The following is a 72,089-nucleotide window of genomic DNA, read 5'->3' on the forward strand; positions in this document are numbered from 1 at the left end:
GTCATCACAGACAAGGCTGTTGTCAAGAGTGCCCCAGGGAAACGACGTAGGATCATTGCTTCTTCTATATACACTACTGGCCATTAAAATTGCTACACCAAGAAGAAATATAGATGATAAACGGGTATTCATTGGACAAATATATTATACTAGAACTGACATGTGATTACATTTTCACGCAATTTGGATGCATACATCCTGAGCAATCAGTACCCAGAACAACCACCTCTGACCGTAATAACGGCCTTGATACACCTGGGCATTGAGTCAAACAGAGCTTGGATGGCGTGTACAGGTACAGCTGCCCATGCAGCTTCAACACGTTACCACAGTTCATCAAGAGTAGTGACTGGCGTATTGTGACGAGTCAGTTGGTCGGCCACCATTGACCAGAAGTTTCCAATTGGTGAGTGATCTGGAGAATGTGCTGGCCAGGGTAGCAGTCGAACATTTTCTGTATCCAGAAAGGTCCGTACAGCTGCTGCAATATGTGATCGTGCATTATCCTGCTGAAATGTAGGGTTTCGCAGGGACAGAATGAAGGGTAGAGCCGCGGGTCGTAACACATCTGAAATGTATCGTCCACTGTTCAAAGTGCCGTCAATGCGAACAAGAGGTGACCGGGACGTGTAACCAATGGCACCCCACACCATCACGCCAGGTGATACACCAGTATGGCGATGACGAATACACGCTTCCAATGTGCGTTCACTGCGATGTCGCCAAACACGGATGCGACCATCATGATGCTGTAAACAGAACCTGGATTCGTCCGAAAAAATGACGTTTTGCCATTCATGCACCCAGGTTCCTCGCTGAGTACACCATCGCAGGCACTCCTGTTTGTGATGCAGCGTCAAGGGTAACCACAGCCATGGTCTCCGAGCTGATAGTCCATGCTGCTGCAAACGTCGTCGAACTGTTCGTGCATCTCCATCTGTTGACTCAGGGATCGAGACGTGGCTGCACGATCCGTTACAGCCATGCGGATAAGATGCCTGTCATCTCGACTGCTAAAGATAACGAGGCTGTTGGGATCCAGCACGGCGTTCCGTATTACCCTCCTGAACCCAGCAATTCCATATTCTGCTAACAGTCACTGGATCTCGACCAATGCGAGCAGCAATGTCGCGATACGATAAACCGCAATCGCGACAGGCTACAATTACGGCCTTTATCAAACTCGGAAACGTGATGGTACGCATTTCTCCTCCTTACACAAGGCATCACAACAACGTTTCACCAGGCAACGCTGGTCAACTGCTGCTTGTGTATGAGAAATCGGTTGGAAACTTTCCTCATGTCAGCACGTTGTAGGTGTCGCCACCGGCGCCAACCTTGTGTGAATGCTCTGAAAAGCTAATCATTTGCATATCACAGCATCTTCTTCCTGTCGGTTAAATTTCGCGTCTGTAACACGTCATCTTCGTGGTGTAGCAGTTTTAATGGCCAGTAGTGTACATAAATGATATGCTGGACAGGGTGAGCGGCAATCTGCATCTATTTGCTTAAGTTGGAGAATATGAGGCTTGCATAGGATAGAGCAGTATGAAGAGTTGCCTCATACGGGTCCTCGGACTGAAGATCTCAACAATGACAACACTGTTATGGTGATAATTGTCACTGTTTAAATAGTCTGCCATTTGTTGCCTGTTAGGGCAGTTTTAAGAAACGAGAGTCTCCATAACATAAATAAATGGTAAATGTAGAATACCTAAGCTCTTAAAAGTACACAAGTTTCTAGGTTTACATCCTTTATGATTCTAATGACATTTCTTGTATTTTGTAAACTTGGTTAACTGCTGCCTAACTATCTCAGAATATGACCCTATAGTTAAGCTGAGAAAAAAATAGGTACCCTTCATAGTTTTTTCACTTGACATCCATGTTTTAAATAACTTGAAGGTGATGCTATTTACACTTTTCATCACAAGCCAATGACAGTGTTAATAAGTACGCTCAGACAGCTAGTCATACACCTAGATCTCAAGTTAAAATGGCAGGCAGGTATATATCAAGCATATAATTAGCTATTAAAAGTGGTTGCATCCTTCACAAATTAGTAACCATTGCAAGTGAAAACAGTTTCTTACATGCTACACTTTCCTTTATTCATTTTTTCTTCTTTGTATTAACCTCTGTGAAAACTATACTGTACAATAATAGTATTCATGTGGCAAAAGAAATTAACCAGAGCTATCAAAGGAATATCGAAAACGTGAATAAATCATATAGGTCACCGCTTCTCAGTGATTTAGAACATTAATTGTATTACCATTACACACTAAAAAACTGCACTATTCCAAAAGCAAACAAATGTTGGCCAAGTCATTATCACAAAGACAAGTTGTACACAGAAATTACCTACATATGGTGGTAATCTATTTTTTGCTTTCAGACTGCGTAAATCTCAATGTTTTTAAATTCGCTGGGGTGTTTTCAATGAACTACCTTCGCTAGTGATACAAATACGTTGATAATTTTGTGTCATACACCAAGCGCTAACAGAGAAGTGTTTATGAAATGTGACTGTTTTCTACTTGGTTTAGTCAAACAATTATACGGCAATAAAGTAACTTATGGGCATAGAGTACTAATTATATTTAAAATATCTGTATAAATGTATTTAAAGTAATATGCCATGAGACCAAAGTGTATGGTATGGTCTTGTATTAATTTTGCGAGAAAAGCTTCAATACTGTAATACATTTCTCGATATATAATACACAATGGTAATTAGTTTGACAACATAATTTATAACAAATGTCGCCTGCTGTTTAATCTTGAGTCTACATCTACAATGGGGTCACATGCTTTCTTCCTGTCAGGCAACAGTTCATAAACACGTAATTAGTACCGTATTTTTCCCTTTAATAGCAGTCAGCCATTTTAGTATACTCCCTAATTTTAGTGCACATAGACAACTGAGGGATCAAGATGAGGAAAAGTACACAAATTAAATAGTCAGGAATATACAGTCATATTGCACTCAAGCACAGAGGTCGACATCCATTGATCATCTGTCATTGCAGCCAGCCATGGGCGCAGCTAGTCAAGTGATGCCAGTTTCTGGTCCAAAGCATCGACACTGCCAGGCATTTTACTGGCTCGAGGCACTCCCATGCCAGATAGACTTGCAGATGCACCACTCTTATCAGATTTTAACACTCCATGATATTCACTGATGTAGGTGTTGTGAATACTTTGCAATTAATAAATCACAAGTGGGAACGTTTTCCTACACGCGATTCACAATTTCGAGTGATGCTCAAACAATTGTATTTGTAGCATTCGTTTTTGTTTCCATGAACAAGGCTGCTCCTCGTACAGTCTAATAAGCTGTACAATTATTGCTGGCAATAATGTTTAGAAATTTTTAAGTTCTATGAAACACACACACCGCAAATTGTTGACACAAAAATTAAAGAAATGCGATGGTCCTTCGAAATTCAGTTTCGAGATGGAAGTCAGAAGACGGTAAACGATGGTTTATGGGAAGTGGTGACGGGGGGTGGGGGGGGGGGGAGGAAGGAAAGTGGTGTCACGAAGTTAAAACGACTATAACTTTAGTGGATTGTCTAAAAGTGGCGTTAGTTGAGTGGCACCATAGGAATTTAGGTGTTACCACACATAACGTCGGTGATGCTACTCTACTGGTGGCTACGTGGCACCCCTTTAGTTGCATGTGGAAACCCTCCTTTGGGGCGTCTCTGTAGATTCTAACCTCTTTGGAATAAATCCTACCAATTCACACTCCCCACTACACCCTCCCATGTGCTAAAGCCTGTTTTCAGGGGATGTGCGACATGAACAAGAAAGTCGTCATCTACTGCAGCAGTCCACACAAGACATGGTCCAACTACAAAAAAAGCGTTTATATGATACATGCCTGTATAGTCGTCTGCTCTAAGTGTCTACTGTTTTTGTTGTCGAGTGCCAGGAAGTGAATCGACAGTTTAAATTCACTAATTCACGTATTTTATGTCCTTTTGTAATGATTACTATATTTAATTGTATTTTAGGTGGACATTGTGATGCTGTATTTAATTGTTTTCGTTCAGTTTATGACAAACTAAGTCACTTACATATCTAAACCACCTTACTATAAAAGCTGGAAATCATGGACAACCCAATGGAAATATTGGTTTTCTGTTGCCAATGTTAATTTACTAGATTAGCTCACATTCTTCCTTTCATGAGAAGACACATTATGGCTCATGTGCTAGTGCTTGAGCGAGTGAACAAGAACATATTTTTTAAGAGCAGTTCCTGATAGATTGGGATCACTGGTTTACATTCACTTCCTCATACAAGTATCTTATCGTTTAAATTCTAGTGGATGTTTATAGCAGATGTTCCACCGGATAACTATTTATGACATGAACGAACTACAACGTTTCGTTGAGCAGGGGAGACAATTCACAAAGAACTTCGCGCTGTTTGTCAGTTGCGCTCCCCACTCGGTCGTCTGCACAAGCAAAAAGCACTTTCATACATGTGAAAATAGGATCCATCTTATTCTATATAACAGATATCATACGCGTAAATCTTGTACAAGTGGCCCCATCTACATGGCAGAGGCTGTTGGAACTGGTGCACTGTGGGTAATCTTGCAACGTGACACATCCTGTGTAGAACGGTCTTAAAGCCTCGCCCATGGTCTGCCAAGTGAGCTGAATACTAAACTGGAGACTCTACTCAAAGGTGTCTTTGTCAATAAAACCGTGACGCTCTTTGGTGGAGTCACCATACTGCAAGGGGGCAGAAGTACTCCTGGTCGTCCTTCAGATTTGACTTTAAAGTGAAGCGATTTTTTTTAACAAACATGGTCAAGAGTTGTGTTGCACATTGTGGGAATATTGAAGAATGGGATACAACTCCTGACCAATGATTTAGAAAGCTAACACAGATGAGGCACTGCAAAGATTTAAAAACATTGGCATGGTGTACGTCAGTTGACATATATACAAATTTTATTTATGTCGTTTTTTCGCCTTCGCTATTACTAGTGTAGGTCAACTAAAGAATAAGATCCTAGTGCTAGCAAAGGCGGCAACAACAATGAACGTAAAATTTGTATCCTATGCAGTAATCAGTGAACAACAGGAAGTAGTATTCAATTCCTCCTGTAATTTGCAGATGCCTTAATATATGGTAAAGGAAACAGTGTTCGAGGAATTCAGATGCTCTAAAAAGATATCTAAAATCTTTTCAGTTTTCCTCACTCGTCTCCAGAACTTTAACAGAAATGGGTGAATACAGTACAAAGGGAACACTGAACTCTATCGAAACATAGGGTCATTTTTAGCTCTCATTTTGCTACTTGTTTCGACCAGGAGCTGGTAGACAGCTGTTGAAGGATGACGCTAAACCAAGTTTATTCAGTTTTCCAGGCCTTTTGCAATGTCAATCGATCAGAGAAGGCAACTTGTTCGGAATAAACAATTGGTTTATGAGGTAAAACCATGTATTCAAGTAGCAACAAGGATATACATTGCTATTAATGTATCTTTCTGAATTTCTGGTGGGTCGTAATTGTTGCTGATGGATTCTTTTAATATTGTTTCAGGAAAAGAATGAGATCCAAACGACAAATATGTTGTGCAGATCCGATGGCAATCATGAGAAGTGTGATGCTCACAGAATTGTGGCCCATTAGAAAAAAGTGAGACGATTGCAGGTGAAACTGAAGAGGCAGGAAAAAGGTGGAAACAATGGCAGAATTGATTACGGCGCCAAAAAAGGAACTGTGTAAATGACAACCTGGAAATTGTTCCTCAGGAACATTTTAGTTGCTTTCCTTTAGACTTTATTGTCAGGGTCATTCCATGTCAAATCAACGCAATTTTGAATGAAAATTTACCATGACCTCTCAAATATTGATGAAACTTGGTGTACCTAGTGTCCCTATATAGTTATGAATTAAAACCATACATTTTTTTCCTAGTTTCATCAAAAATTTATTAAGCTATGAATTTTTAAAATTTCAGTAAAAATTACTGCATCCTGGAGTAGTAAATTGCCATTTTCTCAGGAACCAGATGAAATACAGAGCTAGAAAATGTATCATTTTAAAGCTCTGTAGACTGGTTTTCAATTGCTATGCGACATGATTGTGCTTAAAAATTCGTTTTTAAAAAATTTAAATACTTTTAAATATCTAAAAACGCCTTATTTTTAAAATTTTGAACAAATCACAAAATTTTCTTGCCCTATACGCTTACACCTCTGAAAGTTTGATTTTGGGGTCATCACGGGATCAGGTCATACAAGGAGCAAATCTTCTACATTAACGCATGTCTGAAACACTTCAGGTGAGATGCATGACACCATACTGCAAATTGCGCAACTACATTATAAAATTTATGGCATCCTGTGTGAATGGTAGCTCACAGTGTCACTGCAGAATGTCATGAGTTGTTTATGTGACCTATATTTGCCTTTCAGACACACGTTTTTTAAATCTCTCTCCAAAATTTTAAAGTATATGGGGTGAGTTCAGACATAAACTGACGATTTTTTTTTAAGTTCTACATTCTTCCCATTTGATTTTGGTATCTTTCAACACATATTACTGAAGTCCGTCATTAGGAAAAAGTGATAAGGATTAAGATAATGAATGCTGCTAAAGACATGCTCTCTTCATTCTGTGCTGAACGCAGCTATTGTTATACAACCTGCTTGTGCTGAGAGACGGCATCCAAGCCACCGTGAAATACTTATTATCCGATGTTATGGGAACTACCTGGCGAAAAAATTAGATTTTTACACATTACCATTAGATATCTTTGCTTGATAAAGGACTACATTTCTTTATGTTATTCCTCACAATTACTGGGCAGCATATAACTGAGTACAGCATTTGAAGAGCTTGCAAAGATAAAATCGCATTCTGTAGATTTTGTGTATGGTTGATTATAGCTAATTTGCTGCAAATAAAATCTATACAAGATGTCGAAATTTTATTTAAAATTAAGAGCAGAAAGATATCTCACTTCTTTCTCGAGATTTTGGTTTCTATATCTGACAGACAGTCACGAGTGGTGTGGATCGGGAATAATTTGATCATAAAAATAATTATATCTCATAAATGGTTCAAGATACTGAAACGAGTTTTTTTTGCAAATGATAACACACAAAGAGACATGTATGTTGTGTGATAAATTCCCCAAAGTTTTTATTCAGCTGGATATGAAAGTAGGTTGTCTGTAGCAGAGAGAGGGTTAGCAGAATGGCGCGCATAAACAATGGGAACACAGATGTGGCAATCTAGTTACACTATAGAAATATCTAACTTTTCTATATATGTTAATTTGCCTCAGCTAATATCACGAACAGCTCTATCTAAAAGTTCTATGTCATCTATACACTGCACTTTAGCACCTACCTTGATTTTATATGATCTCAGCATGTACATTTTTTTGTAAAAACCTTCGTTATTTTATAACTTTACACAGAAAACTCGACAGACTTGAATAGCAACTGTCTCAATGCTATGAGGTACTGATCTCATTGACAACTGCATTTATAATACTTTCACACCTGTCGCAACAATAGAAAGTTTCCACTTGATGATACTGCGTGTACTTTCAACAGTGAGACTGTCCCTCAGATATTTACCTAGGTAAACATTCGACACGAAATAAGAGTCGCAGAACACAGCAAATAAACCTTGTGCTTAAGATGATTGGAACACAGTGACGAAAATTAGCGTAATTCGTTGCAATGCAATGGTAAAGAGCAAATAAACCATACTGTTCGAGATCACCATGGTGTTTGAAATCACTCCTTTTGATGAAGTAAAATTAATGCACAGCTGTGCTCCTAGTGCCGTTTCATCACATATCTTGGTCCAGAATACTTTGTGTCGACTGTCCTGTTTTAAAGTCACTTACTCTTATACAAAAAAGTGTACATTATTCAGGAACACACATTTTCAATAACTTGTCAGCAGCCATAAAAAGCTTAAAAACCAATGAAATTCAGTTTAAGAGAAGCATAAAGGATTTATTGGTGGCCAATTCCTTCTACTCCATTGATGAATTTCTCAGTAGAACCAACTGATTTGTATATATATATTAACTTCTGCACCATTTCAGTTCTGTAATGTGTTCATTGTAAATAAGTACCGGTATTGTAGCAGTTGTATTACATGTTTACTACCTTGTAATTTTTTTAATTTTAAATTCAGTGCGTTAATGTGATCTCAGTAAGTGTTCATTAAAAAAATGATGATCATTCCACTTGGGGCCTGTGGAAAGTACATTAGCTTATTTGTTTCTGTTGTAAATATTTGTCATGTATTACTGTAATTCTGTCAGAGACAGCAAAGGACTTGGAAGAGCAGTTGAACGGAATGGATGGTGCCTTGAAGGGAGGATATAAGATGAACATCAACAAAGGCAAAACGAGGATAATGGTATGTAGTCGAATTAAGTCGGGTGATGTTGAGGGTATTAGATTAGGAAATGAGACACTTAAAGTAGTAAAGGAGTTTTGCTATTTGGCTAGCAAAATAACTGATGATGGTCGAAGTAGAGAGGATATAAAATGTAGACTGGCAATGGCAAGGAAAGCGTTTCTGAAGAAGAGAAATTTGTTAACATCGAGTATAGATTTAAGTGTCAGGAAGTCATTTCTGAAAGTATTTGTATGGAGTGTAGCCATGTATGGAAGTGAAACATGGACAGTAAATACACTCCTGGAAATTGAAATAAGAACACCGTGAATTCATTGTCCCAGGAAGGGGAAACTTTATTGACACATTCCTGGGGTCAGATACATCACATGATCACACTGACATAACCACGGGCACATAGACACAGGCAACAGAGCATGCACAATGTCGGCACTAGTACAGTGTATATCCACCTTTCGCAGCAATGCAGGCTGCTATTCTCCCATGGAGACGATCGTAGAGATGCTGGATGTAGTCCTGTGGAATGGCTTGCCATGCCATTTCCACCTGGCGCCTCAGTTAGACCAGCGTTCGTGCTGGACGTGCAGACCGCGTGAGACGATGCTTCATCCAGTCCCAAACATGCTCAATGGGGGACAGATCCGGAGATCTTGCTGGCCAGGGTAGTTGACTTACACCTTCTAGAGCACGTTGGGTGGCACGGGATACATGCGGACGTGCATTGTCCTGTTGGAACAGCAAGTTCCCTTGCCGGTCTAGGAATGGTAGAACGATGGGTTCGATGACGGTTTGAATGTACCGTGCACTATTCAGTGTCCCCTCGATGATCACCAGTGGTGTACGGCCAGTGTAGGAGATCGCTCCCCACACCATGATGCCGGGTGTTGGCCCTGTGTGCCTCGGTCGTATGCAGTCCTGATTGTGGCGCTCACCTGCACGGCGCCAAACACGCATACGACCATCATTGGCACCAAGGCAGAAGCGACTCTCATCACTGAAGACGACACGTCTCCATTCGTCCCTCCATTCATGCCTGTCGCGACACCACTGGAGGCAGGCTGCACGATGTTGGGGCGTGAGCGGAAGATGGCCTAACGGTGTGCAGGACCGTAGCCCAGCTTCATGGAGACGGTTGCGAATGGTCCTCGCCGATACCCCAGGAGCAACAGTGTCCCTAATTTGCTGGGAAGTGGCGGTGCGGTCCCCTACGGCACTGCGTAGGATCCTACGGTCTTGGCGTGCATCCGTGTGTCGCTGCGGTCCGGTCCCAGGTCGACGGGCACGTGCACCTTCCGCCGACCACTGGCGACAACATCGATGTACTGTGGAGACCTCACGCCCCACGTGTTGAACAATTCGGCGGTACGTCCACCCGGCCTCCCGCATGCCCACTATACGCCCTCGCTCAAAGTCCGTCAACTGCACATACGGTTCACGTCCACGCTGTCGCGGCATGCTACCAGTGTTAAAGACTGCGATGGAGCTCTGTATGCCACGGCAGACTGGCTGACACTGACGGCGGCGGTGCACAAATGCTGCGCAGCTAGCGCCATTCGACGGCCAACACCGCGGTTCCTGGTGTGTCCGCTGTGCCGTGCGTGTGATCAATGCTTGTACAGCCCTCTCGCAGTGTCCGGAGCAAGTATGGTGGGTCTGACACACCGGTGTCAATGTGTTCTTTTTTCCATTTCCAGGAGTGTAGTTTGGACAAGAAGAGAATAGAAGCTTTCGAAATGTGGTGCTACAGAAGAATGCTGAAGATTAGATGGGTAGATCACATAACTAATGAGGAAGTATTGAATAGGATTGGGGAGAAGAGAAGTTTGTGGTACAACTTGACCAGAAGAAGGGATCGGTTGGTAGGACATGTTCTGGGGGATCAAGGGATCACCAACTTAGTATTGGAGGGCAGTGTGGAGAGTAAAAATCGTAGGGTGAGACCAAGAGATGAATACACTAAGCAGATTCAGAAGGATGTACGTTGCAGTAGGTACTGGGAGATGAAGAAGCTTGCACCGGATAGAGTAGCATGGAGAGCTGCATCAAACCAGTCTCAGGACTGAAGACCACAACGACAACAACTGTTTTTCTGGCATGTTCTACATCCTGGAGTACCTCCTCACTACGGATTGATTGGAATGAAAGTAAATTTAATCTAATCTAGTCCATTGCTGTCAAAGCCAGCAACCTAGAAGTTGTTGTATCATAATTGTGCAGTGAAGATAAATGTTGGAAGTTGTGTTGGCAATGCCAATCGTTGATTACGCCATTATTTCCTCTCTCATGTCTCCCCTCTCTGCAATGGTCTATGTTTATTATACCACCACCCAACAAGACTTTAGCGACAGCGAAACACAGGAAGTGACGTAGTTTGCAGAAGTTACCCTATACAGTTATAGACGTCGTATTAACTTTGAGTACAAAGACAATACTCACAACGCCTTCAGTAGTCAAAGAGGTCTGTAGTGGTAACTTCGGTGAATTACATCACTTCCCGCGTTTCGCTGTCTCTGAAGTTTTGCGCAACACGTGCAGTGTGAACCATATCAAGAACGTAGAATCGAGGTAAGTCTTGCAGGGAAGAAAGGTAAATTCAGGGAAGTTTTAGCATTGATCTTACAGATTTTTCACAGGGGCCACGAATGTATAGCGCAAAATCTTGAAAAACGTGATATCAGGGAACATAAAATCCTTTACTGTAGTGATTTAATTTTTTCTCCAAATTCCATGTGTTGCTGATTTTAGACATTAAGATAACAACATAGAGAAAGTGACAGATATGTAATTTTACTTTGCTTCAGTCCTTTGGGAACTGTGAAATATAGTTGCCAAACAAAAGGACTGTGAACTGTTCCAGAATGGATGTGTACACTTTTTCATGAAATGCTGAAAATTGCACAAGTTTGAGAGAGCTGTGGAAAGAAACTGGGTTGATGGTAGATGCTGACCACAATATGGGGTGTGCCTCCAATCCCATTTTTACCTCTCAAGCACAGGTTTGCAGTCCCTTAACGATTGTCTTCAAGAGTTAGGACAGTCTCCTGTAAATACGAAAAGGATAGCATCTAAGAAATATTCTACAGGAAAGAGGAAAAGAATCGATTCTGCTATGAAAAGAAATCTGTTTGGCTACACAGAGCCTTCTGAAAGTGACAATGAGGTGTCAGAAAATGCAGTTTTAAACCATCTGAAGACCAACTTCACAAACTTAATCATCATCATCATCATCATTTAAGGCTGATTATGCCTTTCAGCGTTCAGTCTGGAGCATAGCCCCCTTTATACAGTTCCTCCATGATCCCCTATTCAGTGCTAACATTGGTGTCTCTTCTGATGTTAAACCTATTACTTCAAAATCATTCTTAACCGAATCCAGGTACCTTCTCCTCGGTCTTCCCCGACTCCTCCTACCCTCTACTGCTGAATCCATGAGTCTCTTGGGTAACCTTGCTTCTCCCATGCGTGTAACATGACCCCACCACCTAAGCCTGTTCGCCCTGACTGCTACATCTATAGAGTTCATTCCCAGGCTTTCTTTGATTTCCTCATTGTGGACACCCTCCTGCCATTGTTCCCATCTACTAGTACCTGCAATCATCCTAGCTACTTTCATATCCGTAACCTCAACCTTGTTGATAAGGTAACCTGAATCCACCCAGCTTTCGCTCCCATACAACAAAGTTGGTCAAAAGATTGAACGGTGCACAGATAACTTAGTCTTGGTACTGACTTCCTTCTTGCAGAAGAGAGTAGATCGTAGCTGAGCACTCACTGCATTAGCTTTGCTACACCTCGCTTCCAGTTCTTTCACTATGTTGCCATCCTGTGAGAATATGCATCCTAAGTACTTGAAACCGTCCACCTGTTCTAACTTTGTTCCTCCTATTTGGCACTAAATCCGTTTATGTTTCTTTCCCACTGACATTACTTTCGTTTTGGAGATGCTAATCTTCATACCATGGTCCTTACATTTCTGATCTAGCTCTGAAATATTACTTTGCAAACTTTCAATCGAATCTGCCATCACAACTAGGTCATCCGCATATGCAAGACTGCTTATTTTGTGTTCACATATCTTAATCTCACCCAGCCAGTCTATTGTTTTCAACATGTGATCCATAAATAATATGAACAACAGTGGAGACAGGTAGCAGCCTTGTCTTACCCCTGAAACTACTCTGAACCATGAACTCAATTTACCGTCAACTCTAACTGCTGCCTGACTATCCATGTAAAGACCTTTAATTGGTTGCAAAAGTTTGCCTCCTATTCCATAATCTTGTAGAACAGACAATAACTTCCTCCTAGGAACCCGGTCATATGCCTTTTCTAGATCTATAAAGCATAGATACAATTCCCTGTTCCACTCATAACACTTCTCCATTATTTGCCGTAAGCTAAAGATCTGGTCCTGACAACCTATAAGAGGCCTAAACCCACACTGATTTTCATCCAATTGGTCCTCAACTAATACTCGCACTTTCCTTTCAACAATACCTGAGAAGATTTTACCCACAACGCTGATTAAAGAGATACCTCTGTAGTTGTTACAATCTTTTCTGTTTCCATGTTTAAACTTAAACAAACTTAAGCAGTAGAAAAAAGAAAATCACGATTTTAACATGCCTCCTTAAATTATGGAGTGTAAGAAAGATAATGCATGAGTTAAGTACCCCAAACTACATGGTTCGACAAGCAAGTCAGCTGTTACAGAACAGAGGACTTTGGAAAATCCAGATCAAAAATGTCTGCCAGTAGAAACTGTCCACACCATTTGGTCATTCTATGAGAGAGACGACATAAGCACAGCCATGCCTGGAGTAAAGGATTGTGTTTCAATGAAGGACAGCGGCGGTCAGAAAATTAAAGTTCCAGAAAGACTTGTTCTTTGTAATCTAAAAGAGGTAACCTGAGTGTTGACAGAAAATTTTCCTATAAAGCCTGCTAGCCTTTCCAAGTTTGCAGAGTTGAGGCCTAAAAATAGTATTGCAGCAGGCCTCTGTGGTACGCAAATGGTGTATGTGCCATTCACCAAAATTTCAAACTTATGACTGAAAATATAAGATTGAACTCAGTAACAAGAGGAGAAATACAGGCATATAAACATTGTTTTGTAAAGGCTCTCTGGAATCCACCATCAATAGATTGCCAGTTGGGAGACTGTAATTCATGTCCTGGGAATATGGAAATCTAGATCATACTCCAGAAGGCATTTGAAGATAAGCTGATTGATAATATCACCTTCCAACAGTATATTTCTGTGGGCAGATGTAAATTGAAGACATTACAAAAATCAGTTCAGATTCATCACTTTATTTTGCAATAAGCTGTATATGTTGTTCTGTCATGACTTTATTGGAGAACAACAAAGTTCATTTATGAAACACACTAGAGAAAGCTTACAAGATTTACAGTTTGCTGTGTACTGTGATTTTGCAGTGAACTACTCATTTTTGATGCAGGATGATGTCCAGAGCTTGGACAAGTCAGTGAGGCATTGTTCACCCATTTTTTGTGTACTACAAAGGAGAAATAGTAACAGAACATCTCAGTTATGTTGTTATTTCAGATTGTCTTGAATATAACACTGTGGTTATCTACTGCTACAAGAAAAAGCTCATTGTATTCGTGAGAAAACATTTGGAACCTAAAAAATATAACATTTCTGATGGTGCTGCTGCTCAGTACAACAACAAGAAAACTTTTTAAATCTATTTTTTCATCAAGCATTTTGGCAGAAAAACTGAATGGAAACGGGCTTGTGATGGAGTTGGTGGCACCGTCCAGAGGTTCACAGCATGAAGAAGTTTGCAACATCCAAATTCTTATAGCTTAGCGGCTTTTCAATTGGGCAGTGGAAAATATCTCTGGAGTACATTTCACATTTGTAAGTCAGGATGAATACGGAGAGAGCCACATTTCTAAACAGTCGCTTCAGCACTGCATTAACAATTCCAGGGACTCAAATGTTTCATGCATTCACTCCAGTAGTTTCAGAGACCACTAAACCTGAAGAAACCCTGTCCTTGATAGGTATAAATGGATACAGAACTACAGTGTATAACAACAAGTGGAGGCTTGCATACATTTTGGGGGAAGATGAAGAAAATGAACTGAAGATTACATTTCTTCATCCACATGATTCATCTCCCTCTTGTGTATACCCATAGAAGCCAGATGTCACGAGGATATGTGTGGTGGATGTTTTACGTAAGGTGATCCCAGTGACTACAACAGGCCGAATAGACACCTTGCCTGAAAATGACATGGACAAAACCAACAAAGCCTTCACAGTTAATTACCATGTGTAAGTTGATAAACAGCCATTCATAAATGTCATGTTGTAAGTAAATTTTTTAAAATTAATTTGGTGTTTCCTAATGAAGAACCTCTATGAAAATCATTTTTCACACGAGTCATAGAAAATGAAGATTTTTGAGCATGTGATCCCATGATCATCCCAAAATGAAACTTTCAAAGTTGTGAGAGTATGGTGCCAAAAAAAATTATTATTTTTTAAAAATGTTAAAAATATGGCTTTTTTAGGAAATTAAAATTTATTTGTATTAAGAAAATTATTTTTACACTCCATCATGTTACATACCAAATGAAAGCCCATCCAAAGAGCTTTAAAAGTGACACATTTTCCAGGTCTGTATCTCATCTTGTTAACGGGAAAATGAAATTTATTACTCCAGGTTGTAGTAACTTTTGACAAAAATTTGAAAATTCAAGGCTTATTAAATTTTTAATTAAATCACGAAAAAGAATTTTATGGTTTTCTTTCATAACAATGTAGGGACACTAGGTATACCTAGTTTCATCAGAATCTGAGGACATAAAACTTAACCAGTGTGTTGGAATATCCAGTTACCGTATTGAGATACAGTGATGCAAAGAAGCAAAGCATGCAATACAGTGAACTAACCAATTTGCCCTCTTCTGCATTTCTATTCCCCTAGGGTATATAGATTTGTGTGCCCTATGTTTCTTTATCCCCGCCCCAGTATTCTTCGTGGTTAGGTGTCATCAGTAAATTGTTAACCTGGTTATCTACAAGAGATTTTCATCTATGTAAAACATATCATCAGCGACAAATGATGTCTTAAAGAATGTGACTTATATTTGATACCATGTCAATTGGGAAGCAGTTTGTTAGGAACAACAACAAAAAAGTGTATGCAAGCTATGTCGAATTGGGTAACATTGTGAATATCTATGCAGAAGAACTGGCTACTGAAGCTTTGTTTTTTTCAGATAGTGTCATAGACTGAAAAGTTTAAGTGCCCAATTGCATATTTCTTTGTGAATAAACTGTCATCAGATATAATGACTGAAATGTGAGAGGTTTTATACTGAAACTGTTTTCTGTAAGTATTCTTATGAGGTCAGTGGCGTGTGATGGAGTTGCTGTCACCAATCAGACACTGAAGTACCTTGGGTGCTCACTGAATATGGAAAATTTTGCCCCTTACTTCAAGTATCTTGCCAATTACAATAATGTTCATGCAATTATTGTCCATGCCATATGCTGAAATTAGTTCATAACATTTAGCAGAAAAGAAAATTATTAACTGTGAAGCTGGAGATGTGAAGTGGGACTTTATTTTGAAGTTACTTTATCTGCTAGAGAGTGAATCTTTAAAATGTGCCAATTCACTCTCTGGTTCACATGTGAATTTCTATAATAAGAAAATTAATATCTTATTAGTAGCCCAGACAATGAGCTCCAGTGCTGGTACTGCCATTGCATTTCTAGAGTGTTCCCAGCACCCAGATTGCCAGGACGCCTCTGACACTGTACAATTCAGCAGAATTATTGATAAATGGTCTGATATGTGCAACTCTGGGAATGTTGATGCTACGTGCTTTAAACAATCATTAATAACTGATAACGTAAATTATTGGACTGAATTTATTTGTCAAGCAGAAAGTTTCATTCAAATATTAAGGACTGATGGTACATCCACGAAAAACATTTGTGCTGAGAGTTATGATGTGCATAAATGGTTTTAGAAGCCTTTCTGGGGAGTTTCTGTTTTAGTGTAGCGAACCTCTAAAGTATTTTTTAACATACAAACTTTCACATGATCATCTAGAACTCTTTTCTTCTTGCATCAGATCTAGGTTTCGTTGGAACAACAACCCCACCACAATTCAGTTCCAGTCTGCTCTGAGAACAATGTTCTTCAAGAACAGTGTTACTTCAAGTGACATGAGTAATGTAGATGACATTGAGAATGTGAGCTCTTTCAGTGTTCATGCATTCATGTGCCATAAGAAGCAAAGTGATGAGTTCGCTGATGATAGTGAAGATACTAGTTTCTTTGAGGCACTTGATTCAACCATGAAAATATTATTTATTATGTATCAGGATATGTTGTGAGAAATATTATGAAAATGTTAAGATGTGATGAGTGCAACAAATTTATTACTGACCCCTACATGTGCCCAAATGATCACACTGCAAGACTCCTGTTGCAAATCAAGCTGCCTTTACCATGAAGGTTGATGGAGGTGGTTTGCTTCACCCATCTGTAGCAGTGATGAAAATAGTGCAACATACAGAAAAATGCTTTCCTTCTGCTCTAGTGAGATTTACCTTAAACCCAAAACCTTTTTTATGACACGCTTATAAATTCTGTTTGTTGTTTCTTTGCTGAACAACCCAATGTATTTGGGAAAGCGTGTACACTGGTTTCTGTCATAGACTGTGAAGACATGCACGAATCACAGTTAATACGACGTATTACTACTGTGGACTTTCAGATTAGATTAAAGGCGCCTGCACGCTCTCGTGAGGCCTTTGCATGAAATGTGTTATTGTGTGAAAGTTCGCTCCATATCCCATGTAATTATAATAAGAAATTCTTCATATCAATGTTTTGATCATTTTGTATTGCTATATAATTTCGTCATTCAGGAAATAAAATGCAAAAAGTGAAAGCAAAAAAAAAAAAAAAAAAAAGAAGAAAAAAAAATCTGTTGCACATAGGTAAGATTTTCGAGAAGCATAATTTCTCAGCAAGCTTAGCGGCAGCGTGTAAATTACGTATGTAAACACAGCAGAATACTTGCAAAATTAGTCTGGCAGGGAAAGGTTAGTAGGTAATAGCAATAGCTAACAGTGAACTATAAGCTCAACACACCCAACGTCATACAATGTACATAAATGATAATCGCATTTTTTCTATGTAGCAGAACAATTTTACACCTTGCCCCGGAACATGGTGAGTGTAAAGTCACGCGTTACAGCTTTGTCTCGTGTAGTAGTCTCTGCAGGTTAGTATTGAGCTCACTGGCCCTGCTACCAGTTCCGACATCAAAGTTCTTAGTATCACAGATATGTCAACCATAAAACAAACATTACAAAAATAATAAGTATTTACCACGAATTACAATTTTTCTGGATACCACTGCCAAAAGAGCGTATTATTAAGGAAATTAAAATGTCTATCGTGAAAATGTGATTTGCAAACATCGCCATCAAGAAAAAACAAAAATAAAATTGAAACAAAATTGTGATCCATATTATCTCAACTCTCGGTTGCTTGGGCAGGGGGGGCGGGGGGCTGAATGGGCAGGACTTGTTCCAGATTGAAGGCTGTCGTTTCCTGCCGTCTTGACGTCATAACAGCACTGCGCTGGCTGTCAGTGTGGTGGGTTGTGGGCGGGTTGGTTGAGTTGTTGCGGACACTATATACGGCGAATCGAAGCTATAGTAAAGGTTTTGTTGGTATATGAATTATTTGTCGAACGTAAGTTGAAACTAATTTGATGTATTTATGCTTGTAATTGTATTGAAGTTATCAGTTGTTATGTTGTAATATACTTTATATTTTCTAACCCTCATTTTTGCTAAAATGTGAGAATGCCATATATGGAGTGGTACTGCAATTTATTAGTAGTATTTGAGGTTGTAAAAAAAATAGTTTTTGTGATAGTTCCTGGTGTTTCTCTGTAATTTGCATTGTTAGAGCGTAGGTATGTTTGATTACGAAGAGTTCACTGGCGCTTGGTGATGGTTGGTTTGTTGTACAGTCATTGTGGTAAACTGATTATTTCCCGTGTATATGTGTATTACTGCACTGACTTATACAGTGAAACGGACAGTGAATGTAGAATTATTGTCACTGACCAACAGAAACCATAAAGTACTCCACATAATTAACATAAAAGCTGCACGACGTTTTATAACCAATAACAACTCTTCGTTCAGTGAGGCGTTGTGTATGTTGTGTCGAATTGTATCCGAGGCATTAACTGTAGGACCTTAAAATATAGGGAAAGAATTAAGTCTAGTTGGTTTGACGCTTCTCAGCCAGTGTCACTTGCTTCCAGTATTACGAGCTGTAACTTTTTTACTCATTTCCATGAAATTGTGTGAAAACTAGTTGCTTTGTATTCTGTCACAAAAGCATTTGTGCAATTTGTAACCTGATCTGTAATGTTAGATTTTTATGAAGTTAGTTCGAGCTGCAAATGAAGTTGCGATGTTATATATTAAGGATGAGATAGAAGGGGATGGGGGCTGCATATGATGATAATGTTCTGTTCGAACTTTTTGTGTGTGTGTGTGTGTGTGTGTGTGTGTGTGTGTGTGTGTGTGTGTGTGTGTTTCTGTAACTGAATTGGTATTTTTGCCCAAAAACTTTGGGTAGCATGGTTTGTGACTAAAAATATGCTTTATTCTCTGCATTCTTAAGACAGAACATTTACTTAGTCTTTCGGTCAATAGTTCAAAGGGTATTCCTCTCATATTAAATAATCATCAGATTGTACTTGTAATAATTTTGTGCAATGTGTTTCCTGAATCCGTTCCACAACAATTATATCATTTTATTTCCATCTTTTTATCTGTATTATTTTCTTCTAATTTACCTCTACACAGGTGTTTGTAAAACATTTTTGTTTCTTAGATTGTTGCACAGAAATTGTTGTAAATCAGCTTCATTGTATCCTTTATATCTAAACCTGTATTATGCAAACCAGTATGAAGGGCAGGATTGCTCGTAAATTAGCAGTTTTGTGCCAGTAAACCACATATATGAAGTATATGGTAGACAGTACTTTGCATTGTACTACATTTGGTTTGTTCCTATTCCATTTGCATGTGGGATACAGGAAGAATTATTGCTTAAATGCATAATTATTAGTCTCATTTTTAGGTTTTTCAGCATTTCCATGACGCTCTTCGCAAGTCGATCAAACTTGCTCTGTGCAAATCAGACAGACTTGAGACTATTGGTGCCGCCCATTACCCTATTTTGTGCATATTCCACACACTTCAGTAATATTAGAGAATGACAGGCCCAAATATTTTGTGAGCAGTCTCCAAAGAAGGCTTACTGTGCATTGCTCCAGTATCCAAGTGAACCAAAATGTACCACCTGCTTTACCTGTGACAGAAACTGCGATCAGTCTCTCATATTGCAACAAATTGCTATGTAACTTCTGTTAGCCTTCTCTGAATCTGTTAATCATTAATCAGGTACCTACTATTTGACAAAATTGGGGTCCATTCAAGAAAAACCCAAAAGAAAAATCAGTCTTGGGCATTGAGATATTGACAGGGGAGTAGCAGTAATCCAGTTAAAAGAATACATAAAGTTTTACTGTTGCAAGTTAATGATCTTGTAAAGTTATGCTTTAATGTTTAACAGACTTTCCTTTTTTGGTAATATATTAACAATTAGCATAGTTAACTTTTTGATTAAAGTTGCTCAGCTATGGATACTACTGCTCTGCATTTTGTAAAGTGCAAAGTTTTACATTTCTACACACTGAAATTAAGTGCCAGTTGCTGCACTACCTTGCAATCTTATTGACGTCTGACTATATTTGTGCAGCTTTTTACAGGCACTAATTCACTGCAGATAATTGCATCATCTGCAAAAAGCTGTAGGTGGTCTTAGCAAGTAATAGTATACACTGAGGTGACAAGTCACAGGATAGTGTTATGCACATATATGGATGGTGGTAGTATCACATATGCAGGGTATAAAAGGGCAATGCATTGGCAGAGCTGTCATTTGTACTCAGGTGATTATGGTCATGTGATGGGAATTAGACTTTGAGCGCGAAATGGTAGTTCAAGCTGGAGAACACATAAGACATTCCATTTTTGGAATCATTATTGAATTCAATATTCAGATATCCCGTGTCACGAGTGTGCTGAATATATCAAATATCAAGCGTTACCTCTCATCAAAGGCAACTCAGGATCCGTGGCCTTCACTTAACGGCAGAGAGCTGGCGCATTTGCATTGAGTTGTCAGTGCTAACAGACAAGTAAGACTGAAATAACCACAGAAATCAATGTGGGATGAACAATGACTGTATCTGTTATGTCAGTGCAGTGAGGTTTGGTGTTAGTGGGCTATGGCAGCAGATGACTGATGGGAGTGACTTTTCTAACAGCACAACATCATCTGCAGTGTCACTTGTGGCTGTATCATTTGGACTCTATAGATTACTGTAAACTGTGGGCTAGTCGGATGAGTTCACAATTTCAGTTGGTAAGAGCTGATTGTAGGGTTAAAGTGTGGCGAAAGATCCCATGAAACCGTGGACTCAGGTTGTCAACAAGACACTGTGGAAGCTGCTGGTGGCTCTAGAATGGTGTGGGCTGTGTTTACATGGAATGGACTGGGTCTTCTGATCTGTCTGAACTGATGATCAACTGGAAGTGGTTATGTTAGGCAACTTGAAGACCATCTGCAACCATTCGTGGACTTCATGTTCCCGAACAATGATGTACTGTGTAGTCAGGTCATAATTGTTTGCAATTGGTCTGAAGAACGTTGTGGATAATTCGAGCGAATGATTTGGCCACCCATAGAACATAATTGAGAGGTCAGTTCGTGCACAGAATCCTGCATCAGCAACATTTGTGCTATTGGGGATGGCTATAGAGGCAGCATGGCTCAATATTTCTGCAAGGGTTTTCAGATGACTTGTCGAGTCCATCTCATATAAAGTTGCTGCACTACATTGGGCAAAATGAGGTCCAACTTGATATTAGGAGGTATTTCATTACTTTCATCGCCTTAGTGTAAAGTTTTGATTATAACTTAAAAAAAACTGAGCAGGTTGTCATGAAACTTTTTGTGGTAATGTTATTCCTTTTCTACATATCCACCCATTAGTGCTACAAGTTTTTCCCAATCATGGATGACTGGCCTAGACTTTAGTTGTTGAACTCTGCTTTCTGGCTATTTAGGAAAAGTTCCAACTCAAAATTCACCTTGCTGCTCTAAACATACCTGCCGTGTGATTTTCTTGTCTGAGGAAAGAGGAATTCACTAGGTACCATGTCAAGAAAATAAAAGGTGATTCAAAATTTAATAGCCCAAAAAGCAGTACTTGTAGCTGTATCTTGTGCAGTATGAGCTGTTACATTGTCATGGAACAAAAATACCACCTTGGAAATCATACTACAGTGCTTAATCTTGATAGCCTTCTATGACTTTGTCAGGATATTCCTGTGAAGGTTTGTCACATATGAGCAGTACATTATCGCAATACCAGAAAATGATCAGCATGTGCTTGCCCAATGATGGCAGTGACGAATCGTCCCATTTCCACTGTTTGCTTTGGCCCTTTGTCTTGGGCTCATAGAGATACACCCAGAACTTGTCCACGGTTATTAGGCGGCTAAAGAAGTCGTCTTAATTGGTCTGATACAGCTGCTACATTTCAGCTGCTGCCACAGTTTGGCAGACGTTTTAAGTGGATGTGAGCAGTTGCAAAACCTGGTGGGTGGTGGCACTTGTCAAGTTTAAGATATTGTGCAAGAAATTCCTAGTGATTCACAGAGAAATGATGTACCATGTTTTTCAATTTGTCTGATGGACTAGAAATGTCTTTGCTACCTAAATGCTGTCTTATGATGGTGCATTGTTGTCTCACATTTCCACCAGCTCAGTATAAATTAATGCATCATATGCAGAAAATGAATTACTGCACCATACTACACTTATTAGTGGGCTACACCATTTTGTTTTGGTTCATGTAGTGCCATGCTAAGGCACAGTCACATGGGGATTTCAGTGTGTACCAGGACTGCAGACAAGTAATTGCAAATGAACAAATCAATAATAATCCTCTATTTTTTGGGGTGATAATTAAAACTTTAGGATTGTGCCATCATAATATTGTCAGCCAATTCATTAAAGCAAAACAGGAACAGCGAAAGTCCCAACCCACTTTTCTGTGGCAAGCCTGAAGTTAATGCTACACCTGTTGTCAACTGTCTGTGCAAGGTAACTTGGTGCATCCTCCCAAACTGGAAATCCTCAATGGAATCAGAAATTTCATTTGATACTAATCCATACGATCGCACTTTCATTAATACGCGTTGTTGTGGTACCGAGTCAAAATGGTGTGGAAGAAAAAGGCTAGTATTTTTGGAAATGCTGATTCTGCTGCTAGTCAGGCTAATACAATAATGGGTATACAATAACTGAATTGTCCTGTATTCTGAAACGTAATTTGTATTTATCTGTTACCTGCCTGAAAGACAAAAACTGTAGTTGGTGAAACTACATGCATACCAGTTTGCTATAATTTCAGAAAATACAAATCCTGGTCTATCATAGGTAGAAAAATCTAGGAACCAGTCATAGTTCTCATTTGTTGTGTTCTAGAACATTATAGAGTCCCTGAAAGGAAGTCCAAAGATAGCTGTGTCAGTAATGTTTTTCCTGAGGCACTTTTCGGTATTCACTTGTATTTCTTGAGAAGTTAGATAACTTTCCATTCACGAATCTTTAAATTATTTTTATAATCTAGGATAAATATCAATGAGATTGGTCTTTAGTTTTATTTTCTTGTGTATCACCTTTTATATGATGTGGTTTTGCTGTTGATGGTTAAATGTTTGTTGAGAATATTCATATACTGAATGATATCAGTGTAGTCACTGTTTGAACGTTGATTATCTTCTCTTGATTTCCATTAGGAGCATAGTATGTTTTAATTTTCAGTTAAATATTTTTTTTTTTTTTTAGCCACTTTGTGTTACTTTCATTTTGTGGGATTTGCACATTATTTGACTTACATTTATTTTTGGTAGTATTTTGTGCAATATGTATAGCTGAAGAAAATGGATCAATGTATTGTTCTAATAATTTTGGGACACCTTTTCCCAATTTACTTTTTTAGTATGCAATTGAAAGTCCTGATGCATTCATTGATTTTTGTTACACGGTGGTTATTGATCGTGCACTCATTTAATATAAAGCACCATTTCATGTGCAAATTTGTCTTATGATCTGTCTTATGATCTGAAAAAACCAGTGTCTGTTGCACAAGTGTCAGTCATTTTTCACAGATGATTTGTATGGTTGATTGTTTTTACTCCCTTGTCTGTATTTGATACTCTTATGATGTGGGTGATGATTGAGAAATAGTTGATCTCTCTTGATAATTGCAGTTTTGAAATTGATATTGAGGTAACCAAGCACAAGTACATATTTTGAAGTTGATTTTAAATAATGCACATTTTACAGGAGCAGCTTATCTGTAATTGTTATAATACATGTTAATGTTTCCTGCAACTGGTGGCCAGCAGTGACTTGTCCTTGAAATCTACCATTTTTGCTACTTTAACCTTGTAAATTTCAGTACAGCTACCTTAAAGGATCTAAAATTCTATTTGTCTCTTAATATTTAGTAATTTCTTGAAGCTCAGTGCTAAAAGGATCTCCAGGCTTAACCCTAGCAATGCCAATGTGGATACTTATTGTCCATCTTTTGAAAATGTTATAATGTAGTCATGTGCTTTATATTTTAAAAGTTTGAAAAAAATTGTTTTTAATCAATTATTCTACCAGGTTCCATAATTGTTTTAAATTTTTCAGTTGAACATAACACAAAAATTTAAGTCTTAGTAGCAGATGTGACTTCCCTCAGCAATTGTCATATTCAGTATTGTCAGATTCAGGAAATTACTTCCACATCAGTATATCTTTAAAAGTCAACAATTAACAAAATGTTTTTATTAAAAAAAAAAAAATCGGCTGCTCATAATGCCACACTCCTCCCATTTGCATTTGTAGGAAAGATTATCAAAAGTGCATTGGCAGTGCTATGGTTAGTCTTGTTCAAACCTTGTTTATTTGTGGTTTGATTGGTTGGTGGTGCTGTTGGTGCTATAAAAATAATTTGAATTGTTATGTTGAAAAAGTTGATAATGTCTTTATTTATTTATTTGTTGTATAGGAACAACATGGATCCAGTTCAGTCTAATTTGACTAGCACAGTTCTTAAAGTTACTGAAGAAATTGAGGGAAAGTTGGATGAAGAACTAAAGGAGTTGGAAGATACTGACAAACTCCGTGAGAGGCGTTTAAAGGAGCTGAAGGAGAGAGCACAACTCGAAAAAGAGTGGACAGCCTTGGTAATGTATATTATTTATTTACATATTTATGAACTTATTCTCCAGCTAATTTGTTAATGATAGCAGTGTGCATTTCTCATAAAATATGCACACCTTGTTCAGTAAGTACTTATGTTAGGAATGATGACACCATTTTTTCCAAACAATTCATTTCTTACTGTCGTTTTAGAGATATTCATTGTCCCAATGCCCCAGCCATTTTTAACGTGTCCAAAAAGTGCGAATTGTCAAGCAAGCTCCGTAAAGTATTCCTCTGTCTTGACAGTGTCCATCTCATTTGAATAGAGTTACGTAACTATGAGCCATTTCTTCATATGTGAAAACAAGAAATCACCAAAGCAAGGTTGAGTGAAGGCAATAGCAAGGCAAAACTATTAATGAGAACATCATTTTTTGAGAAGGCGAGAATGATTTTTGTCTACCTCGTTAAGAAGGTGCTCTGATCATCAGTGGCTAAAGTAATGTGTAATGGAAGCCATAGGTGGTTCAGAAGCTTAAGAGAACAATTGGCATCCAGTGTTGGGAGGCACGGCAAAGCAGCCAGCTCCGTCACAAAGGCAACAGAGAATTTCATCAGCAACTTCAAGATGCTTGTACATTCTGAGAGTTATCTGCTGCAACAGGCTTTTAATTGTGACGAGGTGGGGCTATTCTGGAAAAAGGTGCCGAAGCATACCTTTACAACAGCAGAGGAGAATGCATTGCCTGGTCACAAGCCAATGAAAGATAGTCTCACACTGGTATTCTGTGCCTATGCAAGCGGCAATTTGAAAACTAAACCTTTGCTTGTTTGCCATTCAGAAACTACACGAGCCGTAGAGAATTGTGAAGTCCAGAAGAGGATGTTAAATGTGATGTGGAGGTCCAACAACAAGGCTTGGGTGACTCGTGATCTTTTATGATTGGATCGATGAAGTATTTAGTCCTTTGGATAATGCTCGTGCCCGTTCTCCAGGCCTAAAAGACCAACTCCTTGAAGAATTTCAATTGCTCAAGATCCAGTTTCTGCCTCCCAACACCACTCTGTTACTCCAGCCTATAGGCCAGCAGATTATTTCTAACTTTAAGAAGCTCTACACTAAAGCACTTTTTGAGCATTGCTTTGAGTTGACTGAAGCTACAATTGCACTCTAAAAGTTTTATAAATATCAGTTCAACATTATTGCCTGTATCAGGATGATTGAATAGGTGTGGGAAGGGGTTACCAAGTAAACTATCACTTCTGCTTGGAAGAAGCTTTGGCCATAGTGCATTGTCAACTGTGACTCTGAAGCATTTGAGTCAATACCTGTGGAGCCTGTAGTCAAAGAGACTGTGTCTTTGGCCAAGGACATGGGACTAGAGGTTGATAACTATGATGATGAATTTGTGGTTGATCATAGCCAAGAAATGACCACCAAAGAGCTTATGTATTTGCAGTGTGTTTCATAGCAGGAAGTTGTAGAAGGAAATTCTTTAGAGGAGGAGGAGGAGGTGAAAGCAAAGCAACAATCTTCTGGTGAAATAAGAGAAGTGCTGAAAGTGTGGGAATTGGTTGCATCATGCACTGAAAATCGTCACCCCCAATAAAGCAGTGGCTATGCATGCTACAAATTTGACAATAATGCTGTGTCGCATTTTCGTCAAGTGTTGAAGTGTCGGCAGAAACAAATGACTATAGTTAGCTTCCTATTAAAAAAGAATTGGCTATGTATCATGAATAATGAAGTACATAATACTGTATGAATAATTTTATTTGAATAAATGGCATGAATAAGAGATAAAGCTTTAGTACTTTTCCTGCGTGGAATGGATTATTGTATTTTACATTAATTTATATGGGATACATTGTTTTGCTTAACAAGTGTTATGCACTAAGAGCAACATTCTGGAACAAATTATGCTCACTATGTGAGGTTTTACTGTACTGACATTTTACAGACATGAAGTAAGGCTTTCCTGAAGAATTATTTAGTTTTGTATTACTATATGTATCTTTCACAATTTTTGTCAGTAAATTGTATTCATCATCTTCTCTGTGCCCACAGAATAAGGGCTTGATGAAATCATAGATTAGTCTGTTTAACTCTCACCAATCAGCCAACGATCCCAAAATGCTGGCTGAAAAGTCATTTGGTTAAAACCCAGATAAACAAATAATTTACTTATGTCTTTGTTATGTGCTTGTATTCCTTTTGTGACAGAATTAAACAGAATTTCCATTTGTGTTGATTATCCAAATGGCTCCCTCCTCTAATTTCTAAGCTCAACATGACACAATGATGATGTCATTGCCTGGTAAAGTCTTTGCTTAGCTGTGCTATGGACAGAAAGTTAATCATCTGACAGAAGATTAGTCAGCCCATTCCCCCCCTATAAAAGAGCACAGTGGTTACTTTGCAGTGATGTAGATGGTGCAGAAGTGGTACTAAATTATTGTTGACCCTTTGATGATGATGATGATGATGATGATGATGATGATGATGATGATTAAGAAGAAGAAGAAGAAGAAGAAGAAGTCATGGGGGTAAAGTGATGTTTATGTGCAGCTTGTGTATATGTGAGTCAGTTGTATGAAGCAAGCATAGTAAGGTGGATGGGTGTGAAGAAGTGACAGAGCAGTAGGAAGGAGGTAGTGTGTGGATGTGCCTGTCACCACACTGAGTGAAGTTACCCAAATTGTTTGTTTGTCATCGCTGGCGGTCCAACGTGTCTGCATGGAATGGTTTACCAATCGCAGCCATGTAACATGTCTTAAGAAATGCAGCTATAAAAGTGTGTCTGGCAGGAACAAGAGATGAGACCCATGTCTTGTCAGTGAAAAGTTTCACACCTATTGGGAATTGCTGGTGTCAGCGAATGAGAGTCCACCTCATCTAATTAGTGAGCAAAGATTGTGAAGGGAGTTACATGTAGTGGGTATTTGGAAATCTGTATCTCCCAAAAGTCCATTGCCCATGTGGCACATCAAGCTGTATCTGGTCTAAATACAGAAGAGTACAGGAGCCGGCTGGAGGTGTGGTGTGTAATGTACTCCAACAGATCAAAATTTTGTATCTTTTCAAATGATGAAAGGCAGCGAATGCACTGATATTCCAATGAGGCGTTTAAACTGCAGTGGTATAGTTCAGGGCAGAGGTGGCTCTGTGATGTTCTGGGATGTTTTTCATACTGTGATGTGGACCCACTTATTCAGACCATCATGAGCATCGGGTATTTATTTCAACATTATTGGTGACCAAGTGTTGCTTTTTTCATCACAATGAATATGGTGTTGGACACTACTGTCTTCAGAGATGATGTCAGCATTGTTGACTAGGCATGTGTACATTCTGGGTTTGATGGACATTGAGGCACTATGTCACAACTAACTCGGTCTGCAAAATCACATGATCTTAATCTCACCTGGGACAGCAGGTGGAACATAGCAATCAACATCCCTGCAGTTTGGTAGCTCTGTGGCAGGCTATTCAAATGGTTCCCAATGGGGCATAGGCACCTACGAATATCTTTCAGCTTGTCTGGGCTGGCACAGGTACTGCAAGGTAGCCATAAGGTAGCCCTGTTGCGTACATTCTGTGCATACCTTCTTGGCAATCCCTGTCCGTGAGTGCTTGGTCAGGGTAATACACTCCTGGAAATGGAAAAAAGAACACATTGACACCAGTGTGTCAGACCCACCATACTTGCTCCGGACACTGCGAGAGGGCTGTACAAGCAATGATCACACGCACGGCACAGCAGACACACCAGGAACCACGGTGTTGGCCGTCGAATGGCGCTAGCTGCGCAGCATTTGTGCGCCGCCGCCGTCAGTGTCAGCCAGTTTGCAGTGGCATACGGAGCTCCATCGCAGTCTTTAACACTGGTAGCATGCCGCGACAGCGTGGACGTGAACCGTATGTGCAGTTGACGGACTTTGAGCGAGGGCGTATAGTGGGCATGCGGGAGGCCGGGTGGACGTACCGCCGAATTGCTCAACACATGGGGCGTGAGGTCTCCACAGTACATCAATGTTGTCGCTAGTGGTCGGCGGAAGGTGCACGTGCCCGTCGACCTGGGACCGGACCGCAGCGATGCACGGATGCACGCCTAGACCGTAGGATCCTACGCAGTGCCGTAGGGGACCGCACCGCCACTTCCCAGCAAATTAGGGACACTGTTGCTCCTGGGGTATCGGCGAGGACCATTCGCAACCATCTCCATGAAGCTGGGCTATGGTCCCGCACACCATTAGGCCGTCTTCCGCTCACGCCCCAACATCGTGCAGCCTGCCTCCAGTGGTGTCACAACAGGCGTGAATGGAGGGACGAATGGAGACGTGTCGTCTTCAGCGATGAGAGTCGCTTCTGCCTTGGTGCCAATGATGGTCGTATGCGTGTTTGGCGCCGTGCAGGTGAGTGCCACAATCAGGACTGCATACGACCGAGGCACACAGGGCCAACACCCGGCATCATGGTGTGGGGAGCGATCTCCAACACTGGCCGTACACCACTGGTGATCGTCGAGGGGACACTGAATAGTACACGGTACATCCAAACCGTCATCGAACCCATCGTTCTACCATTCCTAGACCGGCAAGGGAACTTGCTGTTCCAACAGGACAATGCACGTCCGCATGTATCCCGTGCCACCCAACGTGCTCTAGAAGGTGTAAGTCAACTACCCTGGCCAGCAAGATCTCCGGATCTGTCCCCCATTGAGCATGTTTGGGACTGGATGAAGCGTCGTCTCACGCGGCCTGCACGTCCAGCACGAACGCTGGTCCAACTGAGGCGCCAGGTGGAAATGGCATGGCAAGCCGTTCCACAGGACTACATCCAGCATCTCTACGATCGTCTCCATGGGAGAATAGCAGCCTGCATTGCTGCGAAAGGTGGATATACACTGTACTAGTGCCGACATTGTGCATGCTCTGTTGCCTGTGTCTATGTGCCTGTGGTTCTGTCAGTGTGATCATGTGATGTATCTGACCCCAGGAATGTGTCAATAAAGTTTCCCCTTCCTGGGACAATGAATTCACGGTGTTCTTATTTCAATTTCCAGGAGTGTATGATGGTATTGACTCTGACAGTACTGCATGAATGCTACACAACAGCTGTTTATCTACTGCTATCTGCGGGTGCCTTGCTGTCCACGGGCAGGTACTTGAGCTGCAACAGCCTGCTCTATGGGATCTATTTGTCAATGAGTAGCTTCAGCTTGATTCAGCATAGCTCAGGAAACTTGTGGACACTCTTCCACACCAAACTGAGGCCATTATCAAAGCTAGAGGTATTAGTCTGATGTCTTTCTGGTGGTGATAAGTTTTTTGTCCAGTGTACATATTTTTGTAGGCATGACATGTCCTCAGATCCATTTAAAATTTGTGGCTTGTAATTGGATTAGAGTTCATCAATAAATTTTCCATCCAATATTGACACTCGCTATACATTTGTCATTAGGGAGGCCATAGGCAGGAACTAAAACATTAAAAATTAAATGGAAAGTGTGTTGTTGATTGTTAGTATTTACAAAAGTAAAAATTATTCATATAATACCTCCATGGAATTTGTGATGCAATACTTGTGCCAGTTTCTTTTCTAATGAAAGGTGTTTTTCATAAAGTCAGAGGACAGCAAACTGTCTGCAATAGGTACCATATCTACAGAAATGCTTTGGTCCAACCTAGCATTTATAGTAATATAGGTTAGTAATTGTTCTTCCAAATTATCTTCTGTGAAAAAGCTGCAAAAACTGTGCTGCTAAAATTTTGGAAATTTGATGTATCTGATTGTGTTTAACCGTTCTGTTTTCATCTGAAAATCTGTATGACCAACTGTTGATTCTTAGATTGGCTCAGACTATTATATCTGGTTGATGGATATGTCTGAAATAATATGAAGAGAGTGTCTTTTGCATTATTATAAGATCTGCGACTGTCTTGCATGTTAAGATGTGTGTGTGTGTGTAATTCCCAAATAACTCTCTCCTTTCAGGGTCATGGGCAGTATGATGAGCTGTCAGATGAGAAGGAATTTTTTAATGCAACCAAGAAATCAAAAAATGTTGTTTGTCATTTTTTAAAAAGTCAAATATACCTTTGTAAAGTGATTGAGTACCATATGAGGGTACTGTGCAAGCGACACCTCGAAGCAAAATTCTGCAAAATTGATGCTGCAAGGTGCAAGTCTCTTATTGGTAAGTAACTTCTTGAAATGACATCTTCAAAATCTGGCAGCAGGTTTATTGTACATGGTGTTGCAGAAATCACTAGTAAAAATATGTAAGCTATGAATGCAATGCACTTTACCATTTAATGGCTGTGTTTTTAACTGCACTACCTTAGATAGTAGTCCAAATAGTAAATTTTCATGAACCCATTTTAAGGCTGGTAATCATAGTTCTGTGGTTACCCGTATTGGTTAGTTTACCACACTCATCCCACTTAAATCCTAAAGAACATTCCCCTATCTGATTCACTGTTTACACGCAGTGCTGCTTGAATTTTATTATTTCCATCTCTCTTGTGTAAACAAACTGATACTACACAATAAATAAAACCAGTGATGAATTTGATGACGCGTTCGGAAATCATGTGTGTCAGAAACCCAAAACCCATAGTGTTTCATTATGCACCCACATGTATTTGTCATTATGATACTGGTACACAGTAGCTATTAAAACTGTGAGATATTGTGAGAGTTGACTGTGGCATATACCGGGTGATCAAAAAGTCAGTATAAATTTGAAAACTGAATAAATCGCGTAATAATGTAGATAGAGAGGTACAAATTGACACACATGCTTGGAATGACATGGGGTTTTATTAGAACCAAAAAATACAAATGTTCAAAAAATGTCTGACAGGTGGCGCTTCATCTGATCAGAATAGCAATAATTAGCATAACAAAGTAAGACAAAGCAAAGATGATGTTCTTTACAGGAAATGCTCAATATGTCCACCATCATTCCTCTACAATAGCTGTAGTCGAGGAATAATGTTGTGAATGGTCTTTCAGCATCCCTAGAGATGTCGGTCAATCACGATACACTTGAGACTTCAGGTAACCCCAAAGCCAATAATTGCATGGACTGAGGTCTGGGAACCTGGGAGGCCAAGCATAGATCTTTCATGCGTCTAGCAATATGGGGTGGAGCACCATCCTGCATAAACATCGTACGGTCCAGCAGGTGTTTATTAACAAGGCTTGGGATGATGCCAGTCTGTAACACATCGCTGTACCTCTCACCCGACACAGTAGCACTGACGTTTTGCTGTCCAGCACCATCTATCGGACATTTTGTGAAATTTTTAATAAAGTCCCATGTCATTCCAAGCATGTGTGTCAATTTTTACCTCTCTACCTACATTATTCCATGATGTATTAAGTTTTCAAATTTATACTGACTTTTTGATCACCCAATATACAGGGTGTTACAAAAAGGTACGGCCAAACTTTCAGGAAACATTCCTCACACACAAAGAAAGAAAATATGTTATGTGGACATGTGTCCGGAAACGCTTACTTTCCATGTTAGAGCTCATTTTATTACTTCTCTTCAAATCACATTAATCATGGAATGGAAACACGCAGCAACAGAACGTACCAGCGTGACTTCAAACACTTTGTTACAGGAAATGTTCAAAATATCCTCCGTTAGCGAGGATACATGCATCCACCCTCCGTCGCATGGAATCCCTGGAGAATGGCGTATTGTATCACAGCCATCCACAATACGAGCACGAAGAGTCTCTACATTTGGTACTGGGGTTGCGTAGAAAAGAGCTTTCAAATGCCCCCATAAATGAAAGTCAAGAGGGTTGAGGTCAGAAGAGCGTGGAGGCCATGGAATTGGTCCGCCTCTACCAATCCATCGGTCACCGAATCTGTTGTTGAGAAGCGTACGAACACTTTGACTGAAATGTGCAGGAGCTCCATCATGCATGAACCACATGTTGTGTCATACTTGTAAAGGCACTTGTTCTAGCAGCACAGGTAGAGTATCCTGTATGAAATCATGATAACGTGCTGCACTGAGCGTAGGTGGAAGAACATGGGGCCCAATGAAGACATCATCTGCCCAAACGTTCACAGAAAATCTGTGTTGATGATGTGATTGCACAATTGCGTGCAGATTCTCGTCAGCCCACACATGTTGATTGTGAAAATTAACAATTTGATCACGTTGGAATGAAGCCTCATCAGTAAAGAGAACATTTGCACTGAAATGAGGATTGACACATTGTTGGATGAACCATTCGCAGAAGTGTACCCGTGGAGGCCAATCAGCTGCTGATAGTGCCTGCACACACTGTACATGGTACGGAAACAACTGGTTCTCCCGTAGCACTCGACATACAGTAATGTGGTCAACATTACCTTGTACAGCAGAAACTTCTCTGATGCTGACATTAGGGGTATCGTCAACTGCACGAAGAATTGCCTCATCCATTGCAAGTGTCCTCGTCGTTCTAGGTCTTCCCCAGTCGCGAGTCATAGGCTGGAATGTTCTGTGCTCCCTAAGACGCCGATCAATTGCTTCGAATGTCTTCCTGTCGGGACACATTCGTTCTGGAAATCTGTCTCGATACAAACGTACCGCGCCACGGCTATTGCCCCGTGCTAATCCATACATCAAATGGGCATCTGCCAACTCCGCATTTGTAAACATTGCACTCACTGCAAAACCACGTTCGCGATGAACACAAACCTGTTGATGCTACGTACTGATGTGCTTGATGCTAGTACTGTAGAGGAATGAGTTGCATGTCAACACAAGCACCGAAGTCAACATTACCTTCCTTCAATTTGGCCAACTGGCGGTGAATCGAGGAAGTACAGTACATACTGATGAAACTGAAATGAGCTCTAACATGGAAATTAAGCGTTTCCGGACACATGTCAACATAACATCTTTTCTTTATTTGTGTGTGAGGAATGTTTCCTGAAAGTTTGGCCGTACCTTTTTGTAACACCATGTATAATTTTTGTTTGACTGGACAGTTAATTTGCAGGGATTATTGGAAAAATCATAGCGTGATTGTGTATAATAAAACATGACACTGTATGTAACTTGCAATTGGTTTACAGTTTGAAAGACAACAAAGCCTTGTATTTGTCACCAGTAAGTCAGATAATACACCAGTAATTCATTTTCATCTTCTTTGAGCTGCACGAGAAAGGAAACTAGCTTGCTTGACCATTTGGACATCATACATGGTGTGCATATCACTTAACTTTTCTATAAGATTGAAGAAGACATATTACTTTCCTTCACTTTTCAGAATTTACACTTAACTTTATTCCTTGGTTATTTGTTGGGGGGAGGGGAGGGGAGGGGAGGGAGGAAGGGGGGGGGGGAGAGGGAGAGAGAGAGAGAGAGAGAGAGAGAGAGAGAGAGAGAGAGAGATATGCAGCCCCGTTTTACTCTTTGTTGGTAGTAAGAGGCATCCATTATGAAATTATTTTACTGTATAATTAGAAATTTGTTGTGAAGTGTTTCTCTTTTATAAATATATTACTATAAATTCACACAGTCTCTGCAAGGTTATTCGTAATGGGGGATGGAATATAGATCATGGCAATAGTTGAAGAGGTTCGAATTGGCGAAACTGTTGTTGTTTTGACTGTTGCATTTGGAGCAAGTTTCTGACATTAAATAAAAAGATTGACACAAAATGTAGCCTGCCCATACAAAAAGTTTTGAGTGTTAAGAAATACTATTATCCTCTTTCAATTTCTTCTGGCATCACACTAAAATAATGCATTGTGTGCAGCTCCCATCACTGATACACCATTTTGTTGCTCTTCACACTGGGTTTGTCTATTTAATGCTTCCAATTAGCACAAAATTCTGTACAGTTACTCATTCACTTTAATGGATCCTTGACCCGCACTCTCTTCTCAAAACCTTTAAATAGTCATCAGAATAACTTAACAGAATACTCAGCCTGTGCCCGTCACTTGTCAACAGTTGGAAAGAACAATAATATGGCTTGTCAAACTTTGTTTGTTTTACTCAATGAGGTTAATTAGTGGAAAATTCTCCTTCGGAAAAGCTGTTAGTTTACAAATACAATTTCAAATTTACAAAAAGATTTGGTTAACACACAATATTTTCTTTTCACTGTTTGATATTGAGATTTACAGAAGTTATTGTAACAGTGTATTATATCACATACTTTACATCAAATTACAAAATATGCATATTACTCATTCTTGCACGTAGACAAAAAGTCCTGTTATAAGGTGTAAATCATTTATACCACTTGTGATCTGTGGGAGACGCCTAAGCTGCTTGTCTACATTCTGGACACCAGTGGCACACACAGGAGCAGCTGTTGCTGATTACACAGCAACTGTAGTACAACCGAAGACCAAAGTTTTGCCCACAATGTCAGCTAGGATCATAGGGAAGCCATTGATAGAAACTACTCTGATTTGAATAAGGACACTACTCTACAGATATCTTAGTGTGATGAGGTATAGCCTGTAATGACTATATCTCTGTTGTTTCTTCAAGGCACCGTGAATAGTGCAGGATGTATTCACATCATAAATCAGTCCATTATCTTGGTTTTGATACAGTACCAGGAAAGTTAATTCATCCAGAAGGATGATGGCTGTTGACATACTCCTTGCTTTGTCAAAGATGTTGATCTACTGACCATCACAATCATGTAGGATGGCATTTGATCAAGCCTGCATTACATGCATCATTTCTTTTCTTGAGTGCTTGGGAACTGAAGTGGAAGTGAGATTGAGACACTAAATTACTAAAATTGTCATGAACGGTGTGTGTGTGTGTGTGTGTGTGTGTGTGTGTGTGTGTGTGTGAACGAGTAATTATACACATATACAGTGTATATTTATATGTATATAGAACACACAAATTTAACTATTGTTCAAATTTCATTTGATGCTAGTGTAATAGACATTCTTGTTGCTGTAGGTATTCCATGATTTTCTAACAAAGTTGCTTTAATTTTACAGAAAGACTTGATATAAAGACTTTTCCAACTATCTTATGTGTAGTGGAAAGTCAGGTGAGGAGCCGTGTCGTCAACTTTGTGGAGATGAGGCAATGCGAAGACCATTGTACCAACGCTCTGGAGTGGCATATTGCTAAGTCAGGTGTATTGCTATATAGTGGTGACCTTAATACACCTCCAGATGTTCGTGGTATCAGAGGCGGGAGTGATGATTCAGAAGATTCAGAAGATTCAGACTTTTAGTCTGAAGAACTTTGACAAATAATGTTGAAGAAATAACAAATTAACTGCAGGCTTACTGATTACTACTGATTATTACTGATTACATTATTATACCATTTAAAATTTTTATAATAAATCATTAAAATCTTGGTCAATTTGTGTAACTAATTTCTCACTGTCAGTTCTTTTAGTTGGATGAGAATTAGTGGGAATGAAATATTTATCCTAAACTGTGTGTGTGTGTGTGTGTGTGTGTGTGTAAATTTTATTGCAATCGACAATCATGAAATTTGTTGAGTGAAAGGAAATAAGTTTTTCCATGGTTACAATTTGCAGCTACTCTAGTGTGACACTAGGGACACAAGTGTTAACTCAATTTCATTTTAGATGGCACTGATAGATGGTGAAGGATGTTGTTTGAAGAGAGTAAAGTTCCCATAAATATTTTATTCCAACGAAAGCACTGACTACTGCCTCCATCCTTCTGTTAATGAGTAGATTAATTTGGCGGTTATGTCTGCTTATATTTAGAATTTAGTTTTCTCCTGCACTTTAGAGAATTGCAATTTGTTTCATCATGATGTGCAGAAATGTTGAACATCTTGCATGCTCTGAACTTGAGAATTGATATACACAAATCTTTGCATCAGTTGATTTTTCAGAACTTATTTTTAACACATTATATTGTAACAACAGATTTGGGCTTTATTCTGTGTAGATTATTTATGTACCCATAGTTTTTACTAATACTGAAGCTAGGATTTTGTTATCGTACTAGTATTTGGGTGTTTAAATGACCGAAGTTCTTGCCAACCCGACTCTTCCCTTCAATCATTCGATGTTTTATAGTTGGCTTTTAACAATTTCAGTTGTATAACAGATGTCTGAGATGGGTTCAGGAAATCGCTACCAGGTTGAGAAAAGGATATGGTACACACAAATTAAATGTAGGAGTGTACTAAGAAAGAAATGTTCATTATTCATTTATGACAGGTTGTATAAACCTATCGATCTTACATAAACACAAAAATGAACTGGGATAAAGCAGAATTCTGAAATCTGCATTGTATAAACGTTAATCTTGGATTATTTTCCCATTAACTAGAATCAACTTTGTTGCTTGACGCTTTCCCATTGGACTAGTTGTAAATATGTTTCTCTGGCCGGATGTCAAATGCACTCATGAAATTTCCACAATATTTTATTGGCACAACTGACTGAAATCTTCAGGGTGTGGCAAACACACTGCTGAGGCTGTGACCAAAGTCTCCTATTTATGCCAGCCTAAGAAGAAACTACGAAGGCACGAATGTGCCAGATTTGTCGACCAATAGTACAGACATCATGATCGGTAGTGAGAGAGAAAGCTACTGCACCTATCGGATGATGAACCAACAGCTTTGATGCGTGTGCAAAGGCTGTCAATCGTCCTGTGTGCTGCCATTGGCTAACCCAGTGCCCTCTGTTGGTAGCTGCTTGCCAATATATGTGTCCACGCTGGTGTGTGCCCATTCTTTCCAATGTCATCCGGATATCTCTCATCCCCCACAGCGTCATCCACTTTAGCACTTGTAATATGGCCATTGCTGGATCCTGTGCTGTGCTAAGTTGGTATCCTGTGCCCATATTCAGCTGATTGGTTGAGCTGTGAATTTCCTCTGCTTCTTTAATAATAGTAATAATACTGGTGGTGGTGGTGGTGGTGGTGGTGGTACAAAGATGTTGAGAAAATGTTTGTGTTTTTGTAGTCCATACTGTCTCCTGAACTGAAACATGCTCAGCCAGTGTAGATTTTAGCTGGTGCACAGTGTATGTGTGTGTGTGAGTGTGTGCGTGTGTGTGTGTGTGTGTGTGTTTGTTGATAGATACCAACCCTTCTTAAACCAACATTGTCTTTCACTGAACCTAAAAGAGCTCATAGTTTCATTGGCATATGGAAGATGCATTTAACTTTGTTTCTTGAGTAATCTTCATCTTTTCGATGAATCATACTGACGTACGACAAGACGACCATTCCTCTTTATTCTTCTTTCTTACAGCTCCTCGTATTGTGTAACACATGTTGAATGTAAAGTATGGCAAATCTCCCATTTAGAATATCCATTCTGTAAAAATATATGGAGGTGGTGTAGCTTATCAGATCAGCTGTCTGAATCTGGTAAGACTCGTGCTCTGTGGACCAGTTTCCAAAGTTTGCCACTTAATTGTGAAGGACAGTGACAGCTGATGGCCTGTAAGTATATGGCTTTCTGTGTTGGTTTATGTACACATGACTGAAGGTGCCTTTTCTTACCGAGCAAGGAGGCACAGTGGTAGCACACTGGATTCACATTTCGAAGAACGACAGTTCAAACATGTGTCCAGCCATCCTGATATGTTTTCCATCATTACCTTAAATTGCTTAAGGCAAATGCTGGGATGGTTCCTTCGAAAGGGCACAGCTGATTGCCTTCCCGATCCTTCCCTAATTTGAGCTTGTACTCCATCTCTGATGACCTTGTTGTCAACAGGACATTAAACACTAATCCCCTCCTCCTTCCTCCCTTTTCCACATGAGATGAGCACTGTTTATACAATGACCAGTTCTTTGAACAGACTGTATTGAAGTGGGTAGTTTTTTGTCACGTACTGTGGCAAGTCTTTTTATGGAAGGTTTCGAGGAGAGAGCGGACCAGTCATTGGAGGTGAAACCTACATGCTTTCGGCATTTTGTGGATGACAATTTTGTAATCTGGCTCCTCAGCATTGCATACTGTATAATACAATTCAGTTTTGCAGCACCCAAATTCTCTGCATTTGAACATAAATTTTATGTTGGAGAAAAATGGCAAACTTCTGTTGCTGGACGTGTTGGTGCGGAGAAGAGAGGATGGCAGTTTGGGTCACATTGTGTACTGCAAACCTACACACACAGAAATATGCTTGCAGGCCACAAGCTGCCACCATCATGCATGACAAAGTGGCATGTTTAGAACGTTGGCCCGCAGAGCATGAGTCATATCAGATCCAGACAGCTTATGTGATGAGCTACTCCACCTCTGTACCATATTTTTATAGAACGGATATTCTGAACGGTAGATTCCCTGTGCCTTACACCTGGTGTGTATTAGACAAACTGAGGAGCTGGAAGAAAGTGAAGAACAAAGAGGAATGGTCATATTGCCCTACGTCAGTGGTGTTTCTTGGAAAATAGGAAGATTACTGAAGAAACATAAAGTTAAGTGCGTCTTCCTTCCCCTAATGACCCCCGAGCTATTCTAGACTCACTGAAAGACTGTCTTGGTTTGAGAAGGTCTGTGTAGTTGGAAGACATCATCCACAGTACAAACTTGTTGCACTATGGGAGATAGATGTGTCAGATATCGTTGACACAAACGTCTGGACCAGCTAGACAGATCGACAGTGGCCAAGCATTGTCTCAATACGGGTCACAATATGGACTCGTTAATGTCTTCGACTGGGCCTCTATTCTTAAAGAAGCAGTGGATATTCGCAGCTTGACCAGTCTGGTAAACAGGCATACAGGGTACTTTACCACTCTGTGGGACTTAGAAAATTTTCTTCGTCTATTATTTTACTTGTCTGTTTGTTGCTGGAAAATTCACTTCCGGTTGCACAAAGGTTCCAGTGCTGGCCATGTTAAAATACAGCAACCACAAAAAGGAACTGTTGGTCACACGGTGGATGATGCTGTGGTGGCAACATAGATATTTGGACGACAGTGGTGAGAATGGGCACATGCCAACACACACATTTATATCAGCAGGCAGCTCCCAAAAGAGGGTGCTGGGGTGGGTGACAGCAGTGCACAGTATGACAGACAGCATTCGTACATGCATTGAAGCTGTTGGTTTATCATCCAACAGGTGGCATTGCTGTCCCTCTCGCTTCAGATCTGGATGTCTGTGCTATTGGTCACCAAAACTGCTATGTTCATGCCTGCGTGGTTTCTTCTCGGGCTGCTTTTACAGGTGGCTTTGATCAGACTCGGCAGTGTTTGCCACACCTCAAGATGTCAGTCAGTTGCACTAATGAAATGTTATAGAAATTTCATGATGTTAGGTGTTCTCGCCTGAGAACTGTATCTACAGAAACAACTTTGACTAGCAAAATCAACAAAATAGTCAGAAGTTCACAACTAAGTGACAATATGAAAGAACTGATTTCATTTTGCGAAAATATGAACTTAAATACGTGATTAGTAAAGAAGCTGATAATACTATCACACTGAATATCAAAATAATTTCTTTTGATCTGTAAGATTCGAATAAGGAAATTACAGTGGATGTAAGTAATGAGTGCAGGTAGTTGCTCACATACAGGGTGTATACAACCTGGGACAACCGAGAGATCCGGGAAAAACCCGGGAATTTTTTCATCCGGGAGAAAACCGGGAAAAACCCGAGAATTTTTTAGAATTTCGGGAATTTTTCATTGTTTTAGTTTTCAGCTAGATTTTTGTGATTCTGACTGGTAAGAACCAATACTTTAACAAAGGATATTACTGTATCCCATTATTGCAGAATAATACTGCAGCAACAAAACATGAAGGAGAGAAAAAAAAACGAAAATAAAACTTAAGTCGCAAATAAATGCGCCGTATAGAACAACAAAACACAGTGCTCATACAAGCGTCTGCCAACAGCAAAGTGTGTCAAAGGCTTTAGGAAGACTATGCAATGCTTTCTAACAACAAATTGCCTCCGATGACCGTGACGTGACAACTGTTTAAATTAGATTCGTTTGAGCAGTGGTGGGCGGGCTCTTGTGCATGCGCAGTTGAGTTGTGCACGAGTAGTACCTTCTTTTGCTTCTGGTTACAGAAGTATGGCTGGGCGCCATTACTTAATATTGCCCGGTTCGGAAATATAGTAAATCTGGCGCTGATGCCCAGAACAGTCTGAGTTGTGGTGGGGAGATGGATCGTCTCCACGTGACCTGTGTTTACGGTCAGTGATTTTGTTTTTCCTCTTAGTTTATTGCTCTCATGTTAAATGGGAACAAACGGATTTTTGTGGCCAGGAGTTATTGAATGAATTCAAATACGTTCGCATAGTTACGGAAGGCTAAAATATGTTATTTGTTTTAGATTTTATTTCCACCTTTCTGACAGTCAAGCATTAATCGCCTTGCAGAACAATGAAGTTATTTTTGTCGGTTTGCGAAAGAGATGTGGTTTTCATTAATTGTCTTTGTTTGATTTGAAACGAAGTGCTCAATTTCACACTAATGGCTAGTTTGAACTATTCGCTGCATTTCAAGTGCACGTATGACATTATGTCATAACAAAGAACCGAACATGAGATAATACAGTACTGATACTCCAAGAAAATTTATGTACGAATCTGGACATATGAATGTGCATTTTAATCCAAATTATGCATTTTAGCATGGTTCACAAAATTCCGATGCTCTTGAAGTATCCTCTCATGTCTTATTTCTTTTATCAGATAATGTAAGATCTTTTAATGTTTTACTCGTACGAACGTACAGGCTTCCTGCGTCATCGTAGCTGCATAAGTGCGGTGACACCTATTACGTGGCACTCTCTTACAACTGCTGAAACGAACCTGTTTCTAACAGGTTGCAGGAAAATACTGCGAATGGTGGTTTGAAAAGTGTTACATTCAGACCAAATTTCCTTTTACGCAAGATGAACTACGTGTGAGAATGTACGATGAATTACTTAAATCACAAAACGTTTGACTCTCATTTAAAAATCAGCTCTTTGAGGACGACGATATAGAAGAATTTCGAGCCCAGATCATCAAACATTTACGTCGTATTTAAACATTTTACTGGCACATTTATGTGATGTATCTTAAAGTGTAACACGTGCAAAAAAGATCGTTATATGTGGAAGCTTAGCTTCTCTTCCAGCTTATTAATCTTAGAGACCAATATTATATGTGAATGCTATGTATATTAATTTAAACCATTAACTTTTCTTATTTTTGTGTTGGCGCTACTTAAGAGTGATCTTGCTATTGGCTTACTAAATCATGTGTTTGTGCTGTCATCAGCTGGCGAGATCACGTGACAATGAGCTATGACTGGCTTATAAGAGCACCTCGCAATCTCGATTTCAATGCTTCGGAAAGTGACATGCGGTGTTTGGTGGAATTCAAACTTATACCTTCGTAATACGGAAATATGCAGTGTACATGTTGCTGCACATCAAAGGTCTTTCAAAATGTCTGTATATAAAAACACAAACTTTCAAAGAATTGATGAGTTTTACAGTGCCGAGGAAGAGTATACTCTCACTTAACATGGAAAAAGTGTATTTTCACCCAGGAGAAAGTGTATTTTTAGCTGGGAAATCCGGGAATTTTTTTTCCTTGGCCACGTATACACCCTGACATAAGAATTCTTGGCGACAAGTTGTACTTGATGTAAAAAAGCTGAAAGGGATTTCATAGATAGTTAGTAACATAAGAAAGAGAGATTCAAACTATTTTGGAGTGAACAGTAAGTATATAGAGATTGACAGCAGCTAATAATGATTGAACATTTCATACAAAAATCCTCTCTAGGCTTCAATAGCAGTAACTTCTCTAATAATGGAACTACTGAAAGCCCACATATGCTGAAATTGCTGTGTCAACTGCACCCACGTTGATGGACAGAAATAGTCAGCAAATGTAGATCAGTAATATAATATTTATTATATTTGTTGATCAATAAAGATATACCTTTCTCAGCCCCCCCCCCACCCTGCACCCACCCACCCCCTCTCTCACTTCTCTTGCCTCTGGCAATGTTTAACATACAGATTACCGATTTGTATCATTGTTCTTAGTCTACATTAAACTTTGTCACCATATATATGAGTGGGTAAGTCTGCTCAAAGGTATGAGGGAGGCAAGGATATACCACATCCAAATGGGCTATGCCTAGTAAATCACTGTGATAACCAATTTTAGTGTTGATGACAGATCGACTAAGCAGACTGTGTCATTCTGTGTCAGTAGTTTCTTTAGTGCTGAATAGCAATGGCTTTAAAACCTAGGAACTGTTTTAACTTCTGTCCATATAGTTAGCGACCCAAATCCATGGCTGACCATGTATAACATGTACAGTTTTGCCATTTTCAGCAAGGAACCAAAAACCCTGTGTGACATGATGCCATAGTAGGTTAGAGTTTGTCCAAAGTAGAATGAACTGCTTCGCCTAATGGCAGAAAACAGTGAATTATCAGCTGCCTAATTATGTTCAGTCTGTTCACAAGAACAAGATGGAATTCTGTGGGAGTGATTGTGAGATGTGGAGGAAGCAAGCTGTGCTCACCAACTCCTAGCACAGAGGCTGCCGAGGGTCGAATGGGTAAAAAAATCAAGCAGTGTTGCCCTATAGTCAGTTTATGCTCAAATTAGTGTTGACAGTTCCATCAATCAGCTCCTGTACCAGCTTTCAGCTGCTACATATTGCATGTCTACAGAAGTAGAAACTGTGAAAGGGTGTAACAAAAGCTTACAGCATTTGTAAAATTAAAATTGATAGTTTCATATTGAATAGTGGTGCTTGTTGCTGCTAACCCTGTACCAGTTCTCAGACAATTCGCAATTAAAAAGAGCCCATAGTAAAACTTAAATTGTGGCAATAATTGCCGTTGTTATTGCTACAATAGTCACACAGTTGATCATAGGAAATTCTTTTTATCACTGTTAAATCACTGCCCATCAGGGTAAATGGTCACAGGGTGTGCTAATACCTGGGATCCTAACCTGCACAACTGCAAATGTGGTTTCAAAAAGGCTCCTTGTAAGGGAAACAGTACCAGGAATTTCTATAATCAGTAACAGTGATATTACACACACACACACACACACACACACACACACACACACACACACACACACACACACTCTTATCACTTTAAAGTAATTCAGACAGAGAAGGTAGTTTTAAAGCACTGTCAAACTGAACATTTTGAATTGAAATTTATGTCCCTTTCCCATGAATTTATGGTAATATCTCAGGACTATCTTTGCAGAAGTTCCAAATTCTTCTCACAGAGCTGAAGCATGCTTCTGTGTACGTCACTGTTCCTCTCATTAGCTGAGAGATGGGGGAGCAACTCTCTCTTTTTGCTCTCCGCTTAATTATTTTTCTTGCTTCGCTCTGTAAAGTACTACCACTTGCCCCACTCGGTGTGCAAAGTGTATCTGGCACTGTCTGGGCCATTAACTGCCTCGTCACTTGTCACAGACATACAACATGAGTGGCCTGAAGTAGACAGACTTATACTGAATTTTGCTGATGCAGAATTAGGGAGACCTCATTCTTCTCTTGGGAACAAACTATATTCTCTGTCATTGGTTATAAAGGTAATTGTGGCAATACTTTATTTTGAAACCATCACACCTGAATATGCCACTTGCTGTTTTCCTGACATTTTGTGTCATTATGCTAGGCAGCATTCCATGTTAAGAAGCCATAAGCAATTTGGTTCATATTGTTTTCTTCTGTTACTTTTGGATATCTGACTTACCAATTTTTTCTACTGCAGAGAAGTTCCTCAAAGAAGGCTGAGATGTTTCTCCCACTTATTTTCTCTATCTTCACAGCGTAAACCCGGAAGTAGTAAATACCATATATCTATAATGTATGGTTACTGTCTGCAGTCAAAGAGTGATAATTGTGTCAATAACTGATACAGCAGTGTTGCCGAATGTCTCTATTGCTAATTAGATGACACTGGACCTCGTTCAGTTGATCAAAGTTCAGTGTTATACAGCATAGTGAGTTCATGAACTGGGATCATTTTCTAAACCAAGGTCAAAATTGAGCTCGAGTTAGCACCATTTATTCATTTTGACCCAAGTGTACTAGTTCAGTAAAGAGGCATATTGAGGAAATGATTCAAAGAACTAAAACAGAATAGAATTAAGGAAATACATGGAATGATGTGAAGCAGTGAGTCCTTCAGGTAGGAGCAGCTGAGCTATCATAGAAGTTGGCAGTAGGGGTATGAAGATATCCAGCTAAAAACTGTCTGAGGTGAGTGAATTTGGACACACACTCTGTAAATGCTATAGTATACCTGTAATGTATTAATGTCTAATAGACTGGAAGGAAACTGATAGCCAGTATAGCCATAAGAATGTAAGTTTACAATTAGATAGGAAACTTGACAATAAAGCAACTGGTGAGGTGAACAGATTCACTGTTTCTTTGAAAACAACCACTATATAAAAATCAGAGAATTCAGTGGTCAATGGATAATCAAACTGTATGATCTCCACCAACATGTGCATTAGAATAAGTCAAGATTAGATAGCATATGACATTAAATTAAGAGATTTTAATATGTTGGAGTTAATTAGTCTCATTATATTGCAAATGTGATTAACATAATTATTATAATGGTGAGACAGGTTTTTTGGTCACACTGTTGAAAAAACATATTATTGTTAGGAAGAGCCTCTTTGTAATATTTGATAATGTTGCAAATAGCAGTCAATTTGCTCAGCTGTATCTTGTAGTAATTATGACGTTAGAGTTACATTAATTTAATGCAGGGATGGAGGGTAACAACAATTGTTGTACTTGTGTGGTGGCATATAAATCATGAATACAAAGTTCTCAGGACCTATGTGACTGGACACAGACACAACTCAGTAAATGGCCTGTTGATTTACATCCAGCAGTTTTGATCTCTTCATCTCCGTGTACAGCTCACTCAGAGCAGCTTAACCTGCATCCTCTATGCTGGTTTCTTGTCCATGCTTGAGCATGGAATCTACTCTGCACCGGGAGTTAGCATTGCTCTGGTATATGAGCTGCAGTGACTGTTTCGTGGCTCCCAATGCTTATACGGTGTTCTGTAATTAGACTGCGGAACCACTGACTAAGTTCATTTGGAGTTTGAGATCATAAGGTGAAAACAGATCTCATGTACCCAAAAATTACACTGACTAGAAAATCATCTAAAATGAAGTGGAAACTAAGGATATAAAAAAATGACAATAGCCATTGAGATCAGACTGTCTGAAAGTCTGGTAGAAAGTGGAATGACATGCGCTCAGAACACAGAGAATGAGTTTACACATACAGGGTGCAGAATCAGCAGTGACATGAAGCATCACAGCCTGAAAGCAGCAAGAGATTGAGAATTGGTCCCAGAATCAGATTGACTTCCTCAGTGCTTCTGCTAAGGAATTTTGTTCCCCCCCCCCTCTCTCTCTGCACACACTCACACTTTTGTCCTTAAGGGCACTGAATTTTCCTTCTTATTGTCTAGCAGTTGGTGGGCTCACTGTGCGATTTCCCCTTCCCCCCTCCCCAATGCCTAACCCCCTCATCTGATGTGGAAGATTGATGCTGGGAACTCCACCCTGCTAGTCTTTGTCAAAGGATGTCAATTTTTTTGACCCCAATGTGAAAAACCCTTAGTCTCCTTTACATCTTGACAGGCTTCCTGACCACAGCAACCGGCATGCTGTGTGATAGTACACCGATGTTTCTCACAATGGGTCTCGTGTCACCTCAAATCACGGTATGGTCTCAACCTGAAACAAGTTCCTTGGTTGATTACATGCTGTATTTTCCCAAGAAATGTCAGAATTTGTTAAGGAGTCTGTTCTGTGTTCCCAAGTTGCCAAGATGGCTGCAACTGAACTACAAATTTATTTATTAGTAACAAGACCACCTTTGTCACCACTCGCGTACACCAGTCCTCAGGACCTTGGCAGCATCCTGCAACTGTCAGTCAGTCATTAAATGGGACACACACTACAAAGTGAAGAGAACGAATGCAGATGCTAAGAAAGAGAAAAAAAATCATTAATATACCTAACTATGTACTTGTGTACACTGCCTGCTAAAAAAAAAAAAAAAAAAAAAGAAGTGGTCCCTGATATACTGAGTACTGGCACTGAGATGGAGCTGACATCTGAGCTAGTCCTAAACATTCTCTCAAGGACAGATCGGGGGATCTTGATTGCCGCAAGAATACCTCAACATCATGCATGCATGTGCAATGTATAGCTGAGCACTGACCTTTTTGAAAAATGGTGCCACGATGCTGGCTGCACGAGAGGTGACACATTAGGATGCAAGATGTCCTTGATGTACCCTTGCGCCATCAAGAGTTCCCCACAATCACTACCGGATGTGACATGAAATATACCTGATGGCTCCCCACACCATGACACCAAGAGTAGCAAGCTCCCCTGTCTCCCCATGTCATGGCCATAGTTGCTGATAAAGGTAATCTGGCTTAATGAAGAATTGTGATTCACTGCTGAACACACTGTGGCACCATTGGTTAACAGTTCATGCTTCATGAAACAACTCCAAACAAAGCCAAGAGGACTGATGTGGTTTTGAAAGCTCCTGAGAGAGGTAAGAACATATTCCTCTCTCTGTGCATGACCACACTACAGTTAGTAGCAAAGCACAGTTCCTGCACCCAGTTGCAAGGTGCAAAGCATACTATGTGTGGGATGGTCCTAGTCAGTCTACGGCTAGCTTCCGACCAATGATGCTGAATGACACAGAATGTCAGAGGGAGTCCATTACTTGTACTTGGATTGCACATGCAGATGTGAAGGTTTTACAATGGCTTGGTGCACAATATGTTGATCTTCCCTTGTGGTGGTCAGACACGACTGACCGGAAGCTTGGCAACCAGTGTGTCTGCACCCATGTTCCTTTGCAGTCCACTGAGCCGTGATACATTCAAAATATTGGCTATTCACAATCTCTACAAGTAATACTGTTTCTATTATTATAAACTGCTCTGTTGAGAAACTTAAAATCTTCAGGCTGCAGGCCTTAAACACCCCAACCTAGTGGTCACCATATAGGAACTTTAGGCTTTAGTGTCACCATCTGTTGCGCCGGGTACGGGCCCTCGTGCAAGTGAAAGGACTGTGTGTATCTTTTCCTCTTGAATCCAGTGGTCTGTGTATTCTTACATGGTATTTGCACCTGGCTTCATAAGTTTTGACCCCCCCCCCCCCCCTTTTTGTGTGTGTGTGTGTGGGGGGGGGGGGGGGGGGACGCACGCGCTTCTTCAGTCACCGACTCCTGGGCCCGATTCACAGGTTCACTAGTGTGTCTCTGCTTGTCATCTCATCAGAGGTTTTTGCAATCATCTTTGCCACAGGCTTCCCTGTTTTTCTGAAATTTTAGGTCCACCTACCTGTGCCCCATAATACAATGCACAAACTTACTGAAATACCTTTCTGTTTCTGGTAAGTACTTAACCCAGGTGTTGTACCTGTCAGAAACTAATATTTGGAGGAATGTTTCCAGCTGGCACAACTGTCACTCTGCGGGGTGTGAGTGAGGCTTCCCAACTGAGCAGCAGGTCACTTTGATTCCCTGCTCCTCCAATCCTCTGTTTCATCTTGGGGACATGAAGGTTGTTGTGCGATTAGGCTTACCACATGTGTGCACAATCATCATTCAAGATTTTGATGCAGCTTTTCATTGTTATTGTCAAATACAACTTAATTGCACTTCAATGACTGAAGTGCTGATGATACTGTCCCATGTGTCCTCTAAAAGTATGGGGTGATTATAATTAAAGTCAAACTTTCAAACTACTGTAAAAATAACACCACTAGTCAGAATGATGTCAAATTGCAACGAAAAATTATCGGAGAAGGGGGAAAACTTATGGCAGAAGAAAAATAAGTAGTTACAAAGTGTAACAATAGATGGCACTGTAAGCATCATAATTTAATAGTGGTCGACTACAAATGACAAATGAATCATACAACAATGCCGAAGGTGTACATTTCACTTTAAACAGGCTACTACTCAGTGTGCATGGGTGTACAGGTGTGATACTGTTAGTTACGTAAGCTCATCCACCACAGCTAGGTCATATCATATCGGATGGGAAAAATCGGTTTTTAATTGTCCTGAGACCAAAAGCCACATAAAAAGCATCAATCAACATAAAATCAGATTATTAATTTCCGTGTGACTGGCACAAAACATGTTCAATTTGCTGTCCACCGCTTTCTGCAACAAGTTGAAATCGAGAAACAGCATGTTCCACAACTGATCGATGTGTTTCTGGGGTCACATTCAGAATGTGTTGGGCAGTGCATGCCTTCAATGCAGCTAAGTCTGCAATCGGAACACTGAACACATCATCTTTCAGATAGCCCCACAGCCAGAAGTCACACGGATTAAGATTAGGTGATCAGGATGACCAGGCTGTAGGGAAAAGGCAGCTGATAATTCTAGCATTTCTGAAATGGCATTTCAGCAGCTGCTTAACTGGATTTGCAATGTGCAGAGGTCCACCATCTTGCATAAAAATAATCACATCAGTGCTGTTGGAGAGCTGGAATAACGTGGTTGCACAAAAAGACTCTCACAGTACTTACAAATGGCGGTACAGCTAACGGGACTGGAAGCAATGCTCTCTTCGAAAAAATATGGCTCTGTTATAAATGATGCCATAAATCTGCACAACACAGTGACCTTTTCAGGATAAAGTGGTACTGGTTGATTTGTGTGTGGGTTTTCTGTTGCCCATAATCGACAGTTCTGTGTATTGACATATCCTGTCAGATGGAAGTGGGCTTCGTCTGTCCACAAAATCTTCCCCAGGCAACCATTGTCCACTTCCATGCGAGCAAGACATTCTAAAGGAAAGGTATCTCTTGCTGACAGGTCAACAGGGAGCAGCTCATGCACATGGGTAATTTTGAATGGATAGCAAAGGAGGATGTTTTGTAAGATTTTACGCACCGTGCTCATGGGTATGTCCAATGTTCAGACAATTCTCCATGCACTACACATCTGCACACCACCACTCATCTCCTCCTGCATTTTTGTGCTCACTGCTTCCACTGATGAATCAATTCATTTGCTCTGTCTACCAGGTTGCATACCAAAAGAACCCTTCTTTTTGAATTTCAGAATGATTTTCTCCAGACCCACAGTCATCGGACCAATGCCTTTTTTCAAACCCTTCAGTGTCTGGAACTTCTGGAGAGCGACGTGTGCACGGTCATCAGTCTTGTAATACAGCTTTACAAGCAGAGCAAAATCCTGCATTGAAACAGTCATGATGAACATCGCAAAAGTGAAAGGAGGAAAAGCCATGTACCCGGTGTGTTTATACCAACTTCAGTGGGTCGTGCGCATGACAGGTGTTTTCATTTATATATTCTGACATATACACACTATTTGTTTTCTTCTGCCACACGTTTTCTATTTTTGCTCTCCCACGTGGCACTGGAAACACACCCTCAGGTCAAACATGCACAACCAGTCTGTATTTCTTGTTCATGCATTCTCTCCACCTATGCAGTGCTGTATAAAGTCTTTGCCTCTTGTCGTCACGGTTGTAGGTGTGTAGGGCGACTAACTCTGTCGTATATTTTTGGACATTCGCTTGACTTCAGTGTTCCAGTGCTGCAACACTGCCTTAACCACCTCATTAATTTCACAATCAACATGGTCACCAGCACCATCCTCCTGTGAAGGATTTTGGCTCAACCAGCTGACAAATTTTTTACCTTAAATTCAGCAAAATTTAATATCAAGATTGTATTCCCTTTATCACTGCCACCATTTCCAGTCAAAGCAACATTGTATTTGGTTATTTTCATTATTTTTACAGCTTGTTGTCTTATGGTTTTATAACAGGTCATATATCACAATTTATTACCATCAGCTTGATGTTTCGTACATAATGATACCCATTTACATTTAAGAAATAAGCTGCAAAATTACGGAAAACTTACCAACTAAACAAAAACAGGTGGGAAAGAGAAAATGTACACTTAAATTTTTTCATTTAAGACGGAAATAAAGTTGATAGAAAATAAAAGAGACTGATTGTAGAACCTACCACTTGAGCCTCACATAGTTCTTCAGCAAAATTACTTAATAATGTTAACAGTTGAGTGATGCAGATTCTGTTGGTTGGGGCTGCATCACGCAGCTGTCTGTTAGCCTACATATTCTGATACATGTTATTTAATAATATTTTGCATGTTTTGTGTGACATTCTCAGGAAATATTGCATCACTATTTATCTATGTAGGAGTTCTGTGTGATTGGTAATTGGTGGTACAGCCCATCACAATGTAATTTACCTCTATTCTGTATTACTCTTGTGTTTTTGTATGCATTTGTGTGTATTACTATTTATGTATGTGTTGTATGTTAACTATGGTTACTCCTCCTCCTCAGGTGTAGTGTTGTCTGCTATGACCTCTAGCGGCCCTGTATGGTTTTGCTGTTTGTACTCATTTTATAAGTGCACCAATATTGCATCAGTTCTGTGACTTAGGTCGACCCATTTACTAGGGTGTTAAATCATATGTAATTGTCTGGTCTGTGTAAACTGTCTGTGGTGAATGATAATGGGTTTGGGGAAGTCTCTCTCCCTACATGTGCCCTTGTACTTTTGACATATGTGCGCGCAATGTATGAGTTGTTACCCAAAATATCTGAGAATTTCACTGCATTGGTCAAACCAGTAACAGTACGACATTTCGCTGCTAGGTGTCATGAGGTACACGTCTTAGCTACTGCGGCACAAAATTACATCATCATTGGCACGTGCAGTTGTGAGTTGTAGTGGTGTGTGTCAAGATGTGTTTCAGTGCTTCTGTGAAATGTGAAATGGATTGTGTTAAGGAGCAATGGTCAGAAGATATAGCTGCACTTGCCAGGCCAACAAACATGAATCTGTTGCAATCCTTCTCAGGGAATGTATCACACTAATGGAAGTTCCTGTGGCCACCGCATCAGCTGTATAAAAAACACTGCATTCCTCTGGACTGATCAATGTTAATGTGAGTTCCAGGTGGTGAAACTACAATTATGGTTGACACCATCTTTGGCCCATTATTATCAGCTGGGGAAACTGCTTGTAGTAGCCACCGATGCGTCAGACCATGGTGTGGGCAAAGTCCTTACCTACAAGTATGCTGATGGATCAGAACAGCCCATTGATTTTGATCCAAGTCATTGAAGGGTGCATGGCAGAAATATTGACAAATAGAAGAAGAAGTAATGGTACCTGCATTTGCACTTAAAAATTTTCACATTTACTGCTGTGGAAATATGAGGTGAAGGAGATGTGTTCCAAGCAAAGAGCTGTCATTGAGTTTCTTTTGGCAGAAAACCAGAGCATTTCAGATATTCATTGGCACTTGGATGATATCTACAGAGACCTGACACTGAAAAAGAGCACAGTGAGTCATTGAGCGAGGCATCTGTCATCATTGCAACGATGTCATGCAAACCTGTCCAGTTTCCTGTGCACCAGCCAGCTGCATACAGCTATGCTACCCTTAGAAAACTGAAGAAATGACTTCAGTATATTTTGTCACCACAAAAATGCAAATTAACTTCGCCTTCTCTGTGACAACCAAGGCCTCACACAAGTATGCTCACCCAAGAGGATCTTGCAAAACTTTATTGGACTGTTCTTCATCATCCACCCTACAGCCCAGATCTCAAAGTCCCATCTTTTTGGCCTAGTGAAGGATGCACTCTGTGGGAAGCAGTATTGAATGATGGGAAGGTTATTGCTGCAGCGAGATGTTGGCTCTGATATCAACCAGTAAAGTGGTAGCATGCAGGCATACATGCCCTCGCAGTAATGTGTGTAAGGCCGTCACATTGAATGGAGATATTTGGCTAAAAGAATGGGTAATAATATGGTGTATCGGAATCCTGAATAAAACCGACCTGCTTTCTGAAAAAAAAAAAAATTAATGCATTTCTGTACTTATAGAATGCCCCTCGCACTTTTTAGCTCATTATTGGGATAATAAATCTAATAAAAATTCTTGTAGATAGAATTAGGATTGTTTTCTTGATCAATAACTTTAGGTCAAATTAAAAAAAAAAATCTCACGGAGTGACCAATAACCACCTCTACCAATAACCACCTATAAATAGAAACAACAATACAATAATAAAGAAGTAATAAGAACAATAAGCGAAAGCTTTCTGTAAAGTTATAAAACTTGACTCTAAGAAGCACCCTGTTCAATCTGACCACCAAAATTCTGGACAAAACTGGTCACCACCTGCAGAGATTGGTATTATTCTTATCCCACTATCAGTATGACATACAATTTAGGAATAGCTTCGCCCACACCAATGTCAATGGTTTATTGTGACCGCCCATAGGTCCTGACCTTGATTTTGATCAGGACGAGCTCCGGGTTTTTCAACTAGACAACAACTTTCAGATGAATTTAGACATTTTTCCATTCACAGTGAATTAATTGCCAAGGAAACAGGAGCACAGCCCCTACCCTGGGCAATGCGGAAGCACATCTTACGAGGTTGGCTGGAGTCGATGCTGCAAAGACGCAACAAACAACTGTATTATTGAAACTTCCTTTCAGATTAAAACTGCGTGCCAGACTGACACTCGAACTCAGGACCTTTGCCTTTCACGGGCAAGTGACTACCGACTGAGCTTCCCAACCACGACTCACAACCCATCATCACAGCTTCAATTCTGCCAGTACCTTGTCTCCTATCTTCCAAACTCCAGAGAAGCTCTTCTGCAAACCTTGTAGTACTAGCACTCCTGGAAGAAAAGGTACTGTGGAGACATGGCTTAGCCACAGAATGAGATTTTCACTTTGCAGCAGAGTGCGTGCTGGTATGAAACTTCCTGACAGATTAAAACTTTGTGCCAGATTGGCAGAATTGAAGCTGGTAGGATGGGTCGTGAGTTGTGGTTGGGTAGCTCAGTCAGTAGAGCACTTGCCTGTGAAAGGCAAAGGCCCCGAGTTTGATTCTCGGTCCAGCACACAGTTTTAATCTGACAGGAAGTTTCATATCAGCACACACTCTGCTGCAGAGTGAAAATCTCATTCTGGAAACATCCCCCAGGCTGTGGCTAGGCCATGTCTCTGCAATGACCTTTCTTCCAGGAGTGCTAGTTCTGCAAGGTTCACAGGAGAGCTTCTGTGAAGTTTGGAAGGTAAGAGATGAGGTGTTGGAAGAATTGAGGCTGTGAGGATGGGCTGTGAGACATGGTTGGGTAGCTCAGTTGGTGGAGCACTTATGCCGCGAAAGGCAGAGGTATTGAGTTCGAGTCTCATTCTGGCCAGGAAGTTTCATGTCAGCACACACTCTGCTGCAGAGTGAAAATCTCATTCTGGGAACTGTATTATTATCTCGTGTTATACCACCAACTTTTGTTAGTGAATGGAGTATTGCTCTTGAATACTGAGAAATGTCAACCATGAGTCATAATCCTAGGTTTTCTGTGCTCATAATGTTATCTAATACATTCAGTTTCCCCCCTCCCACCCACCACAGAATGGGGACGTGGAGAGAATGGTATACACTTTTAAAATAGAAATGAAAAAATATATGGAAGAACTGTCAACCAAAGATGCTCTAATTCTGTTCTCGAGTTCTTTCAGGTCAACACTGATGGAAGAGAAATTCCACATGAACTTCTTCACAGATGCTAATACTGGACACACTTGGATCTGGTGATGCTGTGATCTGACCACTTGCCAACACTGCCATCCAGCATGTACTGTCTGGGTACACCATTGTGGGCATGTGGTTTGGATGATAAGCACTCTGGTCCCTGGCCATCATTAATCGTCAGTGATGTCAGAAGGTCTTCACCAATAGGGTGGAGGACTGGGAGGTTATCTGCCATTCCAGTTGGCTCTGCCTATGCTGTGATGTCATCCTTCAGTGGGTCCATGGAACCTGCTCCCTGTTCCATGACCTGTGTCCAGGTTCCCCTCTGTCTCAGCCATCGCCATCCCTCTTCCACATCTGATAACCCATCAAATTCAAAGACACAATGTCTCTTCAGGACTTACAGCATCCTTTGTTTCCAGTAGGCAATGTCAATCTCTGTTGGGAGACAATGTGGAGTCTGCCATCACCACCTGATGACCCCGAGCAGCCATCTCCCATCAACCAGCTCACTCTGTCGAATGGCCTCAGAAACCAACCTTGCTGGAGAGCCTGGACATGGAGATGCACCACCGCCATTTGGTAACTCTGTCACTGTACCCAGAGCAGTATCTCCTAGGAACTATCAGTGGCTCTGCCCAAGGCACTTCTGCCCCTAAACTCCTACCCCAGCCAGCTGGCAGCTACTGCGGGACATGGTCAACCTGGTACTGGAATATGATCCCATGTTGCCAGAGCAAATAGACATTGCCCGTAAGCCGAACCTGCAGCGCTTCCTTTTGGTAGTCACCGGAGCTTGGGTCATCACTCCTTCCCCCCCTCTCCCACAGGAAGAGGTGTGCAGTGACTGTGACTTCACTTCATAGCTGGATTTGAGAAGTAAGACAGGCCGAGCAGCAGCAGCAGCACTATGTCCTGCTGCAGCTACCTTGACCAATTGCCAGAGAGATTAACAACAACACTAGCCAAAGCATGCTGGGAAGACTCACCAGCTGGGCAGACAGGTTGACTTCTATATGTCTGATAGAGTGTGAACCATTGTGATGTAGAAGTGAGCATCGCCTTCAGGCCCATCACACTCATACAGGCACAAACACATTGCATGGTTAAATGAGCATGCAGGCCACTACAGCCATTTCATCTCACTTCCCTGTGATATGCTGTGTCCTATGCTAACAATTGAGAGTTACAACGAGACTCCAAAATTGCACACTAGCATTGTACCATATTCTATCGTTCACTGTCTATGCTTGGCCAGACTAATTGGACACTGTTTATCAGGATGGGCTGTGGATTCTGAATTGGACTTGTATTTTTGAGGTGTATGTAATAAACATGTGTCAGTGATATGAGTCTCTGTTGTTTGAGTCATAACATTTATGGTTTAGATTTTCCTCTGAACAAGATCTGTTACTCGTCAGTCGAGCTTGGTAATCTCCAGTTTGCTTCTATAGTTGAGAATTTAATATGTCTGGAAGAGCTTTCAATATGATTTTAATTCAAAGGGTAATAATAAAATCCTATGTAATTACTGATATCTGCTTTGTCCCCTTTTTTTCCAGTTTTGTGGAACTGTTTCAGTGTTACAGGCTTTATCTAGTTTTTCTTTTGTAATTCTGGCACTTAAATCTTCATTGAGACCATCTTTAACTGGGGCTTTGTCATATTTTATTATTTATATTGTGAGTTGATTAATTTCACAATATATATTTTATATTATTTACATTCAATATCTGTTTTGTTTGATGCTTCTGAAAAGGAATAAAGAAGAAAGACAGTTGCATTTATATTTAGTGTTAGAATATTTCTCTTGTTCAGAAAAGGTTTTCTTGCTGTTAATAGTCCACGTTTTGAAACCTCTCTACTTCTGCCACTGTCAGTTATTTAGCTTCCTAAATTGCAAAACTCATCCTCTACTTGTAGGGTATCATTTCCTATCTAATTCTCTCAGTATCACATGATTTAATCTAATTACACTCTGTCACAGTTTTTTTTCTTTTGTTATCTTCAAGAAACTATCCTTTCCATTCAACTATTTTTCCAAATCCTTTGACATTTCACCCAGAACCATAGTCTCATCATCAAACCTTGAAGTTTTTACTTTCTTCTAATTCCACTTCGAAATTTTCCCTGGGTTTCGTTTATTGTGCACTCTGTGTTCAGATTGACTAGTTTAGGGCACAGGTTACAACCTTCTCAGATACTGCTTCCCTTCCGTGTCCATCAACCCCTATAATGGCAGTCTGGTTTATGTATAAGTTGTAGATTTCCTTTCATTCCCTATACTTTGTCCCTGTTAACTTCAGAGTTCAAAAAGTATATTCTAGTCATCATGGTCAACAGAAATTTATAAATCTGCAAATTCTATAAATGTAGGTTTGCCTCTTTAAAATCTATTTATAAGATATATTGTATGTTGAGTACTACTGCTGTAGCAAGATTACTTTCGTCCATTACGTGCAGCTACTTGTGAATTCGTTGCAGCAGATCGCCAGAAGGGAAGCCAAGCAGAAACTTACCGTACTGCAGTTCGCACCAGGCTGCATACAATGTAACTATTCCAAGAATCGGGAGAAGGTCTTAATTTTGAATGGAAGGTGGAAATACTGGCAAAACTTCAGTATATTCTGAACCTTGATAATGTACACGTTCACTGCCAGGCCCCTGCTAATCTTAACATAGTCATGCACAAACCTTTTCATTCATGTTAACAAGTTTATGGCAATGTATTTACTGAGATCTGAGCAGCTGCTAAGCACAGAATGTTCTTAAATGACAATCCTCACTATGCTATAAGTTTATTGGTGTCTAATGCATTCAAGTTTTTAGTCACCAATCTGCTCAATGTGCCACGCGAAATTACTGTCTTTCTTCATACACAAAATTACTTAAAAAACCTGTACTTTCTGAAAAACACACCAGAATCAATATGTCTTCACTTCAAAACACTTCTTAAACATGTAGCACAACTAAAACTGGAAATTATAACTTCCTTTGGTGCTCATACTACACACGATTGTACCATTGTAAAGCTGAACTCCAGCCCCCTTAGACTGCTGTATGCATTCTATATCGCCAACAGAAAAGACATGCTAAGAATACTCCATTCTGATTGCTCAGTTTTCTAAAAGGCCAATAGAAAAACATTATTCTCCCATGTTAGTGCGCCCTTTTGCTTTCTTATCAGTCAACAAATAACATACTTTCAAAGTGTACTTTTTCCTGTAATAAATATTTAATATTCTGATATTTTGTTTATACTTTACATTATTAATATTTTCATTTGCACTCAAATTAGCTTTCCTTTTACCATAAACTTACTTAACTTATGATACAAAATTCCCCATCATGTGCATTCACACTGTCTTAAAACTTTCTCACACTAATTCGTACATATGCTCTACATATTTACTTTAGACTGCATTAATGCATCATTCACGCTACTAAAAGTGTATACCAAACTGTACAAACATAAATAAACAAAAAAGCCTTCCAGAAATAAACAGAACGGTTCATGAAAAACACACTCTTGACCCGTTTTTTTTTTTTTTTTTTTTTTTTTTACTGTGTCTGTGCACTACTGGGCTTTGGTGCTCGAAATTGTTAACTACGTTATAGTTCTTTCTGTTTAGTCCTGTCCACTACTGTCCTCTAGGAGATGAAAATTAGAACTACGCACCCGACTGAACCTGCTTCGCCGGCCGGAGTGGCCGTGCGGTTCTAGGCGCTACAGTCTGGAGCCGAGCGACCGCTACCGTCGCAGGTTCGAATCCTGCCTCAGGTATGGATGTGTGTGATGTCCTTAGGTTAGTTAGGTTTAATTAGTTCTAAGTTCTAGGCGACTGATGACCTCAGAAGTTAAGTCACATAGTGCTCAGAGCCATTTTTGAACCTGCTTCAGACCATCTGTCACTGTGCATGCATGAGTCATCCTCCCAATACACAGGCTCTGGACAGGAGCGATATAAGATTCCACGTCTCTCTGCCTCCCACATGCCTAAATTTTTCCAGAACCTAAACTGACCTCTCCTGATGTAAGCTTTTACCAGTATTTCCATTCTTCTGTAAATAATTTCTGCCAGTATTTTGCAGTCATGTCTTATTAAACTTGTGATACTGCAACACTTGCACCTGCCTTCTTTGGTACTGGAAATATTACATTCAAATTTATTGCTGAGTGTGGTTCACCTATCACGTATATCCTGCATATAATGTAGAAAAGTTTTGTCATGCTTGTCTCTCCCAAGTATCTTAATAATGCCCAGAGGATTTCATCTACTCCAGGTGCTTAATTTCAATGTCTCAGATAATTATGGAGCAGTGGATAACAGGTTATAACACTTTAGATCATTTACTGGGTGCTTCAATACTGGATCTGATTGTGTATCAGATAAGACAACACATCTTGCTGTGGATTAGGTTCTTCACTAAAAGTTTGTGTACTCAGTTGCTGCCACATAAAACCCACAAATTTAATAATACTGTATTTGACATCTATACTAGTATAATTTGTAATGTGTAGCTAATCTTTCCACAATTAATAAATAAAAGAAAGATTTTTTTAATGAACTGTAATTATAACCTTGTTTGCAACACACAAATATCTAAAAATAATAGTTTGAGAAGCAATTCAAATATAGGTAATATCTAATTTGCTTTGATAATGACCACGACTTGTTGGAACAGTATCTAAAAAACCAATAGCCTCAAAATCAGCATATTTATTAAAAGTCATTACCTTTAGAGAATTTATAGCTCATTAGAAAACTTAGAGGAAGTACTATGCACTTTAAATTCTGTCAAACATGTTGTGTTGGGATCTGATCCAAGTATGAAATATTTAAATTGCATCTTAAAATTCCAGAACACTCTTAACTGTCACAAATGTTGACACTAGCATCATATTTAGATTTTTATAACACTGAAACACTATGTAATACTAGAAAGTCACTTTATGAGAAAAGTAAACATTAGCTTGTGATCTAGTCTTCTAAGTTTCAAAACTACTGCTGGGTTCATTTTACTTGGTACTGTTGAACACTGGATTAAAAAATTATATTTTATTGTAGTTGATCAATGTATAAAAACAGATTTTTTGTTTGAAAATCATTAACATCTGTTTTGTATTTATATAAATCTGCTCTTTCACTGGCGACCTGCACAAGATGGTTAGAATGTGAACATTATACTGACACTTGACTAAATTCCCCATGTTTGATATGGTGACATGCCCAATAGGGAGATGATGTTTGGATGTATTAGAATGTAGAACATTTCTGTAAAGCTCACTTATGTCATAGTGTTGTGTAATATTGGCACTTGTGGCAAAAAGTACATGACCTTGAATTATATGTGAAATCTGAAGTTTGAATAAGCCAGGAAAAGCATTCCAGCTGCTGGCTGACTTTTTTTTCTACTACCTGACTCTGTTAATATAGAAACTGAAATGAGGAAATTGAGAACTTGGAAGTGATAACTATGCGGTTTCAAGATATTGAAGACCTTCTAAAACAAAGATACGTGATCTGTGACTACTCATTTTCATGATTAATGTCAGAATGAGGGTAGCTGAACTCATATAACAAGTAACAACATATGCTCTTTCCAGTAAAGAATCTGAGTTACAGTCATATTGGTGGCATGACCAGGATTCATTATTGCAATAAATAATTGATCTCAATGTCTGTTGCAGAATATTTTTGAAATGTTTATGTGAACCAGAGCCATAAGGGATGACTGAATTTCTCATGTCTAATTAAGTGTTACTATGATAAGTACATTTCTACAATCCATTTACTTTTCAATGTTGTGTAGTGTTCTTTGAAAATGCAAAGAAAACTATTACTGTTATATACACTTATATCACTATTGTTCTGATATTGGGATTATTTAAATATTGGTTGCTTGATTGGGTGGTTGATTTGGGGGAGGGGACCAAACAGCGAGGTCATCGGTCCGATCGGATTAGGGAAGGATCGGGAAGAAAGTTGGCCATGCCATTTCAAAGGAACCACCCCGGCATTTGCCTTAAGTGATTTAGGGAAATCACAGGAAACCTAAATCAGGATGGCTGGATGTGGGTTTGAACCGTCATCCTCCTGAATGCGAGTCCAGTGTACTAATCACTGTGCCACCTCACTTGGTATATTTAGGAGGATGAGGTAGAACTTCTTCAAGCAGCTATAGAAATGAAACAATAGAACTAGATCAAGCAGTATCAGATTAAGCATAAGCCAGAGCAAGCAAAACTAGATTGAAGTGCAAACACTGACTTACCAGGGTTTAATTGCATAGTGGAATGAATGTTCAAAGACATAGTTACAAAGTTTTCAGAAACAGATAGCAAAATTTCAGATGAACTTAATGGAATGTGTATCAAAATCTCAAATGACATTTGGCAGATAGACAACAAAGTTTCAGCAGTAGTTACCAAAAGTTCAAAATCAGATGACAGGGTATCAAAAAAAAAGAAAAAAAACCTTAGTCAAGCAAATTAGAGGATTTCAGAAACTAATTACAGGATTTCAAAAGAAGTCAGTAAAATAGACAACATAATTTCAGAAACAGATGACAAGATTTCAGAAACAAATAGCAAAGATAGTGAACTAAGTTATCAGAAAGCTGATGTTAGAAGTGAGCTAGTGAGCAGGCAACTGCAATTAAAAGAAAAAGTAGACTGAGGGACTGAAAGAGAGATTAATGTAGATGAGAAAATAACTTCTACAGAATCAAAATTGCAATAAAAGTGACTCCCATTGGACTCTGGACGTAGAGATGCGATTTCTAGTGTTCATTCTACGTTGAAGTGTCAGATTGAAAAGGTCAACAATCAGAATAATATCAGTGTTAGTAATTTAAATGAAAAATAGAAAATATAGAGGAATTTTTAGCTGACAGTGATGACCAATGTAAAAGTGATGTGTCAACTTTGCAAGAGAACACAGTAAATGGCCAAAAGCAAATGCAATAATTGCAAGTGGGGGCTTGTTTGAAATGTTTCTTTAGTGATGGGTATAACACTGCTCTAAAATGCTTGTGAAAAGTTAAGGCTGGGGATGGGAATTCTCATACTGAGGATTTTTGTGCAATGCTGCAAAGATAATTCACTTCCAGAAATCAGTAACAAAGTAAAACTTAAATTTGTAAAGAGATTTCTTGACATTTGATGACCTTAAAAAGAGGGTTTTTGCAAAAGTTTTGGTTTGAGTTATGCAGGCCAGGATTAAGGGAGAGAGCAGTGGAGAAGGATGAAAGAATTTTGCAAGGTTCAGTTAAAACAACTAGTCCAATTGAGTAACCTTTTGATGGGTTAAAACAGATAGATACATTAAAGAAAAAGCTATGTGAATGAATACAGTGGCGCTTGGTTTACGGATTTGATGACTCCATTGAGCAGTTCTTGAAATATGCAGATAAGCTGGGCCAGGACATTTGAGGGAACAGATAGGCAAACTTTTACTATGAGAGATGAAATTGGGGAAATGGTAACCATAACACAACTAATAATCAAGTGAAAAGAAAGATTATAACTACAGGAATTATTATCCTGAATGGGGACCTGTGTAAGAAAACCAGAATTTCAATGCAGACAGAAATGATGATAGAGTATCTGACTGGTGAGGCAGACAGTGTCTGGAACACAACCAACCTAACAAACCTATAGACCTAGAGAGGGCAAGAATAACTTCTACATCTACATCTATATCTATAGCTATACTCAGAAAACCGCAATGAGGTGCATGGCAGGAGGTACATCCCATTGTACCAGTTATCAGATTTTCTTCCCATTCCATTCATGTATGGAGTTAAGAAAGATTGAAGGTTTGAATGCCTCTGTGCATGCTGTAATTTATTCTAATCTTATCCTCATCATCCATATGTGACCAGTACATAGGAGGTTGTAGTATATCCAAGAGTCATAATTTAAACCTGCTTCTTGAAAATTTGTTGTTAGACTTTCTCAGGATGGTTTATGTATATCTTCAAGAGTCTACCAGTTTAGTTTTTTCGGTATCTCTGTGACACATTCCCATGAATCAAACAAACCTGTGACCATTTGTGCTGCCATTCTCTGTATACATTCAGGATCCCCAATTAGTCCTATTTCATATGGGTCCAACACACTTGAGGCAAGTTCTAGAACCAGTCACATGAGTGATTTGTAAGCAATCTCCTTTGTAGACCTAGTATTCTACCAATAAACCAAAGTCTGTCACCTGCTTTACCCATGACTGAGCCTATGTTATCATTCCATTTCATATCTCTAAAAATTGTTACACCTAGGGATTTGTACAAGTTGGCCAATTCCATCTGTGACTAATTGATATTATAGTCATAGGATACTATGTTTCTTCATTTTGTGAACTGCACAATTTTACATTTCAGAATATTTCAAGCAAGTCGCTAATCTTTGGACCACTTTGAAATCTTATCAAGATCTAAGTGACTATTTATGCAGGTTCTTTCAGAGAATACTTCATTACATATAACTGAATCATTCGCAAAATGTCTGAGCTTATTATTAATATTGCCTGCAAGTTCATCAATATACAACATGAACAACAGGGGTCCCAACACTCTTCCCTGGGGCACACCCAAAGTTACTTCTACATCTGATGATGACTCTCCAACCAAGATAATATGCTGTGTCCTTCCTACCAAAAAGTCCTTATTCCAGTGAGAAATCTCAGTTGATACCCCATATGATTTTACTTTTGACAATGAGCGTAGGTGTGATTCCGAGTCAACTGCTATTTGGAAATCAAGAAATACTGCATCTACCTGCCTGCCTTGATCCAAAGCTTTCAGTATGTCATGAGAGAAACATTTTAGTTGGATTTCACATGATCAGTATTTTCAGAATCTCTGTTGGTTGGCAGGAGAAGTTGGTTCTGTTTGAGATACCTCAATTTGTTTTAGATCAGAATATGTTCTAAGCTTCTACAAGAAATCAGTGTCAAGGATATTGGATGGATGCTTCATGGATCACTTCTGCTACCTTTCTTGTAGATTGGTGTGACTTGTGCTGTTTTCCAAGAACATGGCACAGTTTTTTGTTTAATGGATCTACAATAATTTCAGCTGTTTCTCAACACTACTAACATTAACCGTAATTTCACTCAACTTTTCGTGGTATGAGGATTAAACTGGGGCAATTCACCTGTGTTTTCCTTTGTAAATAAACATTTGAAAATGGAGTTAAGCATATCAGCTTTTACTTTGCTACCCTCAATTTAAGTTCCTGTCTCCTTTGCTAGGGACTGGACACCAACTTTGGTGCCACTAGCAGCCTTTACATGTGATGAGAATTTCTTTGGGTTTTGTGAAAGATCATTGGACAATATTTTGCTATGGTGTTCATTGATGCCTTCATGATTGACAGACAAATGTGTTTCATTCAGCATCTCTCTATCTATAGCCCTATGCTTTGTTTTACATCTATTATGCAGTAATATCTGTTTCTTTAGAAGTTTCTTTACAGTGATTGTATACAAATGAGGATCTCTCCCATTATGAACTGTTCTACTGTATGTATCCAGTGCATGGTCAAATATTCTTTTAAACCTGAGCCATAATTCTTGTGCATGCTCCTTTCCTGTGTTTAAAGTTTCAAGTGACTCACTGGGATGTCACACTAATGATTTTTTATTTAGTTTACTGAACATACATATCTTTCTGCTCATTTTAGTTGTCCTTTGTATTTTGGAAATCAGTGTTGCCACAACTGTATCATGGTCACAGATATCAGCTTCAGTGTGGAAATCCTCAAAGAGGTCAGGTCTGTTGCATTAGGTCCAACATATTTCCATCATGGGTGGGATTTTGAACTATTTGTTATAGGTAGTTTTCAGAGAAGATATTTAGTAATGTTTCACAGGATGCCTTATCACACCTGCCACTAACAAAACTGTAATTTTCCCAGTTGATTGTTGCATGATTAACATCTCCATTAATGATGACAGTATGATTAGGTAACTTATGTATGAGTGAACTTAGGTTTGCTCTAAGGTTTTTGGTTAGATAAGGATATGCGTTTAGTGGGCAGTAGTAGGATCCAATTAAAGTGTATTCCCATTTGCCTATCCTTTTGATATACACTTAAATTTTCCCCAAAAGTGTCACTGCTCTCAATTTCAGGTTTCAGCCAGCTTTCTGTACCTAGTATTATGTGAGCTTCACTGCTTTTCTGGAGTGCTTCAAACTCTGGGACTTGGTTGCAAGTGCACTGGCAGTTAACCATTAGGATTTTAATACTCTCACCTGTAGGAGGCATATCTTTCAGTCTTACACTGATGCTTCTTGGTTTCCTACAGCTGTCATTATCTAGATTGGATGTAGAATCACCTAATCTAAAAAAGAAACTGTTGTGTGCACTCCACACAGTCAATTGCCTGAGTAGCAGCCTCTGACGTGTAGTGCACACCTGACCCCTTTAGGGGGACCCTACAGTTCTCAACCCTATGGCATAAGTCCAGGATGTCACAGCCTAGCTTGTCACAGAACCTTGGAAGTCTCTGGTTCAGTCCATCCACTCAACTCAGAACCATAGCGCCACAATCAGTTCTGGGGACAATGTTTCAAATTGTGAGCTTTGTTGAAACTCCACAGGCAAGGCTGGTCTTCTCAACCTTCTCTGCCACTCACTGGAATGACTCAAGTATGACCTTCGAGCCCACAAGACGGGCATCATTTATTCCAACATTGACCACAATCTGCATTTGGTTGCATGCTGTTCCATCAATGGTTGCCGGAACAGCCTCTTCAACATGTTGAATGAGGCCTCCAGGCATACACACTGATTGAACCTTGCATCGTTTCCTGTGTCTTGCTGCCATTTCCCTAAGGGGTACCATCATTCGTCACCCCCCCCCCCCCTCCCCCTTTCTGGTCTGAAGACTAGAATAGGCCCGAGGTATTCATGCCTGTTGTAAGAGGTGACTAAAAGGAGTCTTACACGTTCGGCCTTTATGTGATGGTCCCGTGAATCGATATCTTTAGCCCACTTTCACATCGTCGCATTGTAGTCTGGCTCATTCTCCATCTCTTGGGCGAGGACACCTTCCTGGGTGCGTTTTCCACCATGCACTATGCAGTGTTGCATTCTACACCACCGATGACCATGGACTTCTTAGCACCTCATATCCAGCATGGTAGCCAGTCTGTTGTGGTGGGACCACCATGTATCCTGTTGGTTGTAGCCCCCTGACAACACAGGGATCGCTCTGCTGATGCCTATGCCATTAATTTCTCACATATGCCATGGAGTAGATGCCCATCTCCCTGGGGCATCAGGACTCCCAGCAATGACCATCCTGCCAGGTGGCCCTTGCTGAGGTTGGGTGGCACCCGTGAGGAGAGCCCCTGGTCAGAGTGTGTGGCATCAGGGCGGATGACACGCCATAAAGCATAGTAAGTCATCTTTTGCTGATGGCCAGCCACCAGAAGTCTGTAAGTGGGCAAAGTCTAACTTCAGTGCTAAGAAATATGACCCCAAATCGTTCCCCTCCCTGGCCACATCATGGAAGGATTGCTAGATTAAGGGTGGCAGTGAAGCTTATTCGTCCTGGTACCTTGTATGTACGAGAGTTGATGAGGAATCTTTGAAGACCATGAAGCCTAAGTTTTTTTGTGTTGTAGGACAAGTTTGGGGAGGTGGAGGGCTTGTAGAAAATGCACTCTGGGTCAGTCTTGATAAAAACAGCATCCTCTACCCAGTCATGGCATTACTCACTTGTAACAAGTTGGAGGGTGTTTCTGTTGCCATCACATCTCATAAGAGCTTAAATGTGGTCAAGGGTATCACATTCCACAGGGACCTTCGTTTGCAGCCAATTTAGAGCAGCAAGGTGCTCATTTCATCCAGAGTGTCCATCGGGGTCTGAGGGATAATCAGGTTGCCACCGGTGCCTTCATCTTGGCGTTCGAGGGTGACACATTGCCCGAGAAGGTCAAGCTGATGGTCTACCACTGTGCACATCAAGACAGATATCCCCCCACCACCACCACCACAATGCAGTGCTTTAAGTGCTGGAAGTTCGGCCATATGTCTTCCTGCTGTACTTCCATCGTCACATGTCGAGATTGTGGACATTCATCACATCCCAATACTCCATGTGCCTCGCCTCCCATCTGTGTCAACTGTGGAGAGCATCATTCACCTTGTTTGCCAGACTGCAGGATTTTACAGAAAGAGAGGAAAATCAAGGAATATAAGAGACCCTGGACCGACTGACCTACGCTGAGCCTAAGAGAAATTTGAGCGCCTACATCCTGTGGCTATGATCTCCTCTTATGCCACCACTATGAGAACAGTTGCCACCCCATCAGTTCCTCGCATTCCTGTCGCCTCTCAGAACCAGAAGACTACACCTGCCCCCTTGACTGTGGGGGCACTTCCCTCCCTGTTGCTTGCACACCACCTACTTTGGGAGCAACACCCCTGCCAACCATCGGGGATATCGGTCCCCACTTCTAAGCAGGAGAAGTGTAAGTCTCCTCTCACTAGGAACTGAACTTGTTGGGTCACTCCCTTCCCAGGTTTCTGCTAGTGAGAAAGATGACACCCACCAGTGGCTGAAGAGCCCAAAAGCAGCTAGTTGCAGGGCTCACGCTCGTCCTCAGTCCCGGAGGCTGAATCAGTGAAGCCTCCAAGCCAGGGCAACCCAAGGAGCAGCGAGAGAAATCTAAAAAGAAGGTCCCCAAGACCAAAGGAATTGCGGTGGCACCCACACCACAACTACCTACAAGCTCTGCGTCTGCGGATGGTATGGAGATTCTGGCGTTCCCTGAGGCCTGGATCTCGCTGGACCCTCATACACAATGGATATAGACTGTTCAGGCAAAAAGTTGGTGGCAGCAGGTGACCCTGAGGCATGAACTACCTCATTGAATGTTCCATGCCTTCTCAGCCTCACAATGATGTCATCCTCCAGTGGAATTGCGGCAGTTTTTTCCACCGCCTGGCTGAGCTACGGCAACTGTTAAGCTTTACACCTGCTTCCTGCATTGTTCTCCAGGAAACCTGGTTCCCAGCAATGCAAACCCCTGCCCTCTACGGCTATAGGGGATACTACAGATACCATAGTGACTATAATCGAGTGTCAGGTGGAGTTTGCATTTACGTCCTACACTCAGTCTGTAGTGAACCTGTGCCCCTTCAAACCCATCTTGAAGCTGTGGCTGTCAGAATAAGGACGATGCATGAAATAACTGTCTGCAATGTATATCTTCCTCCAGATGGTGCAGTATCCCTGAATGTATTAACTGCATTGATTGATCAACTCCATAAACCTTTACTACTTTTGGGAGATTTTAATGCCCATAACCTATTCTGGAGATGCACTGTGCTTACTGGTCGAGGCAGAGGCGTCGAAAATTTACTGTCTCAGTTTGACCTCTACCTCTTAAATACTGGGGCCACCACACATTTCAGTGTGGCTCACAGTAGTTACTCGGCCACTGATTTATCAATTTGCAGCCCAGGACTTCTACCATCTATCCACTGGAGAGCACATTGCGACCTGTGTGGTAGTGACCACTTCTCTATCTTCCTCTCCCTGCCCCAGAGTCAAGCCCACGGACACCTTCCTAGATGAGCTTTAAACAAGGCTGTCTGGGAAAGTTTCATCTCTGCTGTCACCATTGAATCTCCACCACACAGAAACATCGATGTGATGTTTTAGCAGGTGACTACAAAAAGCATTTCTGTGGCAGAAAACATGATCCCTCGCTCTTTAGCGTGCGTCCGTTGAAAGGTAGACCCTTGGTGGTCGCTGCAACTCACTGAAGCAATTAAGGAGCGTTGGCAAGCTCTACAGTGGCGTAAGCGGCATTCTTCCCTGGGGCACCTCATAGCCTTTAAACGGCTCTGTGCCCGCGTTTGCCAACTTATCAAATGATGGAAACAGGAATGTTGGGAGAGATATGTCTCAAGCATTAGGTGCCATACGTCACCTTCCCAAGTCTGGACAAAGATCAAACATGTTTCAGGTAGCAGACTCAAACAGGTGTTCCTGGTGTTAACATAAATAGCATGTTATCTACCGATGCAAATACAATTGCCGAGCACTTTGCTGAGTATTATGCTGGAGCCTCTGCTTCGGAGAATTACCCCCCAGCCTTTCGCACTCTCAAACGGTGACTGGAAGGAAAAGTCCTTTCGTTCACTACACGCAACAGTGAATCCTATAATGCCCCATTTACAGACTGGGAGCTACTCAGTGCCCTTGCACATTGCCCTGACACAGCTCCTGGTCCAGATCAGATCCAGAGTCAGATGATTAAACATCTCTCATCATCTTCAACCGGATCTGGTGCGATGGCATCTTTTCATCGGAATTGCATGAGAGCACCATCATTCCAGTTCTCAAACCCGGTAAAAACCCACTTGATGTTCATAGCTATCGACCCATCAGCCTTACCAACACTCTTTGTAAGCTGCTGGAACATATAGTGTGTCAGTGGTTGGGTTGGGTCCTGGAGTCATGTGGCCTACTGGCTCCATGTCAGGATGACTTCTGCCGGGCTGCTCTACCACTGATAATCTTGTGTCCCTCGAGTCTGCCACCCGAACAGCCTTTTCCAGATGCCAACACCTGGTGGCCATCGTTTTGATTTACGAAAAGCGTATGACATGAACTGGCGACATCATATCCTTGCCACATTTTACGAGTGGGGTCTTCGAGGCCCGCTCCCGGTTTTTATCCAAAATTTCCTGTCTCTTCGTACATTCCATTTCCAAGTTGGTGCCTCCCATAGTTCCCCCCATATCCAGGAGAATGGGGTCCCGCAGGGCTCTGTATTGAGTGTATCTATATTTTTAGTGGCCATTAATGGTCTAGCAGCAGCTGTAGGGCCGTGCGTCTCATCTTTTCTGTATGCAGACAACTTCTGCAATTCGTACTGCTTCACCAGTACTTGTGTTGCTGAGCAGCGCCTACAGAGAACCAACAGGGAGCCATGCAAAAGGTGTAGTCATGGGCTTTAGCCCACATTTTCCAGTTTTCGGCCACAACGTCGAGTGTTATGCACTTCTGTCAGCGTCGTATCATTCATCCAGAGCCAGAACTTTACCTTAATGAAGATCCACTCACTGTAGTGGAGACATATCGATTCTTAGGACTGGTTTTTGATGCCCGACTGACTTGGCTTCCTAACCATGGTCAGCTTAATCAGAAGTGCTGGCAGTACCTCAGTGCCCTCTGCTGCCTGAGCAACACCAACTGGGGTGCAGATCGCTCTATGCTGCTGCAGCTCTACAGAGCCCTTGTTCCATCCCTCCTTGACTATGGGAGTCTGGTTTATGGTTTGGCAGCACCCTCAGCATGCGTTTACTTGACCCAATGCACCACTGAGTCATTTGTGTAGTGACAGGAGCTTTTAGGACAAGTCCAGTGACCAGCGTTCTTGAGGAGGCCGAAGTCCCTTTACTGCAGGTTAGGCATGCACAAGTGCTGGCCAGTTATGCTGCACATGTTCATAGTTCTCCTGCACATCTGAATCACAATATTCTTTTCCCATCCATGGCGGTTCATCTCCCATATTGGCAGCCCAGGTCAGGGCTTCCAATTGCAGTTTGTGTCCGACCCCTTCTTTCTGAACTGGAGTCCTTGCCTTTACCACCTATTCGTGAGGTCCATTGATGTACATGTCCATGGTGTACACCTAGGCTGTAGCTTTGCCTGGACCTTTCATATGGCCCTAAGGGCTCAGTTAACTTGATGGCACTCCGCTGCCACTTCCTGTTGATTCTTGACATGTACCTAGGCCACAAAGTGGTTCGCACCAAAGGCTCAATGGCTAGTGGTCACATCAGCTTTGTGTATGTCCATGAAGGACATATTGAACAGCACTCCTTGCCCGATGGCTGCAGTATTTTCACTGCCAAGCTGGTGGCTGTATCTCGTGCTCTTGAGCACTTCCGTTCATGCTCTGGGGAGTCTTTTCTTCTGTGTACTGTCTCCTTGAGCAGCCTGCAAGCTATCGACCAGTGCTACCCTCATCATCCTTTGGTAACGACCCTGGAACGGTCTGGTCATTCAGTGGTGTTTGTCTGGACCCCAGGTCACATCAGAATCCCAGGGAACGAACTTGCTGACAGGCTGGCCAAACAGACTATGCGGAAAGAGACTATGGAGATCGGTTTCTCTGTAACTGATCTGAATTCAGTACTACGCCACAAGGTTTTGCAGCTTTTGGAGATGAAATGGCATAACTTCAGAATGCACAACAAACTGTGTGCCATTAAGGAGACTATGAATGTGTGGCAGTCCTCCATTTGGGCCTCTCACAAGGATTCTGTGGCTCCGCATTGGCCATGCTTGGATGACACACGGCTACCTCATGCGCCGTGATGTTCCACCTCAGTTTCAGTGCGGTGCCGGGCTGACAGTGGCCCTTATCTTGGTGAGCTGTTCTTTTTTGGCTGCCCTGCAATGGACTCTTCATTTAATGGACTCGTTGCCATTAATTTCAGATGATAATGCCTCATCTGCTAATTTAGTTTTATGTTTTACACGTGATGGTGGGTTTTATCATGCTATATAAGTTTTAATGCATGTCCTTTGTCCCTTTGTGTTCTCCACTCTAATGCTTTTAGGGTGAATATTTTAATGTATCACAGAGTGGTTGGCTCTTCCTTTTTATTCTCATGGTCAGCCAGTCACGGTCATCTGCTCTCTTGTTTTTACCCCTTCTACCTGTTTCTTGCTTCTCTCTGTGGTTTTCTTTTCGTGTTTTGCCCATAGTAGTGTTGGTTGTTCTTCTGTCGTTTTTGTGGTTCTTCCTATTTCCTGTTATTGTGCTTTATGTCTCCTTTCTTTTCTCCTTTCCCTTGTGTAATTATTTTACCAGGAACAAGAGACTGATGATCTCACAGTTTGCCCCCCCCCCCCACCCTTCTTTTAAACCGACTAACCAACCAACCATCATTCATTATATATGTGACTGCTTACAATTTATAGACTCCTACCCTTTTGTATTTGCCTCCTCTTGACACAGGACAAAACAGATTACCCCAAAACAGGTGAGGTGAGTCCCACTGACTCAATTTCAGTTTCAGTGAAAGACAGAACCAGAAACTTGTTGGTTAGGGGGATCGGTACAACACCCTGAGTCCTCCCTGGCCCCCGTCCACCCTGTACAGGATGCCTAGCTTTACCACTGAAATGCCACTTGCAGTCAAGTGGATGAGTAATGACAGATCCCATACTTTTCAGTGAGGAGACAGGATCCACAGGAGTGGATAGTACCTTTTACACTGGTACCATAGGTACATGACTCTTGGTAGCTCTTCCAACACGTCATCTCACAGCAGCAGCCAATCATTTGACAGTCATCAGGGTGATTTACAGATGCTTATGAATGTCAACTAACTTATTCTGTGTTCAAGAACAGAGCATTCACACTGGAGCTGCTGTTTAGCTGGTGCTGTGTGTTACAGGACAGTAAACAAATAACTTTAATTTAAAGCTGGTTGATTATCTTTTAATCTGGTGATTTAAAAAGTTGCTAATTCACTATACAAACTGAATACACAAAATGAAATTTCTATTAGGACAACAGAAAAAGATGTAGTAAAAATTACTAGGTTCCTAAAACTTTTCGAGGTTTATCAAAGTTATTAGCAAACTCGAAAATACTGTTAATTTATGATAAATTTAGGTGATATATACTCTTCTTTAAGGGAAAGCTAGATC

At 40.5% G+C, this 72,089-nt stretch overlaps 1 protein-coding gene across 1 annotated transcript; it reads left to right on the plus strand.

Annotated features, from left to right (window-relative positions):
- The first annotated feature begins 10,936 nt into the window (after positions 1 to 10,936).
- LOC126184470 (thioredoxin domain-containing protein 9-like) lies at positions 10,937 to 36,018 on the plus strand. Its single transcript, XM_049926861.1, has 4 exons — positions 10,937 to 10,984; positions 24,644 to 24,821; positions 30,779 to 30,980; positions 35,777 to 36,018. The coding sequence occupies exons 2-4, from the start codon at positions 24,651 to 24,653 to the stop codon at positions 36,016 to 36,018; spliced, it is 615 nt and encodes a 204-aa protein (XP_049782818.1). The 5' UTR covers positions 10,937 to 10,984; positions 24,644 to 24,650.
- The last annotated feature ends 36,071 nt before the right edge of the window (positions 36,019 to 72,089 follow it).

Source organism: Schistocerca cancellata, chromosome 4 (assembly GCF_023864275.1).
Source record: "Schistocerca cancellata isolate TAMUIC-IGC-003103 chromosome 4, iqSchCanc2.1, whole genome shotgun sequence".
Taxonomy (NCBI): Eukaryota; Metazoa; Arthropoda; class Insecta; order Orthoptera; family Acrididae; genus Schistocerca; species Schistocerca cancellata.

What these genes read in the sequence shown, in the direction of transcription:
- LOC126184470 (XM_049926861.1), top strand. Translation starts at nt 24,651, where the DNA reads ATGGATCCAGTTCAGTCTAATTTGACTAGCACAGTTCTTAAAGTTACT. An exon ending in AAAAAGAGTGGACAGCCTTG is followed by an intron (nt 24,822 to 30,778) that starts GTAATGTATATT and finishes CTCTCCTTTCAG; the next exon opens with GGTCATGGGCAGTATGATGA. An exon ending in AAGGTGCAAGTCTCTTATTG is followed by an intron (nt 30,981 to 35,776) that starts GTAAGTAACTTC and finishes TTAATTTTACAG; the next exon opens with AAAGACTTGATATAAAGACT.